The 72,089-nt window shown below is 40.1% G+C and overlaps 2 protein-coding genes and 1 pseudogene across 2 annotated transcripts; all 3 read right to left on the bottom strand.

Moving 5' to 3' along the window:
* Positions 1-751: 751 nt before the first annotated feature.
* Positions 752-25,819, bottom strand: LOC125314745 (annotated as a pseudogene).
* A 5,628-nt stretch (positions 25,820-31,447) lies between these two features.
* LOC115727737 lies at positions 31,448-32,110 on the bottom strand. Its single transcript, XM_030658004.2, has one exon. The coding sequence runs from the start codon at positions 32,108-32,110 to the stop codon at positions 31,448-31,450; it is 663 nt and encodes a 220-aa protein (XP_030513864.1).
* A 14,387-nt stretch (positions 32,111-46,497) lies between these two features.
* Positions 46,498-49,034, bottom strand: LOC115727741 (protein ACCELERATED CELL DEATH 6-like). Its single transcript, XM_030658007.2, has 3 exons — positions 48,289-49,034; positions 47,645-48,183; positions 46,498-47,271 (listed from the first exon to the last, which is right to left on the bottom strand). The coding sequence occupies exons 1-3, from the start codon at positions 49,031-49,033 to the stop codon at positions 46,531-46,533; spliced, it is 2,025 nt and encodes a 674-aa protein (XP_030513867.2). The 5' UTR covers position 49,034; the 3' UTR covers positions 46,498-46,530.
* Positions 49,035-72,089: the final 23,055 nt, after the last annotated feature.

The following is a 72,089-nucleotide window of genomic DNA, read 5'->3' on the forward strand; positions in this document are numbered from 1 at the left end:
GGGTTAATTATGACATATTAACTACTTTATACCATACTGATTTTCTAATGTGAGACTTATCTAACACAACTCTCATGCGCATCTCAACGATATCTATGCCTTCCCTTCAAAGTTTACAGAGTTCGGGCTTCCTTTCGTTAGTATTCTGTTTGCACGTGAGATGAACGGTTATGCTAAAGTATCCTCCCACATTTGTCATATCCTTAGTTTTCCTATAATAATTGTGTTGATAATAATTGGCACATTCTATATATTTACATAAAGGTTTAAAACATCCACGAGATTCCTAAGATGTCTTTTGAGCCATGTAGTGCGCTCAAACTGGATATGGACTATTCAGCTTCTCAAAAGAGTCGTTAAATCCCCAAATTTCTATATGGTGATTATAAAAGGAAAAAAGATTATTTGTTGCGAGAAGATTATCTTCACGTTCTCTCTAAATTATTTAGTGGTTTCAAAACCATTTTGTGATCAATCGGTTGAGCACCGAACGTTTTCGATATATAATCGAAATGCAAATTATCATCACGGAACTCGCGAATTTAAATGCCTCTAACGACAAAATCATTCTATCAGCATGACATTACGGAATTTTACATCATCCATGACATCAATAGATGGCATTTACTAAAATAGGATGCGCAATCGATCCCAAGCCAAGAACTCGAAAGTGTCATCTGCGAGTCGACAAACGGGGTTCTTCATGATTTGGGGGTTTTCTTGTATCCTAGAAGCAACACAATGGGTCACTTTAAAGAACGTCCTCACATGCCGATTGTTCCTTATGACGGCAGAAAAAGCAAGAGTGGCAGATGGAGCACAACCCGCAGCATAATTCGCAGCAATCTGTCCAAGGGCATTTTTGGCTGGGGTTCTTAGTCTGCGGCGGCTTTTTGTCGGGTTTTACGGAATAAGCACGTCGTATGGTCCTATTTTTGGTCGCACTTCTTGAAATTGATATACTAGCTATAATGATGTAGTCGGCAAAGAGACGGACTAAGACAGCAATTGTACCCAACTGGAACGACCAAACAAACATAAAGACTCAAGATAACGATGAGGGCGGTGATCCCGATGGTCAAGGCGTCAATGGCGATCCAAGTGTGTTTGCTTACGTTCTTGTAGACCCCCGCCATGAACGCCACAGACATTGTGGCAATAGCAAGGACCAGCGCTAGCCTTGCCATTTTAATGGCGTGATGCAGCCCATGCGGATCATAGATCTTTGTCCATAGTAGGACCACAACTTGCAATTATCGAATTGTACATGGCAACCGTGATGCGGATAATGTACACGTTGTATAAGGGTTTGTTCAGTAGTGTAGCCATGCCCGCATCTGGTTTAGAGCTATTATATCCTCTAGAAACAGAGAGGCTAGCGGCGAATGTCATACCCACAATGAGCGTTGCCACGACCAAACGAGTATTGGCCGCATTGTTTAGTCTATCCAAATCCGGAGGCTCCATGTCTCTCGCCGAGCCTAAGTCTTTTGGCCGGCAAATTGCTTTGCCTTCACTAGCATAAACTAAGATTATTCTTGTTATGTTCAAATTAACCGGTAATAGATAGGAAAAAAAAAAATTACTATCCATGAACCTAAAATAACAGTGAAAGAAAAAATAGATTACTTTTCAATCCCTTTTGTAGAGTGTTGAACGAGCAAGCAACAACAAATGGTTCAATGGCCACAAAATAATTTGATAAGCTTTTGGAGAAGAAGACGGTAGAGAGAGTTTCTGCTCTATCTCACGTTACTTTATTCATCGGATCAAAAAACCTATTAAATAGGCATAACACCCAAAACCACTTAGCAAGAAAATAGCAACAGAATAGCAATAACAAAAACCCACTAACATATCCCGCTAACTAGAATATACGTAGAAACAAACCCCTACAAATTAGGATCCCACGTAAAACAGAAAATCAAATAAACATAAATAAGCAATCCTTGATCACGATGACTCGACGTGCGGGCTGGTGTTGTTTTATTTAATACTCCCCCTCAACACCAGCTTCCACTCTTTTCACCAAACCGAGCTGATGATGAAAACTTTCAAACTTGTTGCTACTCAAACTTTTCGTAAACAAATCTGCAGCTTGATGTTCTGTTCCGACATGCTCCAAGTTAATTTCTCCTTGCAAGACTTTTTCTCTAATAAAATGATAATGCACCTCCACATACTTAGTCCTTGCGTGAAAAATTGGATTCTCCGCTAAATGTATTGCCGACAAGTTGTCGCAATATACGTAAATACCAAACTTTGTTGGTTGATGCGAGTCTTTCAATAATTGCATAAGCCAAGTGCTTTCTTGAGCTGCCATTGCTGCTGCTCGGTACTCTGCTTCCGTGGTTGACAAAGACACTGTTGGTTGTCTTTTGCTACACCAAGAAATTATTCCAGACCTGTTGACACTCGATTTTTAATCATTTTTTTTCTTTAGTTTTATTTTCCAAAATTCACTAAAAATCCACAAAAAATCAAAAAAATTAAAAAATCAACATTGGAAGCCCTGGCCAAGTCTAAGGAACCAATTTGGAACAAAAAATAATTTTTCATATTTTTCACATTTTTTAATATTTTCGGAAAATAGGAAAATACTTGAAAATTCATAAAAAATACCTCACGAGGTCACAAAAATACACAAAAATGTCCAATATTTTTATTTTAACTCCCTTTTAAAATTGACCTCAAGAAAAATTGAAAATTGAATCCAATTTTAGGTGTTTCTTCATAATGCCTAAAGTTGAATTTGCATAAAAAATACTAATTGAGTCTTTTTATTTGCAATTTTTGCACATTTTAGAGTCTAGACATTCAATTGTAGTCCCTTTGAACTTCAATTTGATCAATTGTACCCTCAATTGCAAGAATTGCACGAATTGCATGAAATGGACAAAATTCTAAAAAATCTTGCAATTTAGTCCCTCAATTTCTCAATTTTTGAAATTACTTTTTAGTGAGGGACTATTGTGGCAAAATTGGACTACCCCCTAGGGTTTTGACACATTCTGAATCGATTGGTATAGGTCTCATGGTCCAATTTGGTCAAATTGACATCCAATTGAACATTTCCCTAATTTGGGCAAATTGAAAATTTTGGGGTTTTTGTGCAAATTGATAGAAACTTTTGGGCAAAAACACATTTTTATATAGAATTCAGGCCCCTAAGTCCAATTTTGAAGTTTAATTGCAAAAATCCCCACTCAATTTCAACTAATTTTGAAAATTTTGCAAATAACACTATCCGAACCGGTTCAAACCGGTCCGACCGCCGGTCGGACCGGTCGAACCGGTCCAAACGATGTCGTCTTCCTCAAACGACTCGCGCGATTTGCAGGTTTGGACGGTCAATTTCAATGGCCAAATTGAAGGCCAATTCGTGTATGATTAAGCTAATTGGTGTGGGGGTTTGCGTGTGCAGGTCATGCTCCATCAATCGCCACCGGCGGCACGGCCAATAGCCGTCGGAGGTGGCCGAAATCGATGGTCAAAGGTGCCGGCGTCCAAAAGTCAACATATTGCAAACCATGAACAATTCGCGCTCATTTGTGCTTGCCTGAGTACCAAACGGACGTCTAACGGACCTTGACGGAATCCTAGTGATTCCGTCACCGTCCAGGGGCCAGAAAACGTGTGATTGGCACGTGGGAGTCTCGGCCAGCTAATACATATTCGCGCGCGATTTTGAAAATGAGTATATAAGGCCAAGGAAGATTCTGGACGTAGAGGAGGCTCATTTTGGTTCGCAAAGCAACAGAATAGAGAGAGAAAGAGGGGGATAAGAGAGAGAGAAGCTCCGGCGACGCGGTAGTCGGGGTTGCGGACCGAGACCGTGAGACCTTCGCCGGCTTGATTCAGGCCAAATCAAGACCTCGCACCACCACTAGAAGTTCACCGGAGTCCGGGAGAGGCGATCGGCGCAGCTCAATCGTCTTCAAGCTTCCAAAACTGGTGAGTCCGACTTTGAGCTTTGTTCTTGTGTAACTATGGCATCACCTGCTCTCGAGTATAATCTGTGAAATTGATGTGTGCCTTTTGATCTCGGAACTCCTCTAACCTCAATCGCATCTTTTTTATGCATTGATTCCGCGCGATAAACCCGAGTCGAACCGCCTCCTTAGCTCGGTGCAGTCGAGCGCCGGCCAGGTCATTCCGGCCACCGCGAGCTCGATCTGAGCTAGAGGTAAGATCCCTAACCCTCTCATAATGCTCGTCTATGGATTAATTGCCTTGATTTGCTCTAAACTTGTGTGTTCGAACACTGGATCGAGGTTACGTGCGTAGTTCATAATTCGCAATCTGCTCGGTGAAATCGATCGATTTTAGGATATGTTAATCCGGAGGCTTTCGCGAATCGTTTGGTGTTGGTTTGAGGTGGATCGGCCGAGGTTTCACCGTCGGATCTCGCCGGGAAGCCTCGGCCGTCCATTCATTGTTGTCGTAGGGAAGAAGATGAAGTTGACGTGGCATCCAACGCGGTCGGCGTTTGACGTGTCGAACGCCGATTGGTCCGGCGTGTCGCCGAGTCGGCTGGCCGTTAGATCGGTTTAGGCGACTCGGTAGATCGGACGGCCGGAATAAATCGAGTCTTTTAATTGTAGGTGTCGGATCAAATTTTTGAGTTTTCGTTTATTAGAAAGTAAATAAAAAGTAAAAACGTCGTCGTTTAGGTAAGCGGATGCGCGACGTCGTCTAGGTCATAGGTTAGAAGCGTCGTCGTTTAAGTGTTAAAATAGGTGAACGGCTCGGATCGATTTTGAGGATTAATCGTAGCCGTTCCTTTTAGTGGCGGTGCGACGTCGTTTAGAGTAGGAAGTCCAAAGTGTCGTCGTTTTATGTGTGAGGAGAGTGAACGGCTGAGATCGTGCCATAGGATTTAATCGTGGCCATCCATTAAACATTTGACGCGGCGTCGTTTTTTGTTAGATCGAGTTGATGGCTGAGATCGATTCTAAGATTAATCTCAGCCGTTCGTTCTTTTTCTTTATATTCGGAAATTAGATTAGAAATGCAAATAAAAAATAGAAATAAATAAAAGGCGACGTCGTTTAGCGGTAGAGTGAGTCTGCGGGTGGTCGGACCGGGTTGACCCAGTCCAAAATATTAATAAAAAATAAAATAAAAAATAGATAAAAATTTCCAAAAATCCAAAAAAATTGTAAAAATACTTAGAAAATTCATAAAAATTCCCAGATTTTCCCAAAAAATTTCTAAAAATTTCTAGATCGATTCGGGACTCATAAAGTCTGGATCGAGAATTTTGAGACTTCGAGGGTCGATTTCTGTTGATCCGGAAAATTTCCAATATTTTTAGAAAATAAATAAAAAATTCAAAAATTAGAAAAATTAGAAAAATTCTAGAAAATCACGTAAAATGGGAAATGGCCACATTCAACTGGCCCAATCCCGATTTTGTGATTTTCGGGTCCCGAACCCCAAAAATGACCATTCTACCCTTCCGGGCCTTCCGCCCCAAACTTTTGTCAAACCCCCCCGAAACCCAAATTTGACTTTTGTGTGGGCCGATAAGGCCATTTTAGACATATCGAACCTTGATTGATTGATTTGATTGCTTGTGATGATTTTGATTGCGCATTGAATTTTTTGATTGTGAATGTTAGGATAGAAAATTCTCATCTGCATGAACACCTTAAGATTGTTAGGGCCTACCTCACCCGATATCGCATCTGCATGAATTCGTAGTTTAGAAATCACTCAACATCGGTAACCGAAAGGGCGTCAATATGAAATTTGGCGTAACCAAGTCCCCGGGCCCAAAAATCTCTGGTTTTCGCAGAGCCGAACGGTTTCTCCCAACCGCTCGGTAGGGTTTTCCGATCATACCCTCCAATAAATTGATCGGTGGCGACTCCAAATTGCATGTACACATTGCACATGCCACCCGACCACACTAAGGTCGATATCGATATTTGATAAATTTTACCCGACATCGCGATTCGAGTAATGGGTCTTGGGAGAGACCCGCGATCCTGAAAGATCCCGCGGACAACCGGGGTCCTCGCCAATAAAAAATTAAGGATCGGCTCGTTAACCCTCACTCGCCTCCCGCGCATTCCGACGACGGAGGAGGGTCGCGACTGACCGGCGACTCCGCTGGGGAATGATTTTTTTTAAAAGAGGACTTAAGCCGATAAAAATGTTGAGTGCTTTCTAACCCCGTTTTTCCGCAGATGCTCTTGAAGATGAGGTACGTCCACTAACAAAGGTGTTAAATGTTGATGCAGATGGGAGTTATAAGGGGTGGCGTCCGTGTTAACCTTTTTTGGTACAGATAAGGTGTTTTGGGTTGTGTGTTTATTTATGTCCATATTGAAGCGGTGTTTTGAATATAAATTGCTGTGCATGTCTTGCATATTTTGAGGATCACGACACTGCACACACAAGCACCTAAACCCGAGCCGCGAAATCACCCTTATAGGTCGCCATAGATAGGGATCGGTATGCCAAGCTCTTGTGTTTGATTGCACTTGGGTTGACCATATTTGATCCCGCTCGCTATGCAAGATTGATGGTCCTACCCACTTGTTGTTTGATTGCGCTTGTGGGCGGCCCATCGATTTGTATAGCGGGAGCCTTTTTAGGTCCATACCCGAGCCTTTTGGATTTCTTTAGAGTTCAACCTCACTTGTCTCATGCGCATGTGAAATGGATGGTTGGTATACCTAAAACCAAAAAACCCAAAAAAAGAGTAACATCGGTTGGTAAGGCTTTCTACCCTCTTTATTTTGAACTTGAAAATTTAAATTTTGCATATCATGCATTTTCACGACATATCATCACAATTTGTAAGATCGTTTAAGTGATCGGGGTTGTAGGTCAAATTTTCCTTTTTTAGGATAGATGGCGCCCCGAAGTCATATTGATGTACCCGACGTATTCACATGGGAGCGGAGGACCATTCGACGCGAAGACCGAGTACCCGCTACATTTCGAGTCTTTGGATTTGTCCATGGACGGGAGCTTAACGGACGGAACCGCACTCGCGGTGAGAGGTGCGATTATACTCGTTGTGCACGCCATTTGGAACTCAAGCGTGAAAAGGAGAGAATTTGGGAGTTGTACATGAAATTGGCAAAGAAGCCTCGTGCGACCAAGACGGCTCTAAGACATTCTCGATTAAGAAGAAGGAAGTCATCATCATATCCTCCGACGATGAAGAAGAGATCAAGATTCCCGAGATAGTGGAGATTTCATTCGATGAAGATACTACTTCAACTATCTAGTTTAGTACGACTTTGGGGCATTTTCTAGGTTTCATTACATTTTGAGTCGATTATGTACTTTCATCGACATTTATTGTCCGAACATCTTTAGATACTATCAAGTCCGATCTTTTTCGACTTTATTGTACTAGACTTGTGAATTTTATGAGTGGACAAATTTGGAGTTGTAAAAGCGACTTTTTACCCCGATTACGCTTAAACGATCCTAATCAAATTACATGCCATCTTTGGGTGAGATTAGGTCCATAACTACCCTATTTGGCTTATTTGGGTCAAATGGGAGTAGTTGACCCTCATGTTACCAAAAGATGACATAGAATTTGGTTAGCACATTTGCATCACATTTCATGGTAAGAAAAATCATCATACATTCTTTAATTTTGTCATCTTTGAATACTAACCTTTCATGATGCATTTCGGGCATGTCATCCCACCCATGCATAACAGGTTAATATGTGACTCAGATCAGCTCGATGACTATGCATGCGAGGTTGATATAGACGAGGTTGATGTGAGCGATATTAAGAAGGAATGGGATTGTTTTGAAGAATCCGAGCCCCCTATCTCCGAAGAACCCATCATTATTAATTTGGGAGATTCTGACTGCGTCGAGGAAGTGAAAATAGGAGGACACTTGTCCGCCGCAGATGTTTTAAGAATGACAACATTGCTCAAAGAATATCAAGATATTTTCGCCTGGTCATATGCTGACATGCCGGGTTTAGATCGTGAAATTGTGGAGCATGTTGTGCCCACAAATCCTTCTTGCGCACTGATAAACCAATCGCCCGGAAGAATGAATCCTGAACTAGCAGATAAGATCAAGGAAGAGGTCATGAAGCTCCTTAAAGTTGGATTTATTGAGGCTGTCCCATACGCCGATTGGGTCGCCAACATCGTACCAGTTAAGAAGAAGGATGGGAGAATTAGAATATGCGTGGATTATCGGGACTTGAACAAAGCCGATCCGAAAAACGATTTTCCTCTATCGCACATTGATGTACTCGTTGCGATGCACGCGGGCTTTGAATTATTCTCCTTTATGGATGGTTTCTCGGGATATAATCGGATCATGTTGAAGGAAGAAGATAAAATCAAGACCTCATTCACTACACAATGGGGAACCTTCATTTACAAGGTAATGCCCTTCGGATTGAAAAATGCGGGGGCAACATATCAAAGGGCTATGGTAACCCTTTTTCATGATATGATACATAAGGAGATCGAAATCTATGTGGACGATATGATTGCCAAGTCCAAACATGGAGAAGACCACGTTAAAGTGCTGAAGAAATTATTCGATCGATTGAGAAAGTATAAACTCAAGCTGAATCCTGCGAAATGCGTATTTGGTGCAAGATCGGAAAGTCTGCTAGGATTTGTAGTGAGCAATCGCGGTATTGAGATTGACCCCTCCAAGATGAAAGCCATATGGGAATTAGGGACTCCTTCTCTTGTTAAGGAAGTAAGGGGGCTACTTGGAAGATTGAATTATATATCCAGATTCATATCACAACTGTCAGAAACGGCGAAACCCTTTTTCAAGCTGTTAAAGAAAGGTGCAAAGGTCAAATGGGATGCGGAATGTCAACAAGCATTTGAGAAGATCAAGGAATATTTGGTACAGCCTCCGATATTGGTACCTCCTATCCCTAACGTTCCTTTAACTCTATATCGACGAGTTAATGATGAATCCTTGGGAGCTTTACTTGCCCAAACTAACCCCAAGGATCATAAAGAGCGGGCCATATATTATTTGAGCAAAAAGTTCACAACATCTGAAGCCAAGTACCCAAGATGGAAAGGACTTGCGTAGCATTGGTTTGGGTCCTCCACGGATTGAGGCAAGATACGCTGCATTATCATATAGAACTGGTCACCGAGAATGACCCCATCAAATACCTTTTGGAGAAGCCAACATTGTTAGGAAATATGGCTAAATGGCAAATATTGCTTTCAGAGTTTGATATCAAAACCTCTCCCCAAAAGTCTGTCAAGGGAAGAGCAATTGCTGATATGCTAGCCGAGAATCCTCCTAAGGACGTTTGGGAACAAAATAAGGGAGATCAAATCCCGAACATATCCGAAGACAAATGGACAATGCACTTTGACGGCGCAGTGAACCTCACTGGATCGTGTCTTGGGGCAGTTATGATATCCCTTGAAGATCAACATTATCCAGTTTCAGCCAAGTTGGTATTCCCCCGCACCAACAACATTTCTGAATATGAAGCTCGCATACTAGGATTACAATTGGCCATCTCATTAAAGGTGAAGAAGCTGCTCGTATATGGAGATTCCATGCTGATCATTTTACAAACTCAAGGGGAGTGGAAGACAAAGGATCCCAAGCTTATCCCTTATCATAAGTATCTTGAAGAGTTAATCCAATATTTTGAAGAGATCACCTTCGAATATCCGCCAAGAACTCAGAATCATTTTCTTGATGCTTTGGCCACATTATCAGCCATGTTACAAGTGCAAGATGGCCTTGAGATAGAGCCATTAAGGATTGACATCCTTGAGCAACCTGCGTATTGCATGGTCATTGAGGAAGAACCCGATGAAGAACCGTGGTATCATGACATCAAGAATTATTTGCTGAAGGGCGAATTCCCACGAGACGATCAACCGGAAGATAAAAAGTATATCGATAAGATGGCATTTAAATTCTTCCTCGGCGGACGGATCCTATACAAGAGGTCTTTTGACTCAGTCCTGTTGAGGTGCGTAAATTCCAAAGAAGCAAATCTCATTATGAAAGAGATTCATGAAGGAGAATGCGGGCCGCATATGAATGGTCACCTCCTCGCCAAGAAAATTATGAGACTCGGATACTCTTGGATGACTATCGAGTCAGATTGCAACCAGCATGTTAGATCATGTCATCAATGTCGGGTATACGGCGACAAGATAAATGCGCCGCCAACCGAGCTAGACCAAATGTCAGAACCATGGCCATTCTGCATGTGGGGAATTGATATAATTGGCCCTATCAACCCAAAGGCTTCCAACGGACATCGCTTTATTATGGTGGCTATTGATTATTTCACCAAATGGATTGAAGCTAGCTCATATGCCAATGTCACCGCGAACAGCGTGGCTAAATTCGTCAAGAGGGATATCATCTCAAGGTACGGAGTGCCAAGAGCCATCATTACGCACAACGGATCTAATTTGAACAACAAGGTTGTCGATCAACTATTGGAACAATTTAAGGTACGACACCTTAATTCTTCACCTTACTGCCCGCAAATGAATGGAGCTATGGAAGCGGCAAACAAGAACATCAATAAGATATTGGCTAAAACCGTTGAGAAATATCGAAACCGGCATGAGAGATTGCCATATGCTCTCATGGCCTACCGAACTTCGATACGTACCTCAACCGGGGCAACTCCCTATTCTTTGGTATATGGTATGGAAGCAGTCCTACCAGTAGAGGTGGAAATCCCCTCTTTAAGGGTCCTGTCTCAAGTTGAACTCTCGGAAGATGAGTGGAACCGGCAGAGGCACGAACAATTGAATTTGATTGATGAAAAACGATTGAAGGCTATCCGCCATGGTCAAAGCTACCAGAAGAAGGTGGCTAGAGCTTTTGACAAGAAGGTCAAGCCTAGAAATTTTGAAACAGGGATGCTAGTTGTGAAGAAAATGCTCCCAAATGCCCAACATCCAGGAGGCAAATTTATGCCAAATTATGAAGGCCCCTACGTGATTCAGAAGGTCTTATCCGGGGGAGCTCTTATACTTGTAAACATGGATGGAGAAGAATTGGCGAGTCCAGTAAATGCGGACGCCGTGAAGAGATATTACCCTTGAAATAAAATCGAGCTTCGGAGCGATTGATGAGCAGATCTGAGTCACATAAAGATTTGCATTCGCATGACACTTGCATACATGCATTTGCATACGTTTGTATTTTGTAGGTGGATTAGGAGTCGCGAGGAATCCTACAAAGCAATGGATCAAACGAGGAAGTCACCTTTGGGATTTAAAACTTTGAACATCTTTGACTGATTGTTTCCTTTTGTTTTTACAGGAAACGGGAGTCAACATCCGAAGGAGACAGGAGGAAGTCGCTTCGGGATTTTAAAATTTTGAATGTGATCGGAAATTTTGAACATCTTTGACTGATTATTTCCTTTTGTTTTTTACGAGAAACGAGAGTCAACATCCGAAGGAGATATGAGGAAGTCACTTCGGGATTTTGAAATTTTGAATGTCTTTGAACCGATTGCTTCCTTTTATTTTTTACAGGGGGCATAAGTCAATATTTGAAGAGAACAGGCTTGAGGTCCTCCTCTTTTATGAAATATCTTCACACATTGTCATGCTTAAAAATTGAAAATTTTAAATTTTTGAGGTCCTCCTCTTTTATGAAATATCTTCACACATTGTCATGCTTAAAAATTGAAAATTTTAAATTTGTGAAGCCATAAGGCTCTTTAAAAGAAACATTCATTACAAGTTTCAGAAACATCTTTTGAATATATCATTTGATGAGAACTTTTTGCAAATGATGAGTTCTGATGAAAACGCCCTGAGTTTCTATAAAAAGGGCATGTTTTGAAAGCTTTTCAAGAGAATGACCCTTCGGATGAAAAGAGGCAAGCATTATCCTCAAACACGTCCCCGATACACTTGAGTGATGAGTGATAGTGACAGAGCGAAAGACCTTAATTTTGGGACGTAGGGATCATTCGCGGTGATTACATGGATTGAAGTGACGAAAGGCATTTCCATTTCAAAATTATCTATACACATTTATATCCCTTGATAACCACTCTGAACCAAAAAGGGAGAATTTCATGAATATAACCCTGTCGAGAACCACCCCACACTGGGGCATATTTGGAGGTTCATTGGATGATTCCTTAGAGAAAAGATCGGGTAAGACTTTATTGTACTAACCTGCATCAATCTTTTTGTGATAGCTTCAGGTGATTTCCGGCCGAGACTTGGAACACCTCAAAGTGAAGAAAAGTACTTCATTTCTATATCCCCAAACACTTACCCTTTGAAAAGCCAATTTGAGCCTTTGAATATTCATTTCTAAACCCTTGTTGGTGATCACCTCCCCACACTGGGGCAAACGAAGGAATTACCAGCAATAAGTCAAAATGCATAATTTGGAAAAATTCTTGATACTGGTCTCAAAAGAGCCGATCAATGCAAAAAATGATGAAGAATGAAAGGGCTAGAAAAAGCAAAGTGCCTGGTAAAAGCAAGGCCAAAGCCCATGAAAAGAGCACCCTGAAAAGGGGCAAATCCCGAAGGACAATCATCAAGATGAAAAGAGGAAAATCCTCAAAATCAATTTGAAAAAGAATGATCATCAATCTTCTGCAAAAGCAAACGAATGCTGTAAAAATATCAAGGTGATCACCAAAGTTCACCCCTTTTTTTGAAAATATGGCCATTCTTAAAGAGCCCACCTTAAGCCAAGGTACAACCCGTCATCGAAACTTTTCTGATCTAGAGGTGTTTCAGGTTGATGCAAGAAATCATACGGGAAGCTACCGCTTAAAGGGGTAAGTACAATCCTGTCTTATCATGTCTTTAGGGTTCTTGACTTGTAAACCCGAAGAAGCTATTGTTGATCAAGGTTCATTTCTAAGCCTCAAAATGAATATCCTTTGATATAAGCCTTTGACCTGGACTAAATTACGGTCCCTTTTAAAATGCCTTTTCTAATTAGTCAGATTGTATGCATCTCGAATGATCCCGAAACCTCAAGGTTAGGTTTTTTGTGAGCGGATTTGAATTTTAAGAAAAGCCTTCCCAAAATGGTGAGAAGCCCTCTTGGATGAAGGAAAACCCTTTTGAGAAACTTTTAAAACAACCTTTTTGTAGAACACTCGGGATGTGTCATTCAAAATCCATCCTCGGTGGAAATTTGAAATTGTGATTAGAAACATTTCCTTCGCAAATACACTTTGAAAATTTGTCCGGAATTCTTAAGTTTCTCCCAAGAACTTAAAATTGTCATACTAATGATGTTTGATTGAACTTTTCGCAGGTTCCCTGGTGATCCCAAATCCTGAGAAAAGTTACGTTTTAAAGATTTGATTAACTTGGATTTTCTGCGGGTCTTCCGGCTTCCCCGTGTCCTCATATCCCCAATTTGAAAATTTGAAATAGGGTTTGAGCTTCTGTAGGTACACTAGTAAACCTAGGTCCTCGGATGGCACCCTCCTCTTTTGAAAATTTGAAATAGGGTTTGAGCTTCAGTAGGTACACTAGTCAACCTAGGTCCTCGGATGGCACTCTTTCGGACGGTGAGTAGCTTCCTAAATGAAAGCCGATCTGCTTTTTAGAAAATTTGAAATAGGGTTTGAGCTTACGTAGGTACACTAGTCAACCTAGGTCCTCGGATGGCACCCTTCCGCACGGTGAGTAGCTTCATAGATGAAAGCCGATCTGCTTTTTAGAAAATTTGAAATAGGGTTTGAGCTTACGTAGGTACACTAGTCAACCTAGGTCCTCGGATGGCACCCTTTCAGACGGTGAGTAGCTTCCTAGATGAAAGCCGATCCGCATTTTAGAAAATTTGAAATAGGGTTTGAGCTTATGTAGGTACACTAGTGAACCTAGGTCCTCAGATGGCACCCTCCTCTTTGAAAATTTGAAATAGGGTTTGAGCTTCTGTAGGTACACTAGTGAACCTAGGTCCTCAGATGGCACCCTCCTCTTTGAAAATTTGAAATAGGGTTTGAGCTTTCGTAGGTACACTAGTGAACCTAGGTCCTCAGATGGCACCCTTCCGGACGGTGAGTAGCTTCCTAGATGAAAGCCGATCCGTATTTTAGAAAATTTGAAATGGGGTTTGAGCTTCTGTAGGTACACTAGCCAACCTAGGTCCTCGGATGGCACCCTTCCAAACGGTGAGTAGCTTCCTAGATGAAAGCCGATCCGCTTTTTAGAAAATTTGAAATAGGGTTTGAGCTTACGTAGGTACACTAGTCAACCTAGGTCCTCGGATGGCACCATTCCGGACGGTGAGTAGCTTCCTAGATGAAAGCCGATCTGTTTTTTTAGAAAATTTGAAATAGGGTTTGAGCTTCCGTAGGTACACTAGTCAACCTAGGTCCTCGGATGGCACCCTTTTAGACGGTGAGTAGCTTCATAGATGAAAGCCGATCTGCGTTTTAGATGGTGAGTCCCTTCATAGAGGATAGCCAATCTATTTTGAAAATTTGAAATAGGGTTTGAGCTTCTGTAGGTACACTAGTCAACCTAGGTCCTCGGATGGCACCCTTTCGGACGGTGAGTAGCTTCCTAGATGAAAGCCGATCTGCGTTTTAGATGGTGAGTCCCTTCATAGAGGATAGCCAATCTCTTTTGAAAATTTGAAATCGGGTTTGAGCTTCTGTAGGTACACTAGTCAACCTAGGTCCTCGGATGGCACCCTTCCGGACGGTGAGTAGCTTCCTAGATGAAAGCCGATATGTGTTTTAGATGGTGAGTCCCTTCATAGAGGATATCCAATCTCTTTTTAAATAGGTGAAACCCCTTTGTTACAAGGGTGAACCTCCCTTCCAGACGGTGAGTAGCTTCCTAGATGAAAGCCGATCTGTGTTTTAGATGGTGAGTCCCTGCATAGAGAATAGCCAATCTCTTTTAAATAGGTGAAACCCCTTTGTTACAAGGGTGAACCTCCCTTCCAGTCGGTGAGTAGCTTCCTAGATGAAAGCCGATCCGTGTTTTAGATGGTGAGTCCCTTCATAGAGGATAACCAATCTCTTTTAAATAGGTGAAATCCCTTTGTTACAAGGGTGAACCTCCCTTCCAGACGGTGAGTAGCTTCCTAGATGAAAACCGATCTGCGTTTTAGAGGGTGAGTCCCCGCATAGAGGATAGCCAATCTCTTTTAAATAGGTGAAACCCTTTTATTACAAGGGTGAACCTCCCTTTCAGACGGTGAGTAGCTTCCTAGATGAAAGCCGATCTGCCCCTTTTAAATGATGAATCCCCAGTGGATAGTCAAACCCATTTTGAATAGGTGAAACCCCTTTGTTACAAGGGTGAACCTCCCTTCCAAATCTTCAAACCACCACTCGACACCGCACAGACATTGACCATCATAAAATTGCGCCAAACATTCAAAGGTAATTCCATATAATCATTTTCTCAACCTCAAATCAACAAATCTCGGACTACGGACAGGTGAGCTACATGTAAGTATCTCTCTCTTCTCATCTCTCTTTCACATGAAATGAGCATGAACTCGTAATAATTCCCACGGAGTCGGAGCTTTAATGGCAAAGGTAAGGCAATCGAATGTCAAGACTTATTTTCTTTAGATTTTTTCCCCAACATAGTCGATTAAGGATCCATGTGTCACCTTGTCTTTGAAAGCAACCTCTAACCGAGATTACTTTCAAAGAGGGGTAGCTGTTGACACACGATTTTTAATCATTTTTTTTTCTTTAGTTTTATTTTCCAAAATTCACTAAAAATCCACAAAAAATCAAAAAAATTAAAAAAATCAACATTGGAAGCCCTGGCCAAGCCTAAGGAACCAATTTGGAACAAAAAATAATTTTTCATATTTTTCACATTTTTTAATATTTTCAAAAAATAGGAAAATACTTGAAAATTCATAAAAAATACCTCACGATGTCACAAAAATACACAAAAATGTCCAATATTTTTCTTTTAACTCCCTTTTAAAATTGACCTCAAGAAAAATTGAAAATTGAATCCAATTTTAGGTGTTTCTTCATAATGCCTAAGGTTGAATTTGCATAAAAAATACTAATTGAGTTTTTTTATTTGCAATTTTTGCACATTTTAGAGTCTAGACATTCAATTGCAGTCCCTTTGAACTTCAATTTGATCAATTGCACCCTCAATTGCAAGAATTGCACGAATTGCATGAAATGGACAAAATTTCTAAAAAATCTTGCAATTTAGTCCCTCAATTTCTCAATTTTTGAAATTACTTTTTAGTGAGGGACTATTGTGGCAAAATTGGACTACCCCCTAGGGTTTTGACACATTCTGAATCGATTGGTATAGGTCTCATGGTCCAATTTGGTCAAATTGACATCCAATTGAACATTTCCCTAATTTGGGCAAATTGAAAATTTTGGGGTTTTTGTGCAAATTGATAGAAACTTTTGGGCAAAAACACATTTTTATATAGAATTCAGGCCCCTAAGTCCAATTTTGAAGTTTAATTGCCAAAATCCCCACTCAATTTCTACTAATTTTGAAAATTTTGCAAAAAACACATGTCGAACCGGTTCAAACCGGTCCGACCGCTGGTCGGACCGGTCGAACCGGTCCAAACAGTGTCGTCTTCCTCGGACGACTCGCGCGATTTGCAGGTTTGGACGGTCAATTTCAATGGCCAAATTGAAGGCCAATTCGTGTATGATTAAGCAAATTGGTGTGGGGGTTTGCGTGTGCAGGTCATGCTCCGTCAATCACCACCGGCGGCACGGCCAATGGCCGCTGGAGGTGGCCGGAATCGATGGTCAAAGGCGCCGGCGTCCAAAAGTCAACATATTGCAAACCATGAACAATTCGCGCTCATTTGTGCTTGCCTGAGTACCAAACGGACGTCTAACGGACCTTGACGGAATCCTAATGATTCCGTCATCGTCCGGCGGCCGTAAAACGTGTGATTGGCACGTGGGAGTCTCGGCCAGCTAATACATATTCGCGCGCGATTTTGAAAATAAGTATATAAGGCCAAGGAAGATTCCGGACGTAGAGGAGGCTCATTTTGGTTCGCAAAGCAACAGAATAGAGAGAGAAAGAGGGGGATTAAGAGAGAGAGAAGCTCCGGCGACGCGGTAGTCGGGGTTGCGGACCGAGACCGTGAGACCTTCGCCGGCTTGATTCAAGCCAAATCAAGACCTCGCACCACCACCAGAAGTTCACCGGAGTCCAGGAGAGGCGATCGGCGCAGCTCAATCGTCTTCAAGCTTCCAAAACTGGTGAGTCCGACTTTGAGCTTTGTTCTTGTGTAACTATGGCATCACCCGCTCTCGAGTATAATCTATGAAATTGATGTGTGCCTTTTGTTCTCGGAACTCCTCTAACCTCAATCGCATCTTTTTTATGCACCGATTCTGCGCGATAAACCCGAGTCGAACCGCCTCCTTAGCTCGGTGCGGTCGAGCACCGGCCAGGTCATTCCGGCCACTGCGAGCTCGATCTGAGCTAGAGGTAAGATCCCTAACCCTCTCATAATGCTCGTCTATGGATTAATTGCCTTGATTTGCTCTAAACTTGTGTGTTCGAACACCGGATCGAGGTTACGTGCGTAGTTCATAATTCACAATCTGCTCGGTGAAATCGATCGATTTTAGGATATGTTAATCTGGAGGCTTTCGCGAATCGTTTGGTGTTGGTTTGAGGTGGATCGGCCGAGGTTTCACCGTCGGATCTCGCCGGGAAGCCTCGGCCGTCCATTCATTGTTGTCGTAGGGAAGAAGATGAAGTTGACGTGGCATCCAACGCGGTCGGCGCTCGACGTGTCGAACGCCGATTGGTCCGGCGTGTCGCCGAGTCGGCTGGCCGTTAGATCGGTTTAGGCGACTCGGTAGATCGGACGGCCAGAATAAATCGAGTCTTTTAATTGTAGGCCGTCGGATCAAATTTTTGAATTTTCGTTTATTAGAAAGTAAATAAAAAGTAAAAACGTCGTCGTTTAGGTAAGCGGATGCGTGACGTCGTCTAGGTCATAGGTTAGAAGCGTCGTCGTTTAAGTGTTAAAATAGGTGAACGGCTCAGATCGATTTTGAGGATTAATGGTAGCCGTTCCTTTTAGTGGCGGTGCGACGTCGTTTAGAGTAGGAAGTCCAAAGTGTCGTCGTTTTATGTGTGAGGAGAGTGAACGGCTGAGATCGTGCCATAGGATTTAATCGTGGCCATCCATTAAACGTTTGACGCGGCGTCGTTTTTTGTTAGATCGAGTTGATGGCCGAGATCGATTCTAAGATTAATCTCGACCGTTCGTTCTTTTTCTTTATATTCGGAAATTAGATTAGAAATGCAAATAAAAAATAGAAATAAATAAAAGGCGACGTCGTTTAGCGGTAGAGTGAGTCTGTGAGCGGTCGGACCGGGTTGACCGGTCGTTGACCGGGTTGACCCGGTCCAAAATATTAATAAAAAATAAAATAAAAAATAGATAAAAATTTCCAAAAATCTAAAAAAATTGTAAAAATACTTAGAAAATTCATAAAAATTCCCAGATTTTTCCAAAAAATTTCTAGAAATTTCTAGATAGATTCGGGACTCATAAAGTCTGGATCGAGAATTTTGAGACTTCGAGGGTCGATTTCTGTTGATCCGGAAAATTTCCAATATTTTTAGAAAATAAATAAAAAATTCAAAAATTAGAAAAATTAGAAAAATTCTAGAAAATCACGAAAAATGGGAAATGGCCACATTCAACTGGCCCGATCCTGATTTTGTGATTTTCGGGTCCCGAACCCCAAAAATGACCATTCTACCCTTCCGGGCCTTCCGCCCCAAACTTTCGTCAAACCACCCCGAAACCCAAATTCGACTTTTGTGTGGGCCGATAGGGCCATTTTAGACATATCGAACCTTGATTGATTGATTTGATTGCTTGTGATGATTTTGATTGCGGATTGAATTTTCTGATTGTGAATGTTATGATAGAAAATTCCCATCCGCATGAACACCTTAAGATTGTTAGGGCTTACCTCACCCGATATCGCATCCGCATGAATTCGTAGTTTAGAAATCACTCAACATTGGTAACCGAAAGGGCGTCAATATGAAATTTGGCGTAACCAAGTCCCCGGACCCAAAAATCTCTAGTTTTTGCGGAGCCGAACAGTTTCTCCCAACCGCTCGGTAGGGTTTTCCGATCATACCCTCCAATAAATTGATCGGTGGCGACTCCAAATTGCATGTACACATTGCACATGCCACCCGACCACACTAAGGTCGATATCGATATTTGATAAATTTTACCCGACATCGCGATTCGAGTAATGGGTCTTGGGAGAGACCCGCGATCCTGAAAGATCCCGCGGACAACCGGGGTCCTCGCCAATAAAAAATTAAGGATCGGCTCGTTAACCCTCACTCACCTCCCGCGCATTCCGACGACGGAGGAGGGTCGCGACAAGACCCACGCATGAAAGCATACCCGGTAGTTGAGCGCCGGGTATCATGATCACCTGCGTAGTCGGCATCGCAGTAGCCAACTAGTCCGCAAGCTCCACCTTTCTTATACATAATGCCATAGCCAAGTGTGCTCTTCACATATCTCGGGATTCGGCGAACCGATTCCAAATGAGTCTTCTTTGGATTTTGCATGTAGCGACTCATCACACCAAATTTAAGCATTGCAAATTTCTTCAACAAATCTTTGGAATACTTTTGCTGATGGAGAAACATTCCTTCCTCGGAATAGTCGACCTCTAAACCAAGAAAATGCTTGAGCTGTCCAAGTTCTTTCATCCGAAAGCGAACCGACTAATTCTTCTTGGTTTGAAGAATTTCTTCTTCACAATCTCCTGTGATGATTAAATCATCCACATACACCAGCACAATAGCTACCTTCCCTCCTTTAGCCTTGACAAACAAGCTAGAATCCGCACATGTCACCGAATAACCACTGTGAGTAAGAAATTCAGCAATCTTACCATACCAAGCCCTTGGTGCTTGTTTCAACCCGTAGAGAGCCTTTCGGAGCTTACACACATACTTAGGATGATCTTGACTCTAAAAGCCCATCGGTTGACTCATGTAAATCTCCCGATCCAGCTCCCCATGCAAGAATGCATTCTTCACGTCCATTTGCCACATGTTCCAACTTTTGCTCGCTGCAAGCGCTAGTAGGACTCTTACGGTTGTAAACTTTGCAACTGGACTAAATGTTTCATCATAGTCTAGTCCATATTGATGAGAGAACCCTCGGGCTACCGGACGAGCCTTGTGCCTCTCTACTGATCCATCCGTGCGGGGCTTTATCTTATACACCCATTTACAAGAAATGGGCTTCACATCTCTTGGCTTTGGTGCGAGCTCCCAAGCTCGATTTCGCTCTAATGCTGCAATTTCCTCTTCCATGGCTTTAATCCACTCCGAACTTTGAGACGCTTCCTCAAATGTCTCTGGTTCTTTTGCATCCGCTTCTTCAACAATGGCAGCATTGGCATACTTGGGATTTGGCTTTTTGGCTCTTGTTGATCTTCTAAGTGTAGCTGGTGTACCTGCTCCATTCGGCTCATCTTCTCCGCTTGGTCTTTGGTATACACCTGTTTGCCAAGGATTTTGAGTTGTGCCTTCTGCAACATCTACATCATCATCTACAGACACTGTTTCACTTGATCTCAACTGGAATTGAGAAATTCCTAACACTTCCTTAAAAACATCCGAGTCCGGTAGTACTTCCTTATTTGAGGACCACCATGAGGAAGCTTCATCAAACACTACATTCCGAGATGTGTAGCACTTCCCAGTTGTTGGATCACAACATCGCCATCCTTTCCTTTGACTGTCGTATCCTACGAAGATACACCTAATAGCCTTTTTCTCCATCTTGCTACGTAAGTGATCGTGTACAAATACATAGCATACACATCCAAAAAACTCGAAAATGACCGACAGCAGGCTTCATGTTCCATATTTTTTCAAAAGGTGAAAGGAAACGTAACCTTTGTTGAGGAAGCCTATTGGTTACGAAAACCGCCGTCTTCATTGCTTCCACCCAAAAACGCCCCCGAACATTCTTCGCATGAAGCATACTTCTACATACTTCTGCTAGATGCCTGTTCTTTCTCTCTGCTACCCCGTTTTGCTGTGGAGTACTAGCACATGTGAACCGATGGCGTATTCTGCACTCTCGAAGAAAATCTGTGAATTCATCCGAGGTGTACTCTCCCCCATTGTCGGTGCGTAAACAACGGATTCTTTTATCAATCTCCGCTTTTGCTACCTTCTCGAACTCTTTGAACTTTGAAAGAGTTTCAGATTTTTCCTTCATAAAGTAGACCCATACGTACCTTGAGAAGTCGTCAATGAAGGTCACCATGTACTTCATTCCACCAATGGAAGCTTGCTTAATTGGTCCGAACACATCAGAGTGAATCAACTCTAATGGTTCCTTCGCTTTGAATTTTGACTCTTCGTACGGCGGTTGGTGCGCTTTTCCATATTGACAAACTGCACAAACACTATCTGTTCTCACTTTAAGTTGTGGAAGTCCCGTCAACATCGACTTCTTCATCATCACATCTAGCTTAGAATAGCTAACGTGACTTAGCCGCATGTGCCACAAGTCTGCCGTCTCATTCCTTCTCGTCTTGTCCACATATGCGGTTTCCGCAAACATCACATAGACAGACTCCGTTCTTTGTCCCTTAATTACCGGCTCTTCAGTAATCTCAAGATCTCGATATATTTTCACATCTCGTGGACCAAATAGGACAAAATGGCCGGACAATGTTAATTGTGCTACCGAGAGAAGATTTTTCTTCATACCTGGAATGTGATAGACATTTTGGAGTGGCACCTCGGCATCACTACATTGAGGAGAGACGGCCGAATTACCGATGTGAGCTATCGGTAACTTTGAGTTATTCGCCGTCACCACCACCCGACTTCTCTTGTACTCTGACAAGTTCTGCAGCTTCTCTTTATCACCGGTCATATGGTTTGAGCAGACTGAATCAACGATCCAATCATTCTCATAATCGATTTGATTGAATGTTGTTGCCGTAAGGGCTAACTCCTCCTCATCTACAGCAAGGAAAGCCTCAGCATCCCATCCTTCTTCGCTTTTGGAAGTAGCAGCATTACTCTTGATGGCCTTCTTTTTTGACCAGCAATCCTTCGCCATATGACCCTTCTTCCGGCGGTTGTAGCACTTCCCTTCAAATTTTTGGCCATTGCCACGGTTCTTAGAACCATTCCATGAGCGAACGCTCCCTTCACCTTGATGACTTCTCGCCTTGTCTTCACCTTGATGACTTCTCACCTTGTCATCATTCTTTTTAGATCCACCGTAAGCATGATGCTTGGGATTCCACTTGCCTTTGTAGGCATAGAGTGCCTCTTCTTCATTCTTCAATGAGACTCCTCCCATTTGCTTAGCTAAGGCTTCTTGACCAGCTAGCAAATTTTCGAATTCCACAAGCGACGGCTAAATTTGCCATCCTTGTATGGCGGGGACAAAACTCCTGAATTCTAGCTTCAAACCATGGATGATGATTCGCTTCATCCTGGTATCGCCAATAGGAGCCTCCGGATCCAACTCGGTGATCTCTCGGCATAGCGTCTTCACTTTGTGAAAGTACTGTGCGACCGTCATGTCGTGTGCTTGCGTCACCGACAACAACTCACTTTCTAAAAGTTGGAGCTTCGTGTCGTTCTTCTTAGAGAACAGCTTGGCAAACGTATCCCAAGCTTCCTTGGGAGTATCCACATCTCGTATATGCTCCAGCACATTCTCTTCAACCGTCGTCTTGAAAACGAACATGGCTTTGCCCGCTTTAATCTTCCATTTTCGCAATGTCCTATTCACATCTTCAGCCTCCGGTTCTCTCACATCGTTTCCATTCACAACCTCCCACAAATCCCGGCCCCGCATATAAGACATCATGCAGGTGGACCAAGAATTGTAGCTCTGGTTGTTGAGTTTCTTGATTCCGCCAACGACTTGAAGATCACCCATCTTGACAACAGAGATGCTCACCGAATGCCCGGAACCTGGCTTTGATACCGGATTGTTGAACGAGCAAGCAACAACAAATGGTTCAATGGCCACAAAATAATTTGATAAGCTTTTGGAGAAGAAGACGGTAGAGAGAGTTTCTGCTCTATCTCACGTTACTTTATTCATCGGATCGGAAAACCTATTAAATAGGCATAACACCCAAAACCACTTAGCAAGAAAATAGCAACAGAATAGCAATAACAAAAGCCCACTAACATATCCCACTAACTAGAATATCCGTACAAACAAACCCCTACAAATTAGGATCCCACGTAAAACAAAAAATCAAATAAACATAAATAAGCAATCCTTGATCATGATGACTCGACGTGCGGGCTGGTGTTGTTTTATTTAATATAGAGATCATTACCTTGAGAAGTGGCGGATCGATTTTTTTCATTTGCTCATCCACAACGTCGAGAGCCATCAAGTGGTCATTGTTTACAAGCCTAAGATCGACTTTGTTGGCCTGGGTGAGAGGCAACAAAGCGTCGGGCCGCCAATGTAATGTGGCCACATGTAGAGGCACATTTCCTTTTCAGTCTTTCGCATTTATAAGCATCTCAAGCTCCGGCTCACTACCAAGGCCATTCCATCTTTGCCGCAACGTGAAGTATATTTTGCCCCTCAAGATTTAGCAGCTCTTCCGGATGTGACCAATGTTGAAGCAGCTCCTTGATTGTTTCGAGATGACCCATCTTACACGCGACGTTGATGGGAAGATAGCCCTCTTCATCAACCTCAAAGGTGCATGAAGGAAAATTCTTGATAAAAAAATGTGACTCCATCAACATAATTCATATATCTTGCTAGATGGAGGGGAGGACCACCTTCGAACATCTCTCAAGCAAAACAGAACTTTCTTCTGCTTTGACATTTCTTTCAACATTTCTATATCATTAAAGAGAGTAAGAAATGAATGAGTTGGTGTCATGCTCATGACCAAGGTCCGGTAAGCTTACCCTCCAACCATGAATTTTTTTTTATCTTAAAATGAAACAAAAATTCGAAATAATGTGGTATATACAATTAAAATCTAAACTTTTGGGGGATATTTTCAGCATAGACATTGGAGAATTCTTCGAAGCATGTAGACGGTCATTTCCGAGTAGTAGTTGACCACATTGGAGTAATCAAGGATAGCCATGACATGAGTCTCTTCATGGATAATAATATAAGTGGTGTAGTACTTTTCATTTTTTTTGGTCGAAAGTGGTGTAGTACTTAGAAAGGCTTATATCATGAATATCGACAACCGAAGTATCAAATTGATGACCTTCGTGGGTAAGTCTTGCCCGCACCCAAATTCATGCATGCCGTGTCTACCTTCCTCTCAGCCAAGATTTGTAGGAAATTTTCAACGATTGATGCAGGCTCTAGAAAAGGTTCAACCATTCTAGAAGAAGAACGGAAAAAGCAAGCAGCTGCTTTTTCAATGAGACTTAGATGTTCAACGGCTACTATGGATCCAAAGTAGACACACCTTGGTGGGACCACTGTCGGTAGTTTTAAAATTTTAAGCTATTAGATAAATGCCTTAGTAATTAATCACTCTAATACTACCCTTCATGCTTAGTTCGATTTTTTCTCCTATTACTAAGCATTGATATATTAATTGGGAAGGCAAATGGGGCATGGAAGATTCGAACTCAACCATATGAGATTTTCTGGAACCACCGTCAACTGTTCTAAAAATTTAAGCTATTAGATGAAGACGGGGTTTAGTATTTAATCACTCTAGCAATCTAGGTATATATGGTTTGACTAATAAATTTACCCAAGTGAGACCCATTAGTACAATCACCGACCTATCCTTTGGTAAATCACGGCTCCATGAACTGGTGACATGGGGAAAAGTACACTAGAAGTGTCATAACTTTTGTACGGCGTTCACTTGAGTGCCATAACTTTCAAAACGTTCACTTAAGTGCTATAACTTTCAAAAATTGTTCACTTGAGTCCTATGTTGACGTGGACGCCGAAAAAGCCGACCCGGCAGCCGAAAACCTGATGTGGCACGCCAGAAAAGTTACTATAACACGCCGGAAAACCGATGTGGCACGCGCGGAAAGGCGACGTGGCACGCCGGAAAAGTTCTTGTAGCACTCAAGTGAACGATTTTGCTCCTACGTAGTACTCAAGTGAACGATTTTTTAAAGTTATGGCACTTAAGTGAACGTTTTGAAAGTTATGGTACTCAAGTGAACGTCGTACACAAGTTATGGCACTTCTAGTGTATTTTTCCCGGCGACATGCCTTTCATAAAAAACGGAAGGAGTTCATGCTCTTCCATCGCTGCCATTAAAAGCCCGAGAATCTTCAAGTCCCCCATCTCGACTACCAAGTACAATGGGCACTTGCTCTCATTGTTCTTCTTATACACCAAGTTTGAGCCTCGACTCGGGAGTAGACGGGTCAACTTATCGTCACTGTTTTTGACAGCCTCATGCAATGGTGTGTTCCCCACATCGTTTACCGAGTCCATAGTCATGCTGCGGTTGAGTAGAAGCTCAGCCGTTTTAGTACTGCCAGCTCTTGCCCCGATGTGGGGCGCGGTGTCCGCTCGATAGTTCGCATTAGCAGCAAGCTGCTTGTCGGGGATGCACCCGAGGAGTGCTCGGAGGATGCTAGAATTCTCAACACCCGCTGCAACGTGGAGGAACGAGTTCCCGTAAGGGCCCTCTATGTGGATAATGTTGCACAAATAGACCCTCTCCTTGGCGGGATAATTTTCTAGGGCTTTGATGAACTTGGGGACCTCGCCTTCTTTTGCTACGGTGCGTAGCTGTCGATCCGCAAGAATCGGCTCCCAGCTTTCGTCATCCTTGATATTTATGCTCACATTATCGCGATCCATCTTTCGACGCTGAATTTGAGTATTGTCTCCTTCAAAGTTAAGCGATAGTCCACTTGAACACTTTTGCGGTGTCTCTCTTCTCCAAAATTGATAGCCCAGCCACAACACGGCCTCGCAGTGGCAGAGCTAAAGATCGAAAATGCTAACAAGAACATTTATACGCGATTCTGAAGTTCTGGTCATCAATAAAATACAATATATCGATAATTTTAGACTTAAATGTTTTTAGCATGACCCACAATCTGCATTTCTATTGAATGTACTTCACAGTCTGGCTCATGATTGAGCACAGTTACAAGGCTAAAACATATGGTCCGACCAAAATGGCATGCAAAACAGGTAATCTTGATGGCTGGGGTCATGGTAGAGGCGGCAAATGAATGGGTTGGATCAGGTGGGTTATAAATGAGTTCGACACAAATCTACCTGTTTAATTCACACTAACCCATTTATTTGCTAAGCAATTCAAATGACTTGTACTCAATCCAAACCAAATGTAGCTCAAACCCAACCATATAATCCATAAAAAAATAAAAAATAAAAAGGCCTAACAATTCTTCAAAATCAAAATATTCAAAATAATTGGTGGAGACCACATGAATATAAAGAACATATAATACTCGTTGTAAGGCGATATAGGGGGAAAAGTACACTAAAAGTGTCATAACTTTTGTACGGCGTTCACTTGAGTGCCATAACTTTCAAAACGTTCACTTAAGTGCCATAACTTTCAAAAATCATTCACTTGAGTGTCATGTTGATGTGGACGACGAAAAAACCGACGTGACATGCCGGAAAGTTACTATAGCACGCTAGAATGATTTTGCTCCAACGTAGCACTCAAGTGAACGATTTTGGAAAGTTATAGCATTTAAGTGAACGTTTTGAAAGTTATGGCACTCAAGTGAACGTTGTACACAAGTTATGGTACTTCTAGTGTACTTTTTCCCGATATGAGATAACAACAACAACTTGTGGAAATTTACTAATGGGGAGTGGGCCCACATACATGGATAACTTGATGCCATGTTAGAAAGTTCAAATCAAAAACTTCAGCTAATAGGTAGAGAGAGATCACATGAATATAAAGAATATATAAAAATCATTGTAGGGCGATGTTAGACAACAACTTCAACACCAATCTCTTCTACATCTACGAAGGCGATGGCCGGAGAATCTTTGCGGGGACATCAGAATCCAACGACTCCACTCGTTGGCCAGAGTTGTGGACCACCTCGCCGGGATCGGTGATTAGTGATCGTGATTGGTGTTCGTCGCTCGGACTCGGTGGGGGTATGGAGCTGAATTAGCGCATGAGGCCGGATGGTTTTGGGCTTGGGATGGGAACCGTATCGAGAGAGTAGATTAGTTAATGAGTTGAGAAGAGTGGTTGGTGATGACCAAAAACCAGTCACACCTTTAATCACCGCTATTGTGGACAAGAAGACAAAGACAACATCTCTATTTGCTGGCCGATTATGCTGCCAACCGGGCTAAAGTAGAGATCAAACTTTGATGAAGCCAGGGCGGCGAGGCCTTGTGGCCTCATGATGGGGAAGGTCGTCATCCTCCAGCGAGGCGAACCTCTGGACGCAATGATTAAGGACGACGCCGGTTCTAAGACGGAAGGAGGAGGTGCAATCTTATTGGGATTAGGTCCAGAGCCGGAGATGGTGCAGAAGCAAGTTAACAAGGGTTATAGATGGTTGAAATCGAGTTGGCAAGAGATCCAATAAAAACTACTATCTATGTCTTAATTTTGAGGTGATGCAGATATCACCCACTTATATGGAAGTGGATTCATGTGTGTTGTTTGTGACTTATTTTGATAACCCTAATGTAATATCCCGTAAATAGCTTTAAATAAATGAGTCTTGGATGAAATAGATTGGAAAGTTGACTTACGTTGATGAAGGTAGCGAGAAACGTTGGAAGTGATTTCCCGAGCCAATCAAACGAATCCAAGACGACGTAGACTCAATTCGGAGTTGAGGAAATGGGACTCTTTAGAGTCTCGCGGGCTGCCAGAATCGGGCCTAACCCAGGCGTGCGAATTAAAGGGCACCAAAAGAAAAGGCTATTCTTCTTTTATTAAGCAGTAGGGCCAGGAAAGATAGGCCCAAACAGTAGCTGCCATTTCACATTGGGTCTTGAAGGAAACAAAGAGCCCATTTTATTTCGGATTTCCCTCACTAGACGGAAACTAGCCCAACCCCAACAGCCTATCTCTTAGTTGTCTTAAAACTCTAGCCCACCAGACCCACATTTTTAAGCAGTGGCCACACGAACAAAAGGAGACCATTTGCATCTTCTTTTTCACTCACTGCTCTTTCCTTTTCCCGTGTACAGCCAGCAAACCAGCATTTTCCTCCTGGTCAACCATATCACATGCAACCAACTCTGAAGCCGCTTGCCACAGGTCGTCCAACTCACGCGCAACCCAGCCGCTACCACTCCTCGAGGTAAGTCGAGTTCTAACTCGTTTACTAAATTGCTTAATAGGTGTCGAGTCGGAGGTAGAGCAATGGACGGATACTGAGTTAGTCTTGGTTTGGGGGAGGGTGGCGAGATTGGTAACTAAGAGAAGAGATCGACTGCAAGTGGGGATGAAGTGTTGGTGCGGTGATTTACGTTTTTTTTTAGCCGCGGAATGAAGGGACGCCTTTGGGTTGGTTCATTTGAGCTGGGCTCCCAGGAAAGTCAACTGCAGTTTCTCTTGTAGGTGTAATTAAATGGCAGCAGTTTGTAAGATTTTGTTATGGAGACTAAAACAGTATCTACTTGCAATATAAAGGAAGGATCCGAAAATCTAAGATGACCGTACGTGTGCAGGCATGATATAGAGCAGAACTGGAGTCTGTGGCTGCGGGTGTTTATATGTTGAAATTGGCGATGTAACTTATGGGCTGTGGGTATCAAGTTGGCAAAGTAACTTATGGATTTTGAGGGTCGAATTGGTATTGCAACAACCCGAGGTAGAGTGAAATTACGGATGAGTTGTGGTGGTTTCAGGGGTTGGTGGAGCCAAGTTTGTGTTGCGAATCGTCAATGTTTTTGGAAATAAGGAAAACATTAGACACTCGAAGTTGGGCAACGCCCGTGATGTGAAACAAGTGGAAAATGAAAGGTCGGTTAGCGTTTTGTGCCAACAAGTGGTAAACAACTTGGAAAAAATAATAATAAATAAATAAGATAATAAAAGAGAAGATGAAGAAAAAGAAGTTAAATCAGAGAACAAGTGTAGTACGGGGAATTAAGTAGTGGACAGGGTAGAGAAATATGCGAAGTAGTGAGTCCTAACGACGAGGGTCTCATGATGAGAACGTTCCTTCGTTAAATAATACCGAGCTACATTATTTGGTATAGTCTAGTTAATGTTGATGAGGTAAACATGATTAAACTTGTATTGTTGTTGGAATTGTATGTGTACTTTAACGCGTGTTGCTTGGTAATGCGTCCTGACATGTTGAATCTCGCATAGCACATTCATTCTTGAAATTGCATTGAGAGAAAACTAGATGATTGGGCTTTGTGCCCAACAAGCGATACCTCATAGAATGTATGGGAAGGCCCTGCTGTGTGATCTGGGCGGTCCTACTGTGTAATCTGGACCGGTCTACGTGGCGGAACGAGACGTTAATTTGAGTGCATAAATACATGTCATGCATTAGCATCCTTTATATGTGAACATATGAGCGATACTAGTGACTTGTTTTCATTGTTCACCGTTACCCGCTCACCTTACTAGATGATTTAGTCGGTGATTTAGAACTTTGACTTGCTGAGTTTTCTCACCCCGTTGTTGTTTAAAATGTTTAGGTAACAATGGCTAGTTCGTCGATCACATTTTAAGGAATACCCACGCAAGTCTCTATGAGCGTGGAACCCTACGTGTGTCCTAGGCTACTTGATTTGGATATGGTTCGAGTTACCATCACCTTCGGGGTGAATGGCGGGTTAGATGTGGAGGATTTTTCTCATGTATATGTAGCGGTTTACGGTGTTCTAGAGGATGACCTGAGTCTTGTGGGCCCGTTACCTTTCGACTATGTGGCGCCTTAGGTGCCAAACCGTTAGGGCAGTAAGTCAACCATGTTCGGCACTACCTAGAACTTAAATTGTTTGAAAGGCCAGGTTCTTATGAGAGTTTTTGTGGGGTTATAGTTGCCTTTTTCTTTTGTACCGGGTAGAGTAATTGGCTACTTTTTGGAATGCTACCTGATGTGTTGTCTCCCAAGCTCAAAGAAAAAAAAAATGAACCTGACTTTGGCAGGCCTCCTTTTTATATAAAAGAAAATGCCGTGTTTTATTTGCTTAACTTTTTATTCTTTTTATTACTGGTAAATTACTTCAAATCATTAGCGTACGTGGCGGGCCCGGGACGCGACGGATTTTGACACCTAGGTTATGTAGTGGCACTAGCCCTCCAAAATATTTTGAATTTGCCTTTTAAGCTCTGTTTATTTTACAAAAATTAAATTATTTGAAAAATATTTTCCTAAAAATGTTCGTTTGTCACTCTTGCCAAAATAAATGAACAAAAAATATTTTTATCATCTGTGAAAATTTTTATACATGAATTATTGTATATAATGAAAATAGTTTTTGGCCAAAATACGTAGATACATACAAGCATCATTTGTTTCCAAGTTGATGAAATCACATTATGGCCTAATACCATAAAAAATCTCTAACTTTAGCTTTTGTGTCAATTCTACCTTTTTGTCTCATATAAAATCTCAAACTTTAGTTGCAGTGCTCTAACTTCTTTTTTATGACATAAAAAAATTTCCCAACTTTAAGTCATGTCCCAATTCTACCCTTATTTTTTTGGTCCTAAGGAAAACCCCTCAACTTTGGGTCTTGTCCCATTTTACCTTACACTACCAATTTTACCCCATAGTTTTTATAGTCTCTTAAAAAATCACAAACTTTTAATTGAGTCATAAACATGCCTCTATCAACCCTTCCTCCAAAATTTTTCGTTAACTATCTAGAAATGAAAAACTCCCAAACACGAGCTATTCAAGCGTCCCGAGCCCGAGCTCTCTTGTCGCAAAAGATGAAACATTCCCAAGCACAAGATATCTAAAAACGAACGAAAAGTTACTGAAGGCGATTTTGACGGAGGGTTAATAGAAGTGGATTTAGGACTCAAGTAATAGTCAGTGATTTTTTAGGAGACAAAAAAATTACAATATAATTAAAAATGAACCTAAATTTGGTATTCTTATGAAACAAATAAAATTAGGGTAGAATTGGGACTGTACCTAAAATTAGAGATTTTTAATAGACGAAAGTTAAAATTGGAATAAAATCTAAAATTTGAGATTTTTTTAGGATATTAGGTCTTACGTTGCTGAAGCTCATACGTGTCACTAAATAAGATGTCATTAACAAATTCCCATCATGCTCATCATGAGCTAAAAATGTTCTGTAAGACATCACTCCATCTGAAGATGCAACTTCTTACCAGAGCTCAGGTAAGGCTCCACCTCATACGTTCTCTAATCGTGACTTATTTCTCTATAGGACACATAAAAAGGGAAGAAAAAAAAAAGGAAGAAAGAGAGCAAAAAACTCACCGAAATTGTCCAATTGAAGAGCCAGAACTCCAAAAACTAAAATTTAAGGTTCAATTGAGTCTGCACTGACCCATTTCCAGTAATGCCTCTTCACAGAAATCGCCCTGTTCGCAGCACCTGCACCACCGCTAACGTCATATTCCTCTTCCTCCTCCGTGCAGAACTCTGCATCCTCCGGCAGTCCCTCGACCTCCGCCTCGAACGAGTGAAACATGTAACATGCCGGCAATCCCGGATAAGACACTGAATTCTTCTCCTCTACTTTCATCTTATATGATCCGGGAACAATCCTCACAGCATCCCCAATACTCCCAACCTCCGCCCGGATCACCGATCCCAACTCCTCCCTCACGGCCCTGATCACCGCCATCTCGGGCGTCTCGCTTGGCTTCATCTTCTCTGACAAGGGCCTGCGCCGATGGCGGACGCTGCCATTGGACAGTTGCTGGTGTGACTCGACGAGAATCTGACCGTTGGACCCGACGACATGGACCGTGACAACATTGACGGTGCGGGTAGGGGGGACGGAGTCAGTGAGCGAGGTCTCCCCCTCGGAGATCTCGAGCCAGAGGTTGTGGACATTCTTGGTGCCGGGTGTGACGCCCCAGGAGGCGAAGGAGTCGGAGGGGAGGCGAGGCTTGAGCCAGTCGGAGAGGGACGCCGGGGTGGCGAAGCGGTGGTGGATCGGAGGGCTTGGGCAAGACATGGCGGGGATTATGAGGAATCGCCAAGTCTTGAAAGATGAGATTTAATGAGAAAGGTCGGTGAGTGGATAAGCACTTTGACTTGACATTAGTAGATGTCACTTAAAAAAAGAATGGGAGGAATGTCCAATGTATGTAGACTCTATTGCTTTCGTCCAAAAAAAGTAAAAAAAAGTAAAAAAAAAAAACACGCACGCTATTCTATTTTCCTCTCCATTGTTGGCTGGAGTTTCTTCTCCTCCAAGATTTATAGCCCGGCCAGAACTTGGTGCTTTTATTCTTCTCTAGCTGTGGCGCACATCATGCGGCCAGGAGCAATTCTTCGAAAAGGAAATATCTTATCGCGCCTGAAAATATCCACCACAGAATCAAACAACGGCGTGCAGTCATATCAGGAACATTTTGCAGACTATTATTCTACGCGAGTGAATCCAAGAAATCTGAGGGTCCTGCGAAATCGCACTGGGCGACAATGTAAATTTCAGACGATTCGGAAAAACAAATCCGATTCTAATTCGACTAGGCATTGATAAAATTATCATGTCCCTAAAGAAATAGCCTTACCACTATATTCACCGGTGAAGGACATAAGAATCCAAGGGACAAATTATCCAAAAAATTTAAAATTTATTATACGGTCACCAATTTAACCGTGAATATTAGTCCTAAAAATTTTGACAATTTATCAATTTAATTTCAAAACTTTCAATTGTACTAATTTCATGTTAAATTTTTTAATAATTTATTAATTTAATTCTAAATTTTTTAACGTTTTACGATTTTAGTCTTTCTGATCATTTTTCATTGTAAATTACTGATCAATTTTGGCCGTAACTTGCGATGCAGAAGCGACGAAGTGCTATTTTAGCGAACTTCAGACAAAGTGGCCACAATAGACGGACAGACAAGCGTCGACGACACTTAACTTGGAAAAGAAGACCCACCTTGTAAAATAGCAACCGAATCGAATCAAATCATGAAAAGGAGGACTCTGGAAGAAACGGACAGAATCAATTGACAGTGACCCCATAACGAGATCATCATTCATCACGTAGCTTTAGCGTGCCTGTGTCGTTGGCGAGATTCCAATTTCCGGTCCAATAGAAGCCCTGGAGGAAAAATACATGAGGATCCATTTAGGTGGCAATAAATTATTCATTAGTGCTCATTTTCTGTTTCGGGCTCTCTTTCCCCGTACTTCAGCAAATTTCTTTTCATAACTAAAACTTATGAGAAGCGGTCATGTGGATCTTATAGTACTATTACCATTTTCACTTTCATTTTGACTGCAATTCCTCACCCTTTAGTTGATAATGAGGAAGACATAAAAATATAATATCTTGTTCATTGTCAAGTGAAGGGTACATGAGCCTATTCATAAGTTTTACATGAGAACAGAATATTAATTATAATCAATGAGGACCAATTAAGGGAAATATATAGAATCAAAAAGTATCCTAAATATATCTCTAACATTCCTCCTCAAACTCATGATAATTTGAAAGATGTCAACTTGAGTTTGGAGAATAGATCCAGAAAACGCCCAGGTGGATGTATCTAGGTGAAGACATGAGCAGTTTGTGGCATAAGAAATCGAGACAAGTCGAATGGTGCCACAAAGAACGTGATATCGGATGAAATGACAGTCCATTTCAAAGTACTTGGTGCGTTCATGGAAAACGTCATTATGTGCAATTTGGATAGCACTTCGGTTATCACAATGAATGAATGTTTTGCTATAATGACGCACTCCCATAAATTCTAAAAGCCATTGCAACCATAGTAACTCCGACGTGGTATCAACAAGAGCTTGATATTCTGGCTACAGAGCAAATCCATCTTACCATAGCAGTATGTTTCTTGCTATATAGTTGTTGACACTTGATTTTTGATCATTTTATTTTTAAAAAATTAATTAAAAATATGAAAAGAATTCTAAAAATTACAAAATCAACTTTGGAAGCCTTGGCCTAGCCTTAGGAACCAATTTTGAACAAAAAAATATTTTTCGTAATTTTTATATTTTTTCGAATTTCTTTTATTCTAAAAATAGCCAAAAAAATCATTAAAAAAATACCATTCGTGGTTAGAAAAATACATAAAAATAGTAAATATTTTTTCTTTAATTCCCTCTTCACTTTGGTCACTTTAAATTTTAAAAATTTGATTTGGGTCACTATGTTCCTTCACAAACATAAACCCGAATCGAGCTCAAAAATTTCATTTCGAGTCTTTTAATTTTCATTTTTCACTTTTCACAAGCTGTGACATTGATATCTAGAGCCTTGAATTGCAATTGGGTTCATTCGCCTGCCAATTCGTTCAATTTTATCTTAAAGGGCTTAATTGCACAATCTATTTTCAATTAGTCCTCGGTTTCACTAAAAATAAAATTAATTTTTTTTCAACGATACCCATGAAAATAAAAACCCTCTGCCCTATAGATTTCATCATGCCGAACCCATTGGTGGCCTTGATTTGGACTAATTCGGTCAAGCTTTGAATTAAACAAAAATCATTTTTAGATCTAATTTAAAATTTGAGGTTTTCATCAAATTCCAAGCTATAAATTCATGAAAATTCCCATTTTGGATGAAAAACATGTTGGGGAACCCAATTTTGACTGCAATTATAGAAAAAATAATCGCATTGGACCCCAATTTGATCAAAATGCCAAAACTAGATCTGCCGGGTCGGAACCGACCCAACCCCGCAGATCCGAGTCCGCAACTTAGCCAAAGAACAGCTAAAGCACCACATGTTTTCCCACGTTTCTCTCTCTCTTCCGCAACTCACTCAACGACGCCACCGAAAAAATCTCTCGGTTGTCGTCTTGTGCACATGTTTTCCGTGCGGAGAGGGGTTGACGTGGTGATTTTTCGAATGAGAAACGACAAAGGTCGTTAGAGGAGAGAGAGGGGCCAAGCGGGTACTTATAAGGAGGGGAAAAGAGAATTGTTGACTGGGGAGGGGGCTGGTATTTTTTAGATAGATAAAACAAGAAGGACAACGTTTGTAAACAGGAGTACAGAGAGAGAACAAGAGAGCGGGTGAGAGAGGATCGAGCGAAAGCTTCTCACCCGGACCTAGCCTTTTCGAAAAGAAAAAAAAAAACCGAGCAAGAGCGGCTGGGAGAGAGATTGAGCTGTGAGGAGGAGATCCGTAGGTGTCTATGCTCGAAGACCGTCTCAAAGCTTCATGCCGATGAGCCCTTCACTACCAAGGCTTTAGTCTTCACTGTGGCTATCTTAATAGGTCGGTTTTAGCCCCCCATATAACATCCCCTGTTTTTTCGCACATTGTGGGTTTGCGCTCGGTTTGATCTTTGATCAAAACGAGCCAAATCAATTGCGTACCGGCTTGGTTTTTAATCTCTGTAAGCATGTTTTGATGTCTACTCATCTTCGTTCTGCTGAGGAAGCCTCGATTTCTAGTTTGACTGTCGTTTGCCCGAACGTATGCTATGTGTTTGTTAAAATGCCACTTAGACCTTTGCATGGATTCTAGCTCTCGGTCATGTGTTACCCGAGCCTTTTAGTGTACCATGCTTTGGATATATCCTAGAACCAAGGCTAAGCTCTCCTTTGTCATTGTTTTACATTGGTGTGCGTTGAAAATGGTGGACCGACCAAAGCTTAGCAACGCCTTCCGTGTAGTCATCAAGTCCCAATGGGGCTCAGATAAGACCCCTTTCAATCTTTCGATGTTGTTTGATGTGTGAAACTCTGTTTGAACGTTAAAAAAAAATAAAAAAAATTGTCATCGGAACCGTTGTTGTGCCGTTTGTTTTGTCGAAGTCGGGGCATGTTTTAGTCGAAAAAAAGGTTGTAGGTGAATGTGGGTTAGATGGGGAGTTGTTTGGCATCAAAATCGCTAAGTTTTGTTGAGGTTTCAACATCGGAATACACTTTCTATTTGCCGGTGCTGGTCATCCTCCCCGGTGAGGGAGATGACCAATCAACTCTCAATGACGAGTCAGCACTAACGTGACACACCAACATGTGGGGGCGGCTCTTAAAAATAAAGAGCAGGACTGGATGGCTATGGACTAGCCACGTGTCGCAATCTGGCGTTTTCGAATATTAAAATAATTTTCAGGGTTTTATAATAGATTTTTGGTAATAATAAAAATTTGATCCGAAGGCCATTGTCGTGCCACGTGGCGCTATGAAATCCGTCGGATCTGTTTTCTTTTTAAATGAGTTATTAAATCAAGATCGGACACACCAGGAGATGCCACATGGCACATCCTAGAGGGTCCAATGAGGGTATTTTCTGACAATTCGAAAATTCATTAATAAAAAGAAAAATTTTGCAAAACCTAAAACTACGTCGTTTTAATGTCGATCCGACCCTTAAGGTCCGGGCAAGGCACCTGAGGGGTGCAAACCGAGTTGACCCGGTCCGGAAAATATTTTTTTATAATTACAAAAATTTTAAAAAATTCGGATAATTAAATAATAAAAAAGTTAGAAAATTGGGAAAATCATTAAAAAAATGGAAAATTCATAAAAAAATTTCCAAAAAAAAGGAAAATTTTAGGAAAATTTCTAAAAATAGGAAATGGCCACAATCAACTGGCCAAGTCCTATTCTGGGCATTTTCACCCCCGAGCCTTCCAAAAAATGACGATTTTTCCCTTTTGGCAAATCGTCTCCAAATCCTCTCAAATTACCCATGAACCTTAATCACACATTCTCTAAACTCTTATGGCTATATTTGGGACCCCTTGATTTGTATTGACGTGGTTTATTTATGTACTTGATTGCGCTTTCATTACATTGATTGTGATTGATAGGATTAATCTTCCGATCCGCATGAAACCCCGATTCGGACTTACCTCACCCTAAATTCGCGCTTGCATGAAATCTTAGTTAGGATGATCATTTGCGTTAGGTACCGAAAGGGCGTTTGTAATGACACCGACGTAACCAAATCCCCGAATCCGGATATCTGGTTTTGTAGAACTGAATGACCTCTCCCAATCACTCGGTCAGGTTTTTAGTCTACCTTCCTAGAAAGACCGTAGCGACTCCAAATGCATGCACACATTGTACATACCACCCGACCACACTAAGATCAAACCCGATCGACTCTTATCGTCTAAAATCCACAAACACTTCCGCCGTGATTTGGTACAAGCCTGAGAGGGCCCGCGCCGGTGACGCCCGACTACATTCTCGAGTGGGGCCCATTGGTAATCCATTAGCCCATTCATCGAATCGAGATTTTGATGAGGAGGGTTGCGACAATAGTGAGTAAGTGAGTCGGGACAAAAAGAAATAGAAGCCCATTTTTGTGGTTGCGAATGCCATTTTTTTTTTCCAAGTATTTTTACAATATTAAAAAATATTAAAAATTATGAAAAATACAAAAAAAAATTATTTTTTGTTCAAAAATAGCTCCTTAGTCTTGGCCAAGGCTTCCAAAGTTAATTTTACAATTGTGTGAATTTTTATGGATTTTTCATTAATTTTATAAAAATAAAAGACTAAAAATCAGGTGTCAATAGATGAGCGTACTCCAATTGATGTTTTGACCAAATTCTTTTGACAATTTCTTATAATTTGATTCAAAATCTTCCCCACAATCAATTTTGATAATCAATGTCATGTTGCAAGATGTTTTGGATGACCTCCTATATTATAGTATACCAAATGAAATTTTTGTCTAAATCCATAAATAATGTCAAAACAAGATTTCCATTAAATTGTGGAGTCATTTTCAAAATCTAAATCCCCTCTATCCTTGCGAAAGCATTGTCACCGGATCCCTTTTTCAGAAATATACCTAGGCTTCACGAAAGCATTGTCACGGGTCTCCTTTTTTAGAAATGTAAGACTTATATGTCCGAGAGCATAGTTCAAGTTCGGAGCCGAAAGCTCACGACTTGCCATTCCGAAAATACGATGATTTTGATAAATCTTTCTGCGAGTTGGCGATGATCTCTAGCACCCGAGGAAGCTCGGGGAACCAATTTGGAGCTTCGATTCTCTCCGGTTTGCTTTGGCGGAGATCGAAGAGTCTTCTCTCGTGCTCTCATCAATGTCGGACGGTGAGAGCCCATTTCTCTCTCTAACTCTCTCTCTCTCTCTCTCTCTCTCTCTCTCTCTCTCAAATGTTACCTCTCTGTGAATTGAATGAATCTCCTCCCTTGCAAAAATCGTGTTTATCCAATTCAAAAGGAAAATGATGCACACGAGGATGTTTCGATCGATGGCCTCTCGCACGTGTGAGCCACGCATTTTTTGTTTCTCTTTTGAGTTCGGATGGAGGTGGGCCATACGGGATTCCCCATTTGGTCCTGCGTTAGTCGCTAATTGGATGTCACTTGTGCTTGTTTGTGTTCGGGTTATCCATGTAGGCAACCGCGGCGAAGAATGGTCCGGCCGTCGCAGCTATGGCAATCATTGGCCAAGGAAATGGTCTTGATTGGTTCGGAAGGATGAGGGCTACAAAGCCCATCTATTGGGTTTATCAATTATGGCCAGGCGGTGTCTCAATTTGTTGCTCGAAGTTCGGCTTGCATTGCCCATTTGAACCTGTGCGGGAATGAGCCGAGGAAGAAGAAGGCGGTTAGGTTACTAGGTAGAATTTTGGGTTGACCAGGCAGAGCGGACTGTCTAAAAATCATCAAATTGACCCCCTTAAACTTCAGAATTTATCAAATTAAACTCCAAAATTGAACATAGCGGCTTGAATTTCATTTGAGAAAGGCAAAATTGGGTAGCATTGGGGTCGAATTATACAAAACCCTCAAATTCCCCACTTGACTCGAAAATGAAAATTGACTAATCCAAACCCTAAATTGTTGTATCGAGTCAAACCACCCCACTATTGGACTTAGAATGATGAAAACTAGAGGGTAGTGGTCTTGGTTTTGCAGGTTCATCCCTAAAATTTGATTAATTGCATTTAGAATGAAACTCGGGGACTAAATTGAAAAATAAAATTTCTGTCTAGCCCTTTTCTTTCAATTGTGCAATTTTCTCAAACATGTGGACTAAAATGCAATTCAAGTATTAAATTCTGATGTCATGACTTAGAAAAAGAAAAAAATTGGGAATAAAATAGCTAAAAATGTAATTTTTGGGCCGATTTGGGACTATGCTCAATAAAGAGACCTATAATATTAAGTTGAAATTTTCAAATTTTAAGAGGTAAAAATGAAAAGGGAATTAAAATAAAAATATTGACTATTTTTGTGTGTTTTTTCGGCCTCAAATGCTATTTTTCCTAATTTTTCAAGTATTTTCCTATTTTTCGAAAATATTAAAAATGAGAAAAATATGAAAAATTATTTTTGGTTCAAAAGTGATTCCTCAGGCTTTTTCAAGGCATTCAAAGTTTATTTTGTAATTTTTTGACTACTTAAGGATTTTCTATGAATTTTCTAAAAAAAATTGATAAAAAAAATTACGTGTCAACACCTCCTTATCAATACGTGCCCCATAAAGATTATTGTACTAATTATACCTTTGTGTCATATTAAATATCGAAGTTACGAATCAAAGATCTTTTGGAGTAAGAAAATGAATAATAAGAAAACAAAGTGTAACATGTATATAGACATGACAGATTTTGTCTATTTAAAATCTTGTTAAAAACAAACATCTATTATTTGGCGGAACCCAATCTTGCTAATTACAAATAATAATTGAAATAATCAAACTATATGAAATGAATTTTGGCTCGTCGCACAACACCTTTAGGTATTCTTAAAATATCCTGCATGTAAAATAAATAATTTAGAGAATATTTTTTCAAAAATAATTGCTTCTTTCACTTGTAAAAAAAAAAACAAACGGAAAAAAAAATTTAATTGTCCACGAAGATGTTCGGAGATAAATTGTTGGCCATAATGACATATCTTTCATTAATAAATTATTTCGTGCTATATAAGCGATCATTTTTAAAAATATATTGTTTAACTCATTCATTTTTTATGAAATAAATAGAGCCTAATACTTAGATCAAATAACAATGGCATTCGTGTAATTATGTTGAAATCAACGAGCAATTGGAGCAAAAAAAAAAAGGGTGATGCTTGTTGAGTACAAGGGGGTCCACGATTTGACTCCTCTCCCGTTTTGATATCGATCATAGGCAAGTCAATGCGACTTTTTTTTTGTTGGACCAAAAAAAAATGCTACTTTTTCAAATAGAAGAGATTGACAACCTTTATCCTTTTTCCCACCTCACCCAAGAAACCATCAATTTGTAGTTCATTGGGTGCGTTGCATTTGTACACATCACGAAGACCTAGCGAACAAAACTTGATCCATGTGCATTGCGATGTCTGTTCTTGGGATATGGTACACATCGGAAGGGGTATTGTTGCAACAACCCTTCACCGGATGAACCTATGTCATAATGGATGTCTCATTTGTTGAAGCTGAATCTTTTTACCTGGATTTCAGTTCTTCCTTTCAGGGGGAGACATAGACAGAAAGGGCGAATTGGTGGGAGTTTTTCGGTAGTTTATTGTCCAGTGGAGAAAGAGGCCTTGGGGGAGTAGAGAAGGAGGTGTCATCTAATCCTGGTCAACTTCGACGGGTGTGGAAGTCGCTGGAAATGGGAGTTGTGGTACTGAAGGAGACCGTACGGGAGGAGGTGGTGAGTGGGCGGATGATACTGGACATTGAACAGGCCTTGACAAGGGGTGGATAACTCCTACAAGAACAAAATCATGAAGAACGACTTCCCTCTTCTCTAGTACCCGACTCAACTCTTGAGAATATTCCTAAGGTAACCTCTCCTAATCCTTTTTGTGTATTTGATGAGATTAATACTTACGTGGGATATAGACTACCTGCTAGGCACAATCGAGGCAAGCCCTCGAATAGATATTCGCCAGATCCTGAAGAGAAGAGATCTACCTACTCTATTGCGAATTATGTGTCAACCAAAAGGCTATCGGATCCATTAATGGCGTTTGTATCGAACATGTCTACAATCCGTATTCCAAAAGGGGTACATGATGCTCAAAAGGATCCCAAGTGGGTCCAAGCAATGGAGGAGGAGACTGTGGGATGTAAATGGATCTTTTCAGTGAAGTACAAAGTAGATAGATCTATTGAGAGGTACAAGGTGAGACTAGTAGTGAAGGGGTATACGCAAACTTATCGGGTTAACTATCAAGTGATGTTTTATCCTGTTGCTGAACTTAATATTGTTTGGGTCTTATTATCTCTTGCAGCTAATCTAGACTGGCCACCACACCAGTATGATGTCAAGAATGCATTTCTTCACGATGATCTCGAAGAAGAGATTTATATGGATATTCCACCTTGGTACAATTCACCCTTCAACCCGGGTCGATGTGTAAGCTAGAGAGATCGTTATATGGTTTGAAGTAGTCTCCACGAGCATGGTTTGACTCGGATCACACATTGTTCCTGAAACGACATCAAGGAAAGGTAAGCGTGTTGATTATCTATGTTGATGATATAATTACCACTGGAGATGATTGGATAGAAATATCTAAGCTCCAAAAGAAACTTTCTGAGGAGTTTGAGATGAAAAACCTTAGGGGCTGAAATACTAGGTATTGAGGTAGCAAGATTGACTGGGGGAATATTTTTCTCACAAATAAAGTATGTGCTAGACCTATTGGCAGAGTTGGGAATGTTAGATCGCAAACCCGCAGACACACCAATTGTTCATAACCATAGGCTTGGGGAGTATTCGGATGAAGTGCCAACAAACAAAGAAATGTATCAAAGGTTAGTTGGCAAACTAATTTATCTAACGCATACTCGTCCCGACATTGCATATATGATGAGTATTGTTAGCCAATGCATGCATGCCCCGAGTGAAGATCATATGAATGCAGTATTGCGTATACTTCGCTACTAGAAGACCTCTCTAGGGCGAGGATTGAGATTTTTAAAAAAGGTTCATCTTGAGATCGAATGATTTACTGATGCACACTGGGTCGGGAGTGTTTATGACAAGAGATCAACATTAGGATACTTCACTTTCGTGGGAGAAAACTTAGTTACTTGGAGGAGCAAGAAGCAGAAGGTGGTGACATTATCAAGTGCAGAGGCCTAATTTAGAGGGATGGCCAAAGGGTTGTGTGAGCTTCTGTGGCTTAAAAAGTTAATGTCGGAGATTGGGTTTGCCTCTAGAGCCGAGATGAAGTTGTTTTGTGATAACAAAGCTGCAATTAACATCTCTCACAATCCAGTTCAGCACGACCGTACCAAACATGTTGAAGTGGACCGTCATTTCACCAAGCAAAACTTGGACACCAAAGCCATTTGATTTCTATTTGTGCGATCTGAAGACCAGTTGGCAAATTTTTTGACAAAGGTTGTATCAAGCAGGATTTTCCACAACTTACTTGACAAGTTGGGCATTTACAACATATATGAACCAACTTGAGAGGAAGTGTGGGAATGAGCTGTAAAATACATGTAAGAGTTGTAATTAGCTAAATTAAAGGTTTTCCCTATTATGAATCTTTCCTTTCTATGTATATATATCTCTTTAAGTCATTGTAACAGATATGTAAGAAGATATACAGAAAATTGAGGAATAACGTTTTTTCCTCTAAACCACTCTGTGTTATCAGAGGGCATAGTGATAAAGCGCCTGGGCACAGAAAGAGGAATAGTACCGAGATCAATATGTCAGAAGCTATACCCAAACTGGGTGGATAACGTACCGTATCCATGTGGTATAAAATATCGGATTTGACTATGTTCACTAGTGAAGATGATCAATCAATCGTTGCATGCGGTGAGGCGAACAATGATTGGCGCCTTCTGCTAAGGCTATTCTTGTTGTCTCTATCTAAAGCGGCCTTTGCTGGGGACACTAGCCTGGCGCTGAATTCTGTGCCGAATTGGGAAGACATGGAGAACAAATTCCATGCTCAGTTTTACCGAACGGTACTAGAAATTACTTTGTCTGAATTGGCCAGTACCAGACAATTTAAAAATGAGACCATCGAGCAATAAATAGTGCCGTTTAAAATATTGAGAAACCGATGCATGGTGACTCATCCTGAGAAAGAAGTTACAGACTTGGCTAAAGTAGGTCACGAAGCGGCTCTATACGCTTCTTTTCTTTTTCCCTGTGTGCGGCTGCGGCAGGCAAGAAGAATAAAAGCAAAATCCTTGCTACAAAGACTTCTCTGCCCATAAAATAAAATCCATACTTGAAAAATAAAATATGTGAGCCCTTAATTTTGTCCTGCAGCACTAGAGAGATTTTCCTTTCTGTTTTAACCGTAACGAAAGCTCCCTTTCTTGAATTTCGTTGTTTGCTTAAACTTGAACATTTATCCAACTCAATCAATGTTGCGACCTAAAAAATTCTAGAATTTCCAGGCTAATGGATTATCAGGTTAATTATTTAACTAACCTAACTCGGACTCTCCCAAGTCCATACAAAATCGCAACTTAAGGTTCAATTGATTAACATGCAATATATTTGAATTTTGGAGTCGCCACTAATCATTTATGGTAGGTCGATTAGAAACCTAAATAAAATAGCGGGAGAACTATTTTATTCCTACGAACCGGAGATTAAGAGTTCGGGGACTTGATTACGCCGGATTACTCTAACGCCCTTTCGGTACCATTTTATCTCGTGAAAAATCATTTGAGAATGCAACATTAATTGATTTTAACCTAAGTCACTAACAAAGGTTATCATGCGGGTGCACAATCAATTAATGAACATCCAAAAGTCAATATAATCAAGGGAGCATGCGTCACAAAATTATTGTTTTCACTTTTTGATTTTTTTTTATATGAATGCATGAAAAACTATACTATATGCAATGCAATGTTATGAATTAAATGCAAGACTAGATGAGATACAAAAGATGACATGCACATGAAAATTAACTTCGTGATGTATGAATTAATTAAAGTTCCAAACATGCAACTTTAAACTAATGTATAAATATATGCTCATAGTTTAATTAAATTGATTACGTGATGTTGGAATCAATTAAATTAACCTAAGCATACAATTCTACATGCAATGCAAACTAACGTACAACCTATATGACATGGTATGAGATGACATAGCAAAGATGAATGACGTGGCATGGATGACGTGGCAAAGATGACATGTAAAGATGACATGGCAAAGATGAATTTTTTCTTTTCGGATGAATTTATTTCCTAACATAGAACTATGCCAAAAATAATTTTTGTCTTGGATATTTTAGAGTTTACATTCACCTAAACCCTAATATATTAAAGACGAATCATTTTAGACATGAAATTCTATTTGAACATGCAATTTCCATCCTAAAATGCAATCTAATCTAAATATTTTACAAGAGGGATTAGATATGCAATCATCTATATGATGCTATTTTTAAAAGATGCAACTTTCAAATATGCAAAGTGAGTGAACGCAAATTTTTTAGAATTTTCGAGATTACATCATGCGACGGATATATTCTAAAAAAATATGATAATCAAACAATTCAAATCAAATGAAGAAAGTGAATATGCCAATCAATGTCAATCAAGAAAGTGGATATGTCAATCAAGTTTTGAAATATTTCGCGAACATTTGAGTCAATCTTTAATTCGTAATCCTACGATTAACGATTGAAATCAAATCCATGCCTAATCGAGTATTCCATCAATAATCTTAAAGATGGACTTTCTCGATTATACGGCAAGTTACGGATTAGGAAAATAAATTTTCCTAAACAACCTGTATTTTGAAAAAATATCCACTTTGATGCAATATGAGAGATATGCAAATATGACACGATATGCAAACTATTCCAAATATGATCTAGATTATGCAATGCTCAAATAAGCAGGTTAATATCTTCAAAGATAAGAAAATATACCCAACGATTGCCTTACCAAGTTCGAATTTTGATCGAAAACTGACGATCAAACCTGGACTTTGGACCGATCGGTGGACTCGTCCAAAAACCATTAGTTGACCATCAAAGGGTAAAAGACGCAAGCACCCCGGTAAGTGTTGTTGGAATTGTCGCCTCCGCTTGCTGATGGTGGTGCCTGGCGGTGAGCTCGCATGTGCAGAGAGTGTCCAAGCCATCTTGAATTTATCCGTTTGAATCCCTCAACATGTTTGACCAAGCTAATGATAACCTCCACTAACCTGCAAAGAATAAAATCGCAATGGCAGCACAAACTATTTTTTATCGCTTAAGCAGTGGGAATTCAAAACAAAAGCCTCCCACTAAGACTTCACTTTTACTGTGACCACATCATTGAATAATCCAAAAAATAAAATCACCGCCTGCTATTACTTCAATTGTGGATGAGTTGCGTGTGATTTCACAGATGTTGAGCTCCTCACGGTGATAGCCTAGCAAGTCTCGGAGGTCACGAGCCGGTAGCCTCTTGTCGTCATAAAGAGATTCGGCAACGGGAGCAAGTTTTGGAGACAAGACTACTCAGTAGGTGAGACCTACAAATCTCTTGGTGAAGATGGTCAAGTTGACTCCGCGACTGACCAAAGGGAACCTGCAACAAAACGAGTGTAAACTAAACATAATAATAACAAGGAGGGATCGTCACCGCGATGCAGACCCTGATCAGGGACGTAGTTGGTCATGTCGCAGGGGATTTCCTCATCTCAGTGCAGCACATTCGGCGTCAACTCAATCGTCAGGTGTGCATAATGGATGTCGAGATGGTGATATGGACTAGGGACGTCGGGACAATGGCAAGGCGTGACCAAGGAACCCCTCGTAGTCTAGCTCCCTTCCTGATGACCTTCTTTCGTCTTTTTCCTACACTCCCTTTTGTGCACGGCCCTTTTCAAGTGTCCTACATAAGAAACGTGAGAAACCACTCCATGGCCGTGTATTGAATTTTTTGTAGCCCCGGAGACGCCCACTAGAGGAAGAAGACGACCCTTTTTCTCTCCACCCTTCTCATGCTGCTTTTAATACAAAAGACCTGCCGTGTATTGCAATTGTTGGCCTCCCCAGATTTGTGAGCATGAAATGTATTTATAGAGCAAAGCTAGGGTTCGCTACTTCCTGAAGAGATTTTTTATTATCAATATAAAATCTTTTGATATCTCTTATATTCTGTGATAATATCTAGTTTAATTTCTCACAAAGTTTCAAGATAAATCAATATTCCACCTTGGCATGCAATTTTCGACCCTATTAATATTCATGGATTTTGGCCAAATTTCCATTCACCGTAAGCTTAGTCCAATCGACTAAATTGAGCTCAAAACCATCACTTTAATTTCATTCACCGCTGGTCCGACAAAATTGCAAGTGTAATGCAATGGACGCTAAAAATAAACATGAAAAATGATTGAAAAGGTTAGTCAAAATTTAGGTGTCAACAATCAATACAAATCTCAACATATATATTACATTCCTCAAATTAATCTGTATCATTCAGCCGGGTCGAATTTCGTGAACGGTTCAAACTCGATTTAAGAAGCCTCAATGACATGAGCTTTCATCAGCAACATTTATTGATGGTGCTGGATCAATATCGGCAGATCTGGCACCAGGTTTGAGCATCCCGAGAGTATACTCAGGCTGCCATGTGGCCCTCTCTACTGTTACACTTCTTGAAATTGATATACTAGCTCTAATGATGTAGTCAGCGAGGAGCTGAACGAGACGACAATTGTACCCAAGCGGAACGAAAAAGGCAACATATAGACTCAAGATGACGAAGAGGGTGGTGATTCCGATGATCAAGGTCACGACGGCGATCCAAGTGCGTTTGCTTGCGGTCACGTAGACCCCCGCCATGAAGGCCACGGACATTGAGGAGAGAGATATAAGTAATGGCAGCCTCGCCTTTCCAAGGGCATGAAGCACTGCGTGCGAATCATTGATCTGTCTCCGGAGAAGGATCACAACCGCAATTATCGAGCTGAACATGGCGACGGTGTTACAGATCACAAAGACGTCATACATGGGCTTGTTCAGCATCGTGGCCATCCCCGCGTTTGGTTCAGAGCCATTATATCCTCCAGGAACAGAAAAGCCGGCAGCGAATGTCATAGCAGCAATGAGCGTTGCCACGACCATACGGGAATTGGCCTCGTCCTTTAGTCTATCCAAATCCGGAGGCTCCAAATCTCTCCCTGGGCCTAAGCCTTTTGGCTGGCAAATTGCTTTGTCTTTGCTTCTAGGTGCTCCAGCAGACAGTAAGATTGTCCGTGTCAAGCTCTAATCAAGTTATAGATTTAGAATTCGGAAAAATGAACCCTCCTCAAGTAACACAAACTTGCAAATGCAATCATTTCTAAGCAAACTGTAGAAAATATATTCCACTTGGTAAAAAAAAAAAACTCCCGAGGTAGTTCAAATTTTAATTAGGATAATGACACAAATAATCCCTCAACTTTAATTCAATTACTATGTGATCCCCGAACTCTTCATTTTTCAATATGATCCATAGACTTTTAGTACATGTTTAACTTAATCCTCAAATTTTATGAAGATGCTCAGTGTTGTCGTCTCCCCCACAAAGAAAGGAGCTAAAGCAACAGCGGAAAGCAAAAGTAGATAACTTATCAATTCGTTTAGTGGAGATCAGTACCTGGTGAAGTGGAGCATCGATTTTTCTCAGTTGCTCATCTACAATGTCGAGAGCTGTCAAGTTGCTGTTGTTCACAAGCTTAAGATCGACCCTGTTGTGCCGGGTGAGGGAGAGCAGAACCTCGGGTTGCCACTGCAATGTGGCCACATGGAGAGGCGTATTTCCTTCCTTGTCTTTCGCATTTAGGAGCTTCTCAAGCTCGGGATTACCGAGTGTGTACTTCACAATGGAGGCCCTTCCGTACTTTGCCGCGACGTGAAGTATGTTCTGCCCTTCCTTAAAGTTCAGCAACTCTTCCGGATCTGGCCAATGCAGAAGCAGCTCCTTGATCGTTTCGAGATGACCCATCTTGGATGCGACGTGAATCGGAAGATAGCCCTCTTTATCGTATTCGACAGTGCTTGAAGCGAACTCCTCGACCAAGAATTTGACTCCTTCTACATAATTGATGTATGCCGCCAGATGGAGGGGAGTACCACCTCCGGCGTCGCTTAAGTGAAATAGCTCTTTCTTTCGCTTCGACATCTCTTTTAGCATTTCTACACCGTTACACAACAGCAAATGAATGAATTTTGTGTCGGGCTAATGACCAAGCTCCGACCAATATATTTACCAGCAAGAGAGCCATAAGTACGATCACTGACCTAACCTTCGATGCATCACGGCTCCATGAACCGGCGACATGCCTTCCACCCTTGACCACCGGAACTTATCATCCCTATCCACCGCCTCCATCAAAAGCACCAGAATCCCCAAGTCCCCCGTCTCGACCGCCAAGTACAGCGGGCACTTACGCTCTCTGTTCTCCTCATACACCAAATGCGACCCTCCGTTCAGGAGCAGACGAGTCAACCCGTAGTGAGTGTTCTTCACAGCCTCGTGCAACGCCGTGTTGCCCGCATCGTTCGCCATGCCCGCGATCCCATCGCAGTTGAGGAGGAGCTTGGCCGCGTGGATCCGTCCGGCTCTGGCTGCAACATGGAGCGCGGTGTCCCCTCGGAAGTTCGCCTTGGTGGTGAGCTGCTTGTCAGGGACGACCTCGAGGAGGGCTCGGAGGATGTCGGAGTTCTCAATGCCCGCCGCAACATGGAGCAATGAGTTCCCGGAAGGCCCCTGCATGTCTATGATATCGGACAAAGAGACCCTCTCTTCGGCGGAGTACTTCTCGAGGGCCTCGATGAAGTTATCGACGTCACCTCCTTTCGCGGCGGCTTGTAGCCGCGGATTCACACGCCATTTGAGTTCTGCAGGGCGGTGTGGTTTGTTTAATGACTCAAGCGCTTTCAATCTGGCCCTCCTCTGCTCCCAGATTTCACTATCCTTGATAGTTATACTCACGCGATCGCCGTCCATCTTTAGACTCTGAAATTGGAATCTCGTCCTCTCCATTGTTGGCTGGAGTTTCTTCTCCCCAAGATTTATAGCCCGGCCAGAACTTGGTGGTTTTTATTCTTCTCTAGCTGTGGTGCACATCATGCGGCCAGGAGCAATTCTTCGGAAAGAAAATATCTGTCGCGCCTGAAAATATCCACCACAGAATCAAACAACGGCCTGCAGTCATATCAGGAACATTTTGCAGACTATTATTCTACGCGAATAAATCCAAGAAATCTGTGGGTCCTGCGAAATTGCACTGGGCGACAATCTAAACTTCATACGATTCGGAAAAACAAATCCGATTCTAATTCGACTGGATATTGATGAAATTATCACATCCCTAAAGAAATAGCCTTACCACTATATTCACCGGCCAAGGACATAAGAATCCAAGGGAAAAATTATCCAAAAAATTTAAAGTTTATTTTACAATCATCAATTTAATTGTGAAGATTTCAATTGCGTCAATTTAATTCTAAATCATTTGATGATTTGTCGGTTTAATCTCAAACTTTTTAATTATGCTAATTTAATCATAAATTTTTCATAATTTATCAATTTAATCTTAAAACTTTTAACGATCTACGAATTTTGTCTTGATTAATTTTGATCATGAATCAATGATCAATATTGGCCGTAAATTGCGATGCAGAAGCGACGAAGTGATGTTTTGGCGAACTTCAGACAAAGTGGCCACAATTGACGGATAAAGGCAAGCGCGGAAAAGAAGGCCCACCTTTGAAAATTAGCAACCGAATCAAATTATGGTCGCTGATATTTTACGCATAAAAAAAAAAGACACAGGAAGAACCAGACAGAATCATTTGACAGTGACCCCATAACGAGATCATCATTCATCATATAGCAAATTTAATTTAGGTGGCAATAAATTATTCATTAGTGCTCATTTCTGTTTCGAGCTCTCTTTTCCCGTACTTCAGCAAATTTCTTTTCATAACTAAAACTTATGAGAAGCGGTTTTGTGGATCTTGTTCATTATCAGGTGAAGGGTACATGAGCCGATTCATAAGTTTTACATGAGAACAAAATATTAATTATAATCAATGAGGACCAATTAAGGGAAATATATAGAATCAAAAAGTATCCTAAATATATCTCTACCATTCCTCTCCAAACTCATGATGATTTGAAAGATGTCAACTTCAGTTTGGAGAATAGTTCCAGAAAATGCCTAAGTGGCTGTATCTAGGTGAAGACATGAGCAGTTTGCGGCGGATGAAATCGAGACAAGTTGAATGCTGCCACAAAGAACGTGATATCGGATGAAATGACAGTCCATTTCAAAGTGCTTGGTGTGTTCATGGAAAACGTCATTATGTGCAATTTGGATAGCACTTCGATTATCATAATGAATAAATGTTTTGCTATAATGACGCACTTCCATGAATTCTAGAAGCCATCGCAACCATCGTAACTCCGATGTGGTATCAACAAGAGCTTGATATTCTGGCTACAAAGCAAAGCCATCTTGCCATAGCGGTATGTTTCTTGCTACATAGTCTTGACACCCGATTTTTTATCATTTTATTTCTAGAAAATTAATTAAAAATATGAAAAGAATTCTAAAAATTACAAAATCAACTTTGGAAGCCTTGGCCTAGCCTTAGGAACCAATTTTGAACAAATTTTTTTTTTAATTTTTATATATTTTTTAAATTTATTTTATTCTAAAAATAGCCAAAAAAAATCATAAAAAGTACCATTTGTGGTTATAAAAATACACAAAAATAATCAATATTTTTTTTAACTCCCTCTTCATTTTGGTCACTTTAAATTTTAAAAATTCGATTTGGGTCACTATGTTCCTTCACAAACATAAACCCGAATCGAGCTCAAAAATTCCATTTCGAGTCTTTTAATTTTCATTTTTCACTTTTCACAAGCATTCACATTGATATCTAGAGCCTTGAATTGCAATTGGGTTCATTCGCCCGCCAATTTGTTCAATTTTAACTTAAAGGGCTTAAATGCACAATTTATTTTCAATTTAGTCCCCGGTTTCGCTAAAAATTAAATTATATTTTTTTTAGCGATAGCCATGAAAATAAAAACCCTCTGCCTTATAGATTTTATCATGCCGAACCCATTGGTGGCCTTGATTTGGACTAATTCCGTCAAGCTTTGAATTAAACAAAAATCATTTTCGAATCTAATTTAAAATTTGAGGTTTTTATCAAATTCCAAGCTAGAAATTCATGAAAATTCCCATTTTGCATGAAAAATACGTTGGGGAACCCAATTTTGACTGCAATTTTAGAAAAAATGATCGAATTGGACCAATTTGATCAAAATGCCAAAACCGGATCTGTCGGGTCAGATTTGACCCGACCCAGGAGATCCGGGTTTGTAACTTAGCCAAAGAATAGATCACGCACCGCACATTTTCACACATTTCTCTCTCTCTTCTGCAACTTGCTCGATGACGCCACCAAAAAAATCTCTTAATTGTCGTCTTGTGCACATGTTTTCCGTACGGAGAGGGGCCGACGTGGTGATTTTTCTAATGAGAAACGACAAAGGTCGTTAGAGGAGAGAGAGGGGCCGAGCTAGTACGTACAAGGAGGGGAAAAGAGAATTGTTGATTGGGGAGGGGGCTGGCATTTTTTAGACAGAAAAAACAAGGAGGGGAAAAGAGAATTGTTGATTGGGGAGGGGGCTGGCATTTTTTAGATAGAAAAAACAAGGAGGACAACGTTCACAAACAAGAGTACACAGAGAGAACTAGAGAGCGGGCGAGAGAGGACTGAACGAAAGTTGCTCAACCGGACCTAGCCTTTTCGAAAAAAAAAATTAGAGCAAGAGTGGCCGGGAGAGAGATTGAGCTGTGAGGAGGAGATCCGCAGGTGTTTACGCTCAAAGACAACCTCGAAGCTTCATGACGACGAGCCCTTCACTATCGATGCTTGTTGACACCTAAATTTTGATTTTTAGAAAATCATTCATAAAAATGAGAGTTATTCATAATTCTCACAAAAAATAAATTTTCGTGCATTGCATATTTTTCATCATGTCGGGTAAGTCCAAAGATGAGTCAATTAAGCATGATTCCAACGAACGACCGAGTTAAAATCGACCCGAAAGTCATTAGGGAGGGTGCGGAATTTTTTACTATGATTTTGGACTCAAAACAGCCCGTTTGAGATCTTAAAATTGCAAAAAAGGCCTTAATTAATTACCCATTTTATTAGTTAAGGTCTAGGTGAGTCCGGAATCACAAAACGAGCCCATAAAACATTGAAAAATAGCCCATTTCTCCCTCCTCATTCATTTGGCCGAAAATTGTAAGAGTCTAAGTCCAATAGGACTCTTCAAGATCAGAATTTTCGATCTAACGATCGATATCTAATTGGAGCTTTTGATCTAACGGTTTAAACCCTACAACTCAAAGCCCTAGTTTTCTCTATAAATACATCTTTATGCCTAGGGTTAAAGGGGGATTTTTGGATTCAGAAAATTGAGATTCACGTGAGATTGAGGGAGACCAAGGAAAAGGCACACACGGCTGAGAAAAGGCAAGCGCAAGAAGAGGAGAACGAGGCGCGATCGAAGCTGCTGTCCATAGGCGTTTTTGCATCGAATTGGTCAGAGTTTTGTCTCGCGAACTAAGGTAATCTTCGTATACTTTCAGCCACGATTCAAGCATGTTTTTTTATCTTGTTTTTACTGCTGTTTCACACTAAAAACCATCGCTGTTTCATGCTGTTTAATGCTAAATTCGCCATGGTTTGATGTTTGATTTTTACTGCCATTAACGATACAAAATTGCTGCTGTTTTTGCCTCTGTTCAATGTTGCTGTTCACTTTATTCGCATGTTGTTTCGCTGCAATTTTCTTGCTGAAATCATTGTTGTTTTCACGTTGAAATCACCGTTGCTTTAGCACTTTTTTGGCTACTGTTTTAGGGAGGAATTCCTGTTGTTTAGGATTTTTTGCATGCTGTTAAGTACTGGAACTTGCTGCAGTTTAATGACGGAAGCTACAACTGTTAAATGTAAAAACTTGTTGCTATTCATGGTTAAAATCAGCCGCTGTTTACGGTTGAGGTTCGCTGCCGTTTAGCGTTCGATTTGGCCGGTTCTCATGTCGTTTGTTTGCTGATGATCATTTTTTTGGCACTTGATTTTCTGATCATATGCGACCTTTTGCTTGATCCGTCGATATGCTGAAGATTGCTTGTTTGATTTGTTTTTTTGGTGAATCTGATCACTTAACTTTTTTTCGAAATTGAGAATATATTGAGCAAGTTATCTTCGGTCGATATATATTTCTGGATTTTAATTATCTTGCGGTTCGGATTTCGAAGGATCTGAACCACAATCTTTATCTTGAGCATTTTTGTATAATCTGATTATCCTTGGAAAATTCGAAAATTAGAGCATTTAGGGATAAGAACACACTGGATTTTGAGGCAATCATATCTTGTAGAATATTGATATATTTTCGGAATATTCAAATAACTCAAGATTCAATATGATTTTTTTTTTTTAGATATTGAACGCATCTTTAAAATTCGGGAAATTATCTGATATACTTTGAAAAATTTCAGAAGATAATCTTTCTAATTTTTAAAAGATGTCGATCCTTTTTGGATAAGAGCTTATCTCCTTGAAAATTTCAAAATCCCTTAAGGATTTTAAAAATTCAATAAATATTTGCACATCTTTAAACAAAACCGCCCATAACACATGCTCCCCAATTATGCCTTGTCCCTCGGAAAACGTACATTAAAGGCAACATATGACTTCGATCTCGAAGTACGATCGTGCCCGTACGTGTGAATTAGATATCAAATCCTCGATCTCGAGGAACGGATCGCTAATTCCTAAATAGAATTTCAAGATTTGCCCTATGTATATAGGGACGACGGTAATTCTACAATATATTCACTTGCTAACCCTAATCTCGGGGGATGTTGTGAATGAAAATCGGAATTTCGGATTTAAAGGTGTTTTATGGGCAATATTGTTTATTTTTGTTCAAATTTCATTGTTTTCATGGTTTAAATAAATTCTTAAAAAAATCCCAAAAAAAGATGTCACGTTTTCTTAAGCTAAATCACATTTCTCTTCACTTTTTGCATGAAAATAATGTCTAATAAAATTAGGACTTTGAGAAATCAATTTCTTAAGTTAAATTAGATGTTACTTCACATTAGAGTAGTTTTTACCTTTATTTTTTCATGAATCCGAAAATACACAAAAATATACAAAAAAAAATACCATCCACGTTGCATAGCATTATAGTTTAGTTTGTATTATTATATTTTCCTTGTCATGCATATTTGCCACGTCATTATGCCATGTCATTACATCTCACATGTCATATAGGTAGGTTGCATTAGCATTGCTTTTAATAAAAGAAAACCCCAAAAAAAAAAATTAATTCAAATCATCAAACTAAGGATTTTTCATGAAAATCGGGTACCAAAAGGGCATTAATTGAAGATTAGTGGTGGCTCCAATTTATTTAGGTTTCTAATCTACCTACCATAAAAGATTAGTGGCAGCTCCAATTTAAAATCTTGGCATGTAATTGAACCTAAGTTGCGATTCGGTAGGACTTGGGAGAGTCCGAATTAGGTTAGTTAATCTAATTAACCTAATAATCCGTTAACCTGAAAAAACCAATTTTTAGGTCGTGACAATGCTTTAGTCATCACTGTGGTTATCTTAACAGGTTGGTTTTAGCCCCCCATATGACATCCCCTATTTTTTCGCACACCGTGGGTTCGGGGTCAATCTAATCTTTGATCAAAATGAGCCAAACCAAATTCGTACCGACTTGTTTTTTAATCTCTGTAAGCATGTTTGGATGTCTACTCATCTCCGTTCTGCTGAGGAAGCCTCAATTTCTAGTTTGAATGTTGTTTGCCCGAACGTATGCTACGTGTTTGTTAAAATGCCGCCTAGACCTTCGTCTGGATTCTAGCTCTCGGTCATGTGTTACCCGAGCCTTTTAGTGTATTCCATGCTTTGGATATATCCTAGAACCGAGGCTAAGCTCCCCTTTGTCACCGTTTAGCACCGGTGTGCGCCGAAAATGGTGGACCGACCCTCTTTGATCTCGGTCTGAGCCGAGAAGCTTAGAAGCGTCTTCCGTGTAGTCGTCAAGTCCCAATGGAGCTTAAGTAAGTGTCCTTTCACTCTTTGGATGTTGTTTGATGTGTGAAACTCTGTTTGAATGTAAAAAAAAAATTGAAAAAAATTGTCATCAAAATGGTTGCTGTGGCGATTTGTTTTGCCAAAGTCGGGGCATGTTTTGGTCGTAAAAAAGGTTGTAGGCGAATGTGGGTTAGATCGGGGAGTTGTTTGGCATCAAAATCGCTAAGTTTCGTTGAGGTTTCAACAACGGAATATATTTTTCGATCGCCGGCACCGGTCATCTTCCCCGATGAGGGGGCTGACCCGTCAACCCTTGTTGATCGGTTAGCGCCGACGTGGTACACAACGTAAGTAGCCACGTCAACAAGTGGGGTCGGCTCTTAAAAATAAAGAGCCGGATCGGATGGTTGTGGACTAGCCACGTATCGCAATCCTACATTTTTCGAATATTAAAATAATTTTCAGGGTTTCATAATAGATTTTTATCCGACGGTCATTGTCGTGCTACATAGCGATACGAAAACCGTCGGATCGGTTTTCTTTTTAAATGAGTTTATTAAATCAAGATCAGACACACCAGGAGATGCCACATGGCACATCCTGGAGTGTCCGATGAGGGTATTTTTTGATAATTCAAAAATTCATTAAAAATGGAAAATTTTTGCAAAACCTAAAACTACGTCGTTTTAATGCCGGTCTGACCCTTAAGGTCCGGACCGGGCCCCCGAGGGGTGCGGGTCAGGTTGACCCGGTCCGGAAAATATTTTTTAATTAGATAATTAAATAATAAAAAATTCAGAAAATTGGGAAAATCATTAAAAAATGGAAAAATCATAAAAAAATTTCCAAAAAAAAGGAAAAATTCAGGAAAATACCAAAAGTAAGAAATAGTCACAATCAACTAGCCAAGTCTTATTCTAGGTATTTTGACCCCCGAGCCTTCCAAAAAATGACGATTTTTCCCTTTTGGCAAATCGTCTCCAAATCTTTCGAAATTACCCATGAACCTTAATCACACAATCTCTAAACCTTAGGGCTATATTAGGGACCCCTTGATTTGTATTGACGTGGTTTATTTATGTACTTGATTGCGCTTTCATTACAGTGATTGTGATTGATAGGATTAATCTTCCGATCTCCATGAAACCCCGATTCGGACTTACCTCACCCGAAATTCGCGCCCGCATGAAATCTTAGTTAGGATGATCATTCGTGTTAGGTACCAAAAGGGCGTTGGTAATGATACCGACGTAATCAAGTCCCCAAACCCAAATCTTTAGTTCCGCGTAACCGAGCGACCTCTCCCAATCACTCGGTGAGGTTTTCGGTCTACCTTCCTAGAAAGTCCGGTGGTGACTCCAAAGGCATGCACACATTGCACATGTCACCCAACCATAGTAAGGTCGAACTCGATTAACTCTTATCGTCGAAAATCCACAAACACTCCCACCACAATTTGGTATGGGCTTGAGAGGGCCCACGCCGATAAAGCCCGACCACATTTTTGAGTGGGGTCCATCGGCAATCCATTAGCCAATCCGTCGAATCGAGGCCTCGATGAGGGGGGGTCGCGACAATAGTGAGTAAGTGAGTCAGGCCAAAAAGAATTAGAAGCCCCATTTTGTGGCCACGAATGCCATTTTTTCGATTTTCCCAATATTTTCATAATATTAAAAAATATTAAAAATTATGAAAAATACAAAAAAAATATTTTTTGTTCAAAAATAGTTCCTTAGCCTTGGCTAAGGCTTCCAAAGTTGATTTTACAATTGTGTGAATTTTTATGAATTTTTCATTAAGTTTCTAAAAATAAAAGACTAAAAATCGATGTCAACGAGATAAGCGTACTCCAATTGATGTTTTGACCAAATTCTTTTGGCCAGTTCTTATAATTTGATTCAAAATCTTCCCCACAATCAATTTTGATCATCAATGTCGTGTTGTAAGATGTTTTGGATTACCTCCTATATTATAGTATACCAAATGAAATTTTTGCCTAAATCCATAAACAATGTCAAAACAAGATTTCCATTAAATTTTGGAGTCTTTTTCTCAAATCTAAATCCCCTCCGGCTTTGCGAAAGCATTGTCATGGGATCCCTTTTTCGGAAATATACCCAGGCTTAACGAAAGCATTGTTATGGGATCCCTTTTTCGGAAATATACCCGGGCTTCATGAAAGCATTGTCACGGGTCTCCTTTTTCAGAAATATAAGACTTTGGTGTCTACGAGCATAGTTCGAGTTTGGAGCTAAAAGCTCACGACTTGCCATTCTAAAAATACGATGATTTTGATAAATCTTTTTGTGAGCTGGCGACGATCTCTAGCACCCGAGGAAGCTCAGGGAACCGATTTGGAGTTTCGATTCTCTCGGGTTTGCTCTAGTAAAGATCGAAGAGTCTTCTCTCGAGCTGTTGTCAATCTCGGACGGCAAGAGCCCATTTCTCTCTCTCTCTCTCTCTCTCTCTCTCTCTCTCTCTCTCTAGAGTCTGTTACCTCTTTGTGAACAGAATGAACCTCCTCCCTTGCAAAAATCGTGTTTATCCAATTCAAAGGGAAAATGACGCGCATGGGGGTGTTTGAGTCGGTGGCCTCTCGTACGTGCGAGCCACGCATTTTTTGTGTCTCTTTTGAGGTCGGATGGAGATGGGCCATACGGGATTCTCCATTTGGTCCTGCGTTAGTCGCGAATTGGATGTCAATTGTGCATGTTTATGTTCGGGTTGTCCATGTAGGCAACCGTGGCGAAGAATGATCTGGCGATCACGGCTACGGCAATCATTGGCCATGGAAATGGTCTTGATTGGTTCGGAAGGATGAGGGTTACAGAGCCTTTCTATTGGGTTCATCAATTATGGCCAGGAGGTGTTTCAATTTGTTGCTCGAAGTTTGGCCTGCCATTGCCCATTTGAATCTACTCGGGAATGAGTTGAGGAAGAAGAAGACGGTTGGGTCACCGGGTCGAATTTTGGGTGGACCCGGCAGATCGGACTATCCAAAAATCATCAAATTGACCCCCTTAAACTTTAGAATTTATCAAATTAAACTCCAAAATTGAACATAAGGGCTCCAATTTCATTTGAGAAAGGAAAAATTGGGCAGAATTGGGGTCAAATTATACAAAACCCTCAAATTCCCCACTTGACCCGAAAATGAAAATTGACTAATCCAAATCCTAAATTGTTGAATCGAGTCAAACCACCCTACTATTGGACTCGGAATGATGAAAATTAGAGGGTAGTGGTCTTGGTTTTGTAGGTTCATCCCTAAAATTTGATTAATTGCATTTAGAATGAAACTCAAAGACTAAATTAAAAAATAAAATTTCAGTTTAGTCCTTTTTGTTCAATTGTGTAATTTTCTCAAACATATGGACTAAAATGAAATTCAAGTATTAAATTCTGACTTAGAAAAAGCAAAATTTGGGAATAAAATAGCTTAAAATGTAATTTTTGGGCTGATTTGGGACTATGCTCAATAAAGAGACCTATAATATTAAGTTGAAATTTTCAAATTTTAAGAGGCAAAAATGAAAAGGGAATTAAAATAAAAATATTGACTATTTTTGTGTATTTTTTCGGCCTCAAATGCTATTTTTCCTAATTTTTCAAGTATTTTCCTTTTTTTCAAAATATTTAAAATGAGAAAAATATGAAAAATTATTTAAAAGTGATCCCTCAGGCTTTTTCAAGGCTTTCAAAGTTTATTTTGTAATTTTTTGACTACTTATGGATTTTCTATGAATTTTCTAAAAATAAATTGATAAAAAAATTATGTATTAACACCTTCTTATCAATACGTGTGCCGTAAAGATTATTGCACTAATTGCACCTTTGTGTCACATCAAATATCGAAGTTACAAATTTTTAAAAATATAGGATAAATTGAAGGGTGAATGAATGAGAAATTGATGCTCAAAGAACACCCTTGAGTTGAAAGTGGGAAAATGGAAAACACTAATCCCATATTGAAAAGAAAGAATGCTTTAGAGTACTTTATAGATAATTATCCTATTTTAGAGTGGTAACTATCATAACACAAGTATTATGCCTCGTGCACGGGCGCATGGGGTTGCAAATCCCAAGCCCCAATTGATGTGAATCGTTGCGGAAGGTAATCGTTTTACGAAGATCTAGGAGTTGCGAATTTGCTAACCTCAACCCCCAATCGAACCCGTGATTGGTAATCTCGGTATGAACGCGACCTGTTAACGAACTTGTGTCAACCAATTAACGCTATAACGCCATAAACAAGAGAATTCGCAATCTTACTCGATAAGTTGAATTCGATCGCCACAAGGGAATCTTGATAAGATCTAGTCCTCAAGAGAATTCAAAGAAGAAACCTCTCTATATAATATTCTGAATCAAAGTTGAGTTATCAGAAACCTATAAGCTCCCTTATATAGGGTGCTAGCCCTAATAAGACAAAATTACAAAAATATCCTTAATTAATGAAAATTCACCTAAAAATAGAAAAATGCCTAAAAGCCCATCTAGATGATTTCGAATCGCTAAAAAACGTCGTCAATCACTACTAAAGTAGTGTGTATTGATCGGTGGCCCGTTTCCAAGCGTCCCGAGGTCATTGGAACCAAAAGTGATATTGTTGCGCCAAGGAGCTTCGTAATCTTCAAGTCTCAAATCCATATTGCCTCTATTCCAAAGATCTTGAACCATGATGCCGATAGCTTGCTTGAATTCCTTTGCTCTCGCTCGAGTGATGAGGCCTAGCGGATAGGATAATGGGTCTCTAGGACCTCCTCCTCGATAGGGCTCAATGTCCACATCACCAATGGAGGCCCGACGAGTTGAAACTTGGGCGCGAGCGCATGACCCGCATACTTGAATGCGGGATCGAAAGGTGGGCCTCGCGAAAAGCCCATTTTTCCCTTTTGGTTTATTTTTTCCAACTCAAATTGTTACAAGTTTTTTGTAACAACTCCCGAATCAATTGAGTAACGGCAGATTAATGGCATTGCTGTTACAGAATTAATATTATAACAAAAGATTCAATCAGCCATTATTATTTATTATTCTCGAAATGCCCCACTTACCTTATGAGTAGTTGGCTTCCCATTCTTTTTTCGCACCGTAAAATCTTCTACCTCTCTTTTCTATTCTCTGCATTTTGCATTGCTTTTCAATAGTGTTCGGTTCTAGTTTGTTCAAGTTCGCCGAAAGCTTTGAAGTGCTGTACTTGCTTCTTAGTTGCCAATTGTTGTATCTTGGGAGATAGACGTTTATGAAACCTTGAGCACGTACTAGAGGGGACGAATCTGTTTTAAGGAAACCGGGTCAAACACATGCCTCAGTATTATTTGTATCGATTCCATTTCTTTTCAGTATTGTTATTGCAATTCCATTTCTGTTCAATTCTGTTATTGTACTGTTATAATTTCAATTTTAGTGCAATTATCGGTTTGTCTACTGGTCATAACGTTTATACTAGAGCCATATTGAATTTTGTTACAATCTTAAAATAGACTCGTTACTTAAAATTCAAATGGCTACTTGAAACGAAGTTGTTGATGTGGCTGCTAACAACATCAACCAAGGGTTTGCCTCTGCCTTAGCTATCCAACCGCGTGGATCATCCTCTAGCCCCGCTACGGTTTACGTCGACCATGGTGAGAAACCCGGGAAGTCAAACGGATCAAACTTCAAAAGGTGGTAGCAAAAGATGTTGTTTTATTCAACAACTTTGAATCTTGTGAGATTCTTGACTGAAGAAGCTCCTAAGTTATCTGATGAAGAAACAGATGTTGGCACTTGATTTTAAATCAGATTTTCTTTTGAAAAAATCTTTAAAAATCCATAAAAATTCATAAAATTGCAAAATCAATTTTAGAAACCTTGGCCAAACTTAAGGATCCATTTTTGTACAAAAAAGTATTTTTCGATATTTTTCACATTTTTTAGTATTTTCCGTATATTATAAAAATACATAAAAATTAAAAAAAAAAAAGTATTTGTGGTCAAAAAAATATGAAAAAATATCCAATATTTTTATTTTAATTCCCTCTTCATTTTGACCATTTAAAATTTGAAAAATTCAATATGGGATCACATGATTCTTCACAAATGTGAACCTAAATTGAGCCAAAAAATTCATTTGAGGCCCTTCTAGTCTATTCCTCACTAGGTCGAAGTTTTGACATTTGATTTTCACACCTTTAATTGCATTTTGGTCCAATCAATTTCAATTTTTTGAGAAAATTGCAAAATGGACTTCTTTGCATGTCCAAATTAATCCCCGGTTTCCAATTATGGTCAAATTGGCCATTTTAAAGGTGAATCCATGCGCAAACAAACATTGACCCATAATTTTTTTGGGGTTCTAAACACATTGGGAAGGTGAGATTGACACAAATTAGTGATTAAGAGCCCCAATTGGTCAAAGTTTACATTCGGGCCAAACTTATGATTTGGGGGTTTTGCACTAAATGGAACCAATTGGACCAAATGTTGCCATTCTTAGATAATATCCATTCTGTATGATTCAATTTTGAGCTTAAAATTGCAAAAATGAGTCAGATGGGTGTTGAATTAGACAAAAAAATTATTATTAAAGAAAATCTTGACCAAGTCAACTGGTTGACCAAGTCAACGAGTTGACCAGGTCAAGAAAAAACTCACGCAAGAAGCTACTGTAGGTTCTTCACTCGCACGCCAGTAAGCAGGAAGACCAAATGAAAGTCAAATTTTTGAAGGAAAATTTGCGCGAACCAAATCACAAAGCAGGATCCCCTCATCGACCCATCCTTCCTCAACGGTCGAACAACGAGCATAACCAACTGTAGGCAAAAATCAGTTAGGAGGAAGCAAAAAAGAATCTGTTGGAGAGGTTGAAGTCGACCAGGGGGTGCACGGTTGAGGGGACTCTGAACAGATTGAGCACAACTAAATAGAAAAGGAGAACAACTGGGCTCCATAAGAGAGAAGAAAATCACCCAACAAAAAAGAACGAGAGAGAAAAAGAGAGAGAAGCAGAGGAACGGAGCTCACAATCCGCCATTGACGAAGGTGGGAGTGGAAGCTTCGAAGCTTCGGTCGCGGCAATCCAGAGCGAACGAAGTCTCGAGATTGAGCCCGCAAACTTCGTGGAGCCCAAACGAAGGTCTTGAACCTTTGTACCGCCGTTTCATTGCTGGAAAAGGGGATAAGTACACCGTGAGTGACATAACTTGTGTACGGCGTTCACTTGAGTGCCATAACTTTCAAAACGTTCACTTAAGTGTCATAACTTTAAAAATCGTTCGCTTGAGTGTCACATCGGAGCAAAATTGTTCACTTGAGTGCTACACAACTTTTCCGGTATGCCACGTTAGCTTTCCGACAAACCACGTCGGTTTTCCGACATGCCACATCGCCTTTCTAGCGAGCCACGTCGCCTTTCGGGATGCCAAGTTAGCTTTTCCGGCCGCCACGTCAACATGGCACTCAAGTGAACAATTTTTTAAACTTATAGCACCTAAGTGAACATTTTGAAAGTTATGGCACTCAAGTGAACGCCGTACAAAAGTTATGGCACTTCTAGTGTACTTTTCCCCTAGAAAAAGTAAGCTCCATCGCCGGTCCCAATCTCGGGCTCCCATGGTGTAGCCTAATCTAGTCATTACTTCTTCGGTATTTTTGGTCCAAAATACTCCTGGTACATCACTGATCACGTCCGTATTTTCTTTTTGCATTGTCGTTGCATATATCTCACTGAGTCAATCCCGAGCCCGCAGATCAATATCGAGCTCATATGCTCGTTTCACTCGAAATCGATCCTCGCCTATCAACAGGTAAACTTTCTTACACCTTCTGGATACTTTTTGTGTGTTTAATAATGGATTTGAATGACTGAAACAAAGAGAAATTGTGCTCGTCGGAAGATTGCTCGCCGGAATCTGGAAAAGTGCATTTTGGCCGAACCTGTTTGGCCTCTTTTAGGATAGTTCCCACTGTTAGATCAGGCTGATTTTCGGATATGTGATAGATGACGTCGAGACAATTCCGACAATATCTGGATCGCCCAAATCTGTCGAGATTTCATCGTTGGATCGTGCCGGGAAGCCCTCACCCGTCCATTTCATCGGAGTCTAGAGGTTGGAGGCTAAGCCGACGTGGCGGTCAGCAAGTCAACGGGATCACGTGGCATTGACGTGGTAGCCACGTGGCGGCCACGTCAGCAATTCGTTGTAACAGAAAACAAAAAATAAAAATTGGATCCGACGGTTGAAATAATGACACGTGTCGAGATCCTGGATTTTGCAAAAATAAAAAAAAAGGATTTTTTAAATAATTCTGATTTTTTAAAATAAAAAAAAGTATTTTGTGGTCGCGTGGCCCAAGTTTGGCCACGTGTCACACTCCGATCGTTGGATCATTCTTTAAAAAAATAATAAAAGACAAATCATTTTCGGAATAAAAAATACGCTTTCGATCAGACGGATGTGGATTAGCCACATCGTCCGATCTCGACCGTAGATCCGATCATTAGATCAGAGGGTCGTGGATTGGCCACATGGCCCATTCCTAACCTTAGATTCGCTCTCTGATCGGAGCGCCAAGATTTTGCCGCGTGGCGAGCCCTAAGCCATAGATCTTATTGTCCGATCGGAGCGTCCATAGAGCGCTACGTGGCGCAATCTGAGATGCACGTTTCATTTTGGGTGGGAATTTCGAAAATTGAATGAAAAATCTAATTTTTTTTTTAAATTAGAACGAAATTGCTCAATATCGGCGTCATTTTGGCCGAGGCCGATCTGGACCCATGTGGGTCAAGCCCGCCGCCCGTGAGGTGTGAGCCGTGTCACTCGATCTAGCCCGGAAAATATTTTTATTTTAATAAAAAAAATTAGAAAAATGATTTTAGAAAATCCAAAAAAAAATGGAAAAGTCATAGAAAATCCAAAAAAGTTAGAAAACAATTGTAGAAAATTCATAAAAATTTCCGAAAATTCTCAAAAATTAAGGAATGACCACGGTCAACCGGCCAATCCTATTTTTGAGATTTCTCTTTCCGATATTCCTGAAATGACGATTCTACCCTTTAGGGGGTAAATCGTTCCTGAAAAATTCCCACGATTTGCGAAAATGCCAAAATTAGGGTTTGGGTCAGGTTAGGTGACCAATTCTTCTGTTTGGGTTTTCGAATCTTGCCCCTTTTTTTCGAAATGACGATTTTACCCCTCAAAGGGTAAATCGCCTTCGAATTCCGCGAGTCATGAAAATTGCCAAAATTAGGAGATGAGTCGGTTAGGTGGCTAATCCTTATGTCCGGGGTTTTCATATTTCGTTTCTTTAAGAAAATGACGATTTTATCCCTCAAAGGTAAATTGTCCCCAACAAATTTCAAGAAAATTTCAGAAAATTCTAAAAAGTGTCGGAAATTAGGAAATTGGTTAGTTTAGGTAACCGGTCCTATTCTCGATGCTTTTCACTCCGAATCTCTTCTAAAATGACGATTTTTTCCTTTTTGGAAAATCATCTCCATATTTTCTCAAAATTACAATTTTGTCCCTCATGGGCGAATCATTTCCAAATCACTCCCGACCTCTTCCTATGCTTTGAATGTCCCTTCCCTAAGCCGATAGGGATATACTAAAAATGTCATGCCGATTTGATGTGATTTATCCGCATGTTCTATTTCCTTGATTTGCGCACTTTATTTTTTTATTTTGATTGCTAGGGTAGTCACTCCTATCTACATGAACTCCTAGATTTATGATTTGTATCCCAACTCATATGTATAAAATTTCAAGGTTAGAAAATTTAGTCAACTTAGGTACCGAAAGGGCGTCAACTCTGATAGTTGGCGTAACTAAGCTCCCGATCATATTTCTCCGGTTCTCGCAGAATCGAATAGAAACTCCCAACTATTTGATAGGGTTTCCAATCGTACCTCCCACGAAATGATTGGTGGTGACTCCTTGACATGCACACGTAGCACATGTCACTAGACCGCACCGAAGGCCAACCGCATTATCCTCCATTTCGATTTGGGTAACGAACCTTAGGAGAGGCCCGCGTCCGAAGGTCCATATGCCAACTAGACCGGAAGGGTGACCCATCAGCCCACGATCTCCCACCGACGAGATCGAGTCGCGACAACAGTTAAGCAAGCCTTCAACGCCGTTGAGGCCGGGAGGCACTCTGACTTCCTATGTAGGAACTATGTCATGAATGGTTTACATGACTCATTGTACAATGTCTATTGTGCAAAAACGACGGCAAAGGAGTTATGGGAATCCTTGGACCGGAAATATAAAACGGAAGATGCCGGAGCAAAGAAATTTGTTGTTGGTCGATTCCTTGATTATAAGATGGTGGATTCTAAGACTGTGATCAGTCAAGTGCAAGAAATTCAAGTGATCTTGCATGAGATTCAAGCTGAAGGAATGAACTTGAATGAAACTTTCCAAGTGGCTGCTATTATTAAGAAGCTACCTCCGGGGTGGAAGGATTTCAAGAACTACCTTAAGCATAAGCGAAAAGGGAATGAACCTGGAGGAGCCGATTGTTAGACTTTGAATCGAAGAAGACAACAGAGGTTCCGAACGTAAAGGGTTCAATCCTATTACAGCAAAGGCAAATGTTGTGGAACATAGGCAAGGCCACAATAACAAGAAGATTGCTAAGCTAAAGTTGGAACCAAAAGGAGGAGTTTCCAAGAACAAGTTTCAAGAAAAATGCTTCAATCGTGGCAAGTTGGGTCATAGATCTGTGGATTGCGGACTTCCGAAGAAGAAGAATTATGAGACAAATATGGTGAATGACATCATTCAAGATGTGTCAGACATAAACCTCTCTGCAATGGTTTCTGAAGTGAACTTAGTTGGATCCAATACGAAGGAATGGTGGATTGACACTGGTGCCACTAGGTACGTATGCTCTAATAAGGACCCGTTCACAACTCTCGAATCAATTAATGTGGAGAAAGTTTTCATGGGAGACTCTACCTCTTCTGCTATGGAAGGCCAAGGGAAGGTACCGCTAAAGTTGACATCCGGAAAAGAGCCGACTCTGAACAATGTCCTATATGTGCCGGAAATTCGAAAGAACCCGTTCTTCGGGTCTACGTTGAACAAGCATGGATTTCGTATGGTGTTCGAGTCAAACAAAGTTATTTTGTCTAAATCTGGAATGTATGTGGGGAATGGATATATATCTGATGGGCTTTTTAAGCTCAATGTAATGATAATTATCAATAAAGATAATAAGTCTTCCATTTATTTGCTTGAGTCTTCCAATTTATGACATGGTAGACTAGGGCATGTTAATTATGATACATTACATATATTAATTAACTTGGAACATATACCCTTATTCCAAATTGATTCAAAACATAAATGTGAAATTTGTGTTGAGGAAAAATTAAGCAGATCATCGTTTCAAACAATTGAAAGAAACACCAAACCCCTTGAATTAATTCATAGTGATGTTTGCGAGTTGAAATTCATACAAACAAGAGGTGGTAATAAATATTTTATTACTTTTATCGATGATAGCACGAAATACTGCTATGTGTATTTGCTTAAAAGCAAAGATGAAGCCTTAGAGAAATTTATTCTTCGTAAGAGTGAAGTTGAAAATCAACTTAATAAGAAAATTAAAAAATTGAGAAGTGATAGAGGTGGTGAATATGAAGTACCAGTTGGTGAATTCTGTGCACAACACGGAATTATACATGAAGTAACTACGCCTTACTCACCTCAATCAAATGATATTGCTGAACGTAAAAATCGCACATTGAAAGAAATGATGAACGAGATGTTACTTAGTTCGGGTTTACCTCAAAATATTTGGGGTGAAACTATTTTATTAAGCAATTACCTTTTAAATAAGGTACCTCAAAAAAGAGAGGATAAAACCCCTTATGAGATATGGAAAGGTAGGAGACCATCCTACAAATACTTACGAGTGTGGGGGTGTCTTGCAAAAGTGGTTGTTCCAACACTAAAGAAGACAAAGATAAGTCCTAAAACGGTGGACTGCATCTTTATAGGCTATGCACATAACAATAATGCATATCAATATCTTGTACATGAATCTAAAATTCCAGATATACACAAGAATACGATTATGGAATTTAGGAATGCATCATTCTTTGAAGATGTATTCCCTTGTAAATCCAATGATGGATCAAGTTCGTCTAAATGAACGAATGAAACTATGAATGAAGAAAGTCATGATTCGGATCATGTAAGTCATAATTCGGATCATGAACTAGAACCGAGACATAGCAAAAGAGCAAAAGTGGAAAAATCATTTGGAAATGATTTTCTAACTTATCTGTTAGAAAAAAGAACCATTAAATTATGCGTAAGTTGTGAATTCTTCCGAGGGACTTCTATGGAAAGAAGCAATAAAAAGTGGAGTTGATTCTATTTTACGTAATCATACCTAGGAGCTAGTGGATCTTCCTCCCGGTTGTAAATCTTTAGGGTCCAAATGGATCTTTAAATGGAAAATGAAAGCAGATGGCTCCATTGATAAGTATAAAGCCGGACTTGTAATCAAAGGATACAGACAACGAAAATGCTTAGATTACTTTGATACTTATTCTTACGTGACGAGAATAAACTCTATTAAGATGATACTTGCAATTGCAGCATTGCGAAATCTAGAAGTACATTAAATGGAAGTAAAAACAGCTTTCCTAAATGATGATTTGGATGAAGAAATTTACATGGAACAACATGAGAGTTTTATAGTTCCAAGACAAGAAAGGAAAGTCTGTAAATTGGTGAAATTATTGTATGGCCTAAAACAAGCGCCAAAGCAGTGACATGAAAAGTTTGATTATGCAATGATTACCAATGATTTTAAGATCAATGAATGTGATAAATGTGTCTACATTAAAGAGACAGAAAATGGTTATGTCATTTTGTGTCTTTTCATGGATAACATACTCACTGTTGGTAGTGATGACAAAATGATCAAATCTACCAAGAATATGTTGAATTCAAGATTTAACATGAAAGATATGGGACTTGCTGATGTGATTTTAGGAATTAAAATCACAAGAACGTCAGAAGGTCTTATTTTAGACCAGTCACACTATGTGGACAAGATTCTTGAAAAATTCAACATGAATAATTCTGGTATTGCTAGAATACCATTAGACAATAGTCTTCATTTGTCCAAGAATAAAGGAGAGGGTATTTTTCAAGTAGAGTACTCTAGAGTTATTGGAAGTCTAATGTACTTAATGAGTTGTACTAGACCGGATATTGCCTATACGGTTAGTAGATTGAGTAGATATACAAGCAATCCGAGTGCTGACCATTAGAAAGTAATAGTGAGAGTGCTTAGGTACTTACTAGATACTCGGAATCATGGCCTACATTATACTAGATACCCAAATGCTCTAGAAGGATATAATAATGCGAACCGGTTATTTGATATAAAAGACTCAAAATTGACTAGTGGATATTTATTCACACTAGCAAGTGCGGTTGTATCTTGGAAATCCTGTAAACAAACTGTTATAGCCAACTCTACAATGGAATTTGCATTTATAGCTTTGGATAAATGTGGTGAAAAAGCTGAATGGCTACGCCATTTCTTAGAGGATATTCCAAAATGGAAAAAACCCGTGCCACCAATCTGTATACATTGTGATAGTCGACCTGTGGTTGGAAGAGCATAGAGTAACATGTATAATGATAAGTCTAGACATGTACGTCATAGACATAATACCATTAGATAACTACTCTCAACTGGAATTATCTCTATTGACTATATAAAGTCAAAAGATAATATTGCGAATCTGCTAACCAAAGGGTTAAACAGAGAGTTAGTTGAAAAATCGACAAGAGGAATAGGACTAAAGCCCCATGAAAGAATAAGTTGATATAAAGGAAACCCAACCTAGTTGACTGAAGATCCCAAGATCTAGGTTCAAAGGGACAACCTAATTATATATACTTAGTGATGTCACCGTGGGGGGTTATCCATAAACCATTCGTATAAAATATCAGTGATATTGTAAGGAAAAAAGGATAGCAATTTTGCTTTAATGATTCTTAAGTAATCACCTATGTGAGAGAGAAGTGGGGCCACTTCAAAGGAGAATTATTTAGGGCTAAATTCTTTAGAAACTCTCGCAGAACCAGCTTGATGTTCATGGCCAAAACGAACATAATCATGATAATTGAACAAACATTTACATGATTCTTGTGTAAAGTGTATGGTTCATTTACATAAGAAAGCAAGATAGTTTAAGGACATTATGTTTACTGGACAGCTAGTAAAGTAAATATACTTTCATAAGGGAAGGTTCATAGGGTAATGACTACCTATCCTATGCAGGCTTCAATTGTTGAACACTATCACGTAGTCAAAACTAAAACAATTTTCATTCATATGGGAGATTGTTGGAAATATGGGATAAATTGAAGGGTGCATGAATGAGAAATTGATGCTCAAAGAACACCCTTGAGTTGAAAGTGAGAAAGTGAAAAATACTAATCCCACATTGAAAAGAAAGAAGGCTTTAGAGTATTTTATAGATGGTTACCCTAATTTGGAGTGGTAACTATCATAACACAAGCACTATGCTTCATGCGCAGGTGTGGGGGGTACAAATCCCAAGCCCCGGCGGAGGCCCAACGAGCTGAAACTTGGGCACGGGCACAAGACCCACGTATACGAATGCAAGACCGAAAGGTGGGCCTCGCGAAAATCCCATTTTTGCCTTCTAGTTTATTTTTTCGAACTCAAATTGCTATAAGTTTTTTGTAACAACCGTCGAATCAATTGAGTAACGGCGGGTTAATGACATTGCTATTACAAAATTAATATTATAACAGCAGATTTAATTTCAATTGAGTAACGGCGGATGAATGGCATTGTTGTTACATAATTAATATTATAACAACAGATTTAATCAGCCATTATTATTTTTTATTCCCGAAATGCCTCACTTACCCTATGAGTAGTTGGCTTCCCATTCGATTTTCGCACTAGAAAATCTTCTCTCTCTCTTTTCTATTCTCTGCATTTTGCATTGTTTTTCGATAGTGTTCGGTTCTAGTTTGTTTAAGTTCGCCAAAAGCTTTGAAGTGTTGTGCTTACTTCTTCGCCGCCAATCATTATATCCCGGGAGATAGACGTTCACGAAACCTCGAGCACGTATTGGAGGGGATGAGTTTGTTTTAAGGAAACCGTATCAAACACATGCCTCGGTGTTATTTGTATCAATTTCATTTCTTTTTAGTATTGTTATTGCAATTCCATTTCTGTTCAGGCCCGCTATTGTACTGTTATAATTTCAATTTTAGTGCGATTGTCGGTTTGTACACTGTTCATAACATTTATACTAGAGCCATATTGAATTTTGTTACACAAATCAAAGATCTTTTGGAGTAAGAAAATGAATAATAAGAAAACAAAGTGTAACATGTATATGGACATGACGGATTTTGTCTATTAAAAATCTTGTTAAAAACAAACATCTATTATTTGGCGTAACCCAATCTTGCTAATTACAAATAATAATTGAAATAATCAAACTATATGAATTGATTTTTGGCTCGTCGCACAACACCTTCGGGTATTCTTAAATTATCATGTGCGTAAAATAAATAATTTAGAGAATATTTTTTCAAAAATAATCGCTTCTATCACTTGTAAAAATAAGCAAACCGGAAAAAAAAAATTTCATTGTCCACGAAGATGTTCAAAGATAAATTATTGGCCGTAATGACATATCTTTCATTAATAAATTATTTCGTGCTATACAAGCGATCATTTTTAAAAACATTTTTTTTAACTCATTCATTTTTCATGAAATAAATAGAGCCTAATACTTGGATCAAATAATAATGGCATTCGTGTAATTATGTTGAAATCAACGAGCAATTGGAGGAAAAAAAAAGAGGAAGATGCTTGTTGAGTACGAGGGGGCCCACGGTTTGACTCCTCTCCCCGTCTTGATATTGATCATAGACAAGTCCATGCGACCTTTTTTTTGTTGGAACAAAAAAAAAAAAATGCGGCTTTTTCAACCAGAAGAGAATGACAACTTTTATCCTTTTCCCACCTCACCCAAGAAACCATCAATTTGCAATTCATTGGCCCGTTGAGAAAGGTGACAAATTATCAGCGGTTAGCATCGCGACAGAGTCACGATAACAAGCTCGTCCATATCATATCTTCGGATCACCAAACTTTTCTTGATTTGATAGAACAGTTTCTTATATCACATGCATATTCATATTTTCTGCTATATCGACAAAAGAGCATTCACCTTACATGGGGCAAGAAATAAATATTTGAAGATTTTCACCTTAGTAAAACAAACTTACTTTTTCAGATAAGACAGATTAAAATCGAAAGGGAAAAGTGTCAAGGATTTAAGAATCATGATTTAAGTGTCATAGATTTAGTTTGCTTTTGGATTACAATTTGTGCCCCTCTTTAATACTGTCCAATGTTGAAAAGCTCAATAGAACGCAAAATGTTTTCATTTAATTTAATGTTAAAAGTATTGTTATGTCAAATTCTTTCTCGAGGTTTCTGATATTAGCTACAATATACGTAAGTCATTATGTGGGCTACTATGCATTTATTAAAGAGAATACGACTTTTAAAAAATCCCTTATGTAGTTTACTCGCCTGTTTGACATTGTTATAACTATTGATGCATTTGACATGGGCCGAGGTTTTCATGCCCCAAACAGTCGTGCAGATGGTCGAGAGATGTCCCAAGACTTGCTGTGTCTTGGTCCCCTAAGGTTTGTCTAGGGTTTTCTACTAGTTTCTATAATATTATAGAAGGTTTCCGGGAATGGGCGAGTCGGTAATTTGGCAATGTTCTGGAACCTTCCTATTTATTGTCGGTGATTGGGGAGTCGGTAGATGAAGTCTAGGCCGTTAGATGAGATCAAGATCTACGGTTGTAATCTAAAGCCCCCTCCTATATAAAAGGAAGTCCTCCTTCTCATTTGATT

Source organism: Rhodamnia argentea, chromosome 1 (genome assembly GCF_020921035.1).
Source record: "Rhodamnia argentea isolate NSW1041297 chromosome 1, ASM2092103v1, whole genome shotgun sequence".
In the NCBI taxonomy this organism is placed as follows: Eukaryota; Viridiplantae; Streptophyta; class Magnoliopsida; order Myrtales; family Myrtaceae; genus Rhodamnia; species Rhodamnia argentea.

Bases quoted from the DNA above. Each gene is read 5' to 3' on its own strand.
- LOC115727737 (XM_030658004.2), bottom strand. From the start codon at position 32,110: ATGTCTTGCCCAAGCCCTCCGATCCACCACCGCTTCGCCACCCCGGCG.
- LOC115727741 (XM_030658007.2), bottom strand. From the start codon at position 49,033: ATGGAGAGGACGAGATTCCAATTTCAGAGTCTAAAGATGGACGGCGAT. The intron at 48,184-48,288 runs GTCAGTGATCGT...GTAACGGTGTAG, and splicing joins CGTGATGCATCGAAGGTTAG to AAATGCTAAAAGAGATGTCG. The intron at 47,272-47,644 runs GTACTGATCTCC...TAACTTGATTAG, and splicing joins TCGATGCTCCACTTCACCAG to AGCTTGACACGGACAATCTT.